This window comes from Triticum aestivum, chromosome 1B (genome assembly GCF_018294505.1).
Source record: "Triticum aestivum cultivar Chinese Spring chromosome 1B, IWGSC CS RefSeq v2.1, whole genome shotgun sequence".
Lineage (NCBI taxonomy): Eukaryota > Viridiplantae > Streptophyta > Magnoliopsida > Poales > Poaceae > Triticum > Triticum aestivum.
In genome coordinates this window covers 538,810,587-538,882,675 of record NC_057795.1, presented here as the reverse complement: position 1 = coordinate 538,882,675, position 72,089 = coordinate 538,810,587, and the positions used below count along the sequence as shown (strand labels likewise).

At 45.7% G+C, this 72,089-nt stretch overlaps 1 pseudogene; it reads right to left on the bottom strand.

Moving 5' to 3' along the window:
* Positions 1-31,734: 31,734 nt before the first annotated feature.
* On the bottom strand, positions 31,735-58,270 carry LOC123079559 (probable E3 ubiquitin-protein ligase RHC2A; annotated as a pseudogene).
* Between the last annotated feature and the right edge of the window lie 13,819 nt (positions 58,271-72,089).

Below are 72,089 nucleotides of genomic sequence, written 5' to 3'. Positions count from 1 at the left end.
GCATAGCATATTGTAGAGCCTACGTCTAAAGCATAGGGAACGACCTTCATCCTTTCTCTCTCTTCTGCCGTGCTCAGGTCTTGAGTCTTACTCAATATTCACACCTTATAACACAGACAAGAACTCCTACTTTGCCGATCTATTTTGAACTACTTCAAAATCTTGTCACGGTGTGTGTTCATTTGAAAGTACTATTAAGCATTTTTTTATCTATCCTTAGAGATCTTGATGCTCAATGTTCAAGTATCTTAATCCAGGTTTTCCATTGAAAAACACTTTTCAAATAACCCTATATGCTTTCCAGAAATTCTACATCATTTCTGATCAACAATATGTCAACAACATATACTCATCAGAAATTCTATAGTGCTCCCACTCACTTCTTTGGACATACAAGTTTCTCATAAACTTTGTATAGACCCAAAATCTTTGATCATCTCATCAAAGTGTATATTCCAACTCCGAGATGCTTACTCCAGTCCTTAGAAGGATTGCTGGAGCTTTGCATACTTGTTAGCATCTTTTAAGATTGACAAAACCTTCTGGTTGTATCGCATACAACCTTTCCTCAAGAAAAACGTCGAGGAAACAATGTTTTGACATCCTATCTGCAAGATTTCATAAATAATGCAGTAACTGCTAATATAATTTCAACAGACTCTTAGCATCGCTACGAGTGAGAAAATCTCATCATAGTCAACTCCTTGAACTTGTGGGAAAACATCTTAGCAACAAGTCGAGCTTTCTTAATGGGACACTTACTATCATTGTCCGTCTTCCCTTTTAAAATCCATCTATACCCAACAGCCTTACGACCATCAAGTAGTTCTTCCAAAGTCCATACTTTGTTTTCATACATGGATCCTCTCTCGGATTTTATGGCCTCGAGCCATTCGTCGGAATTCGGTCCCACTGTCGGTGTCAAAACCGGCGGATCTCGGGTAGGGGGTCCCGAACTGTGTGTCTAGGCGGATGGTAACAGGAGACAAGGGACATGATGTTTTTACCCAGGTTCGGGCCCTCTCGATGAAGGTAAAACCCTACTCCTGCTTGATTAATATTGATGATATGGGAGTACAAGAGTTGATCTACCACGAGATCAGAGAGGCTAAACCCTAGAAGCTAGCCTATGGTATGATTGTTGTTCGTCCTATGGACTAAAACTCTCCGGTTTATATAGACACTGGAGAGGGCTAGGGTTACACAGAGTCGGTTACAATGGGAGGAGATCTACATATCGTATCGCCAAGCTTGCCTTCCACGCCAAGGAAAGTCCTATCCGGACACGGGACGAAGTCTTTAATCTTGTATCTTCATAGTCCGGGAGTCCGGCAAAAGGTCATAGTCCGGCCATCCGGACACCCCCTAATCCAGGACTCCCTCAGTAGCCCCTGAACCAGGCTTCAATGACGACGAGTCCGGCACGCAAATTGTCTTTGGCATTGCAAGGCGGGTTCCTCCTCCGAATACTTCATAGAAGATGTTGAACGCAAGGATAGTGTCCGGCTCTGAAAAATAGTTTCCACATACCACCATAGAGAGAATAATATTCGCACAAATCTAATCTGTTGACGTATTCCATAGCGTGACATCATGCCACAGCCAAGCCTTTATTCGAATCTGTCCCACCTCGGCGTGTTTAGCGAGGCGGTTCCCTTGGCACGTCTTGTCAAAGCAGAGATCGTGCCCCCTTATTCCGGGATTCTCATCAATACGGGCGTGGGTAACCCAACCGCGTCATTAATCGCGGCGCTTGGGAGATAAGCGAGTTTTACCAGGCTGGTGGGGCACATGGTTGCAGCCGCCCATATAAGGGGATAAGAATCTACCCTTTCCATCTACGCCTTCCTTCTCCTTCGCTTATCCATTCCAGCGCACTCGAGCTCCAGCGCCCAAGTCCGCACTTCCCACCTCAACCTTCTCCAATCATATCCGGAGCGGGAGGCAAGTGGATGGCCTCCTCCATTACGGAGGGGCAAATCAACAAGTTGAGAAAAGCCGAATACTTGTCTAACGACATCGCGCACCGGCTCCCAGATGAGGGGCAGCTCATCCCCACCCCCAGGCCCCATGAGAGGGTCGTGTTTCTCCCCCATTTCCTCCGCAGACTGGGCTTTCCTCTTCACCTGTTCGTCCGGGGGCTCATGTTCTACTACGGCCTGGACTTCCACGATCTGGCCCTGAACTTCATCCTCAACATGTCGGTGTTTATCGTCGTGTGTGAGGTCTTCCTCCGCATCCAGCCCCACTTCGGCTTATGACTAAAGACCTTCAATGTCAAGCCAAAGGTTGTGGGCGGGCGACAAGCGGAGTGTGGAGGCGCCATGGTGGGCAAGATGGCCAACGTCACATGGCTCGAGGGCTCCTTTGTGGAAACCATAAAAGGGTGGCAATCAGGGTGGTTCTACATCATCGAGCTGCGTGACCCTGAATGGGCAGCGGCCCCCGAGTTCCGATCTGGTATCCCCACGCGGCTCACCTCATGGAAAGAGACGGGCCTGTCGTGGGGTAATCCGGAAGAGGCGACCGGACTCCAAACCTGCATCCAGAACCTGATGGACAAGAAGGTTAAACTCGTCAACGTACTCCAGGTCATGCTCTTCCGCCAGATCCTCCTGTGTTAACGACGGGCTTTTAATCTGTGGGAATTTGACCCGGCTCAGCACCAAACTCTGTCCAGGCTCTTCGACACAACACACGAAGATGCTTGGAAGGTGCTTTTCAAGAGCTCCGAGGTTCACCCTCCCACTACCGAGGATCACGGATTCTGTGCGAAGCGCCAAGCCAGCGCGGTAAGCTTAGTTTACCCATTACAGGGTATTTTTTTCATAGTTTGACTCTATGCGGGATCTAAACTCCCATTCCTTTAACAGGACTGGCAGAAGAAGGCCGGGCAGATCGACTTTCCAGCTCCTTTGCCCGAAGACCCAGCGGACGCCCGTTTGGCAAAGCTGCTGGTTCCGGCACCTCACGTGGTGCCGGAGAAGAAGGCCAAGAAGAAGGCCACGGGAACGCGAAGGAGCTCCCGGCGACTGGTGGTGTCGGACTCATCGCCCGACGACCCCAAAGCGCACTCCTCCTCTGAAGACGAGGAGGAGGAAGAAGAAGCCTCTCCCCCTCCAGCGGGGGGAGGCACGAAAAGGAAGGCCGCCCCAACTGGGGAGGCCGGAGGGTCCAAGAAGGGGAAGACCCTTCTCCCGGACTACGCCTCCGACGCCGATGACGGCGGAGAGGAGTGGCCAACCAGGGCCAAGCCCCTGGCAACATCGTAAGTATTCGGATACCAGAATAACTCATGGCGTTCCTTTAGTGCACAACACCTTCTGACGCCGAATATAATTATGCAGTCCGCCCAAGGCTCAGCTCGACGATTCGTCGAGTGGCTCCCTGGACTCGTCGAATATGAATAATCTTTCGCTTCCGACGGCTTCCTCCCCCTGCCCTACGGACGAAGCCGAGGTGGAGTCCCAAAAGGGGCTGAGCCAGGAGGAGGTGGTCCTGGAGGCGCAGCAAGGCGACCTCCCGGACTCCAGGCCCAAAGGGGATAAAACCCTGGAGGGATCTAAGTCCGGCGCTGGGTCGGACGCCGCACCGGAACCTTCAGTGGTTCCGGAGTCCGGCAGGCGGACCCTTCGCAAGAAGGGCAAGCCTACAACACCGGCGGCCTCCATCCAACCAGAGGCGCCAGACAATTTGATGGAGGTGCTTAACGGCGCCTCCATCGACGAGGAGCACCGCACTATTATGAGTGCGGTGATCGAGAAGGTTCAGTCCGCCAAGAGCGGGCTGACAAAAGCCTGCCAGCCTTCTAACAGGCTTTGAGGTATGTATTTAAAACATGTAAAAATGTTACCGCATAGACAGTAGCCCCTGATGCTCTGTTTGATATTTGGAAAGAAAAGCCGGACTAAGGATCGAAAAAGATATACACAGGAGTCTAACAGAAATGTGTCAATATGGGAATGCAGGCTGCGCTGCTGACCTCTGCTGCACTAACTGCGGAGGTCGATGCATTGAAGCAGAGCCTCGAGCGGTCCAAGAACAAGCTCGGCCTTGCCAAGAAGCAGCTCGAAGACAAGGAAGGTAGGTAGTGCCTTATGTAAATATATATATAAATACTTGGTTGCAAATAATGACAGGACCAACGTGAATGTTTACAGGGGCCACAACTGAGGTGGCGACCCTGAAGGAAGCATTGTCCAAGGCCGAAGACAGTGCGGCCATGGAGCACATCGAGCGGAAGACACAAGAGACGCGGGTGGCGGAGGTGCGGCAAGAGCTCGATGCTCTCATGAAGAAACACGAGAGTTTAGAGCTTGACTCAAAGACTCGAGAGTCCGAGATTGCCTTGGCACTTGAAAGCGCCAAGTCTGCCAAGGCCGAAGCCCAAAAAGCCCTCCAGGAGATTGAGGCCATGAAAAAGATAGCGGCGGGTAAGGCATTCTTTATGCAAAGTAAGCATGTGAAAGTGAATTACGTGTTACTTACCGGAATCCGGAGCTCTCCAGGAGCATTCGCAGATCTGCCCTGCAGTGTGTCCAACGCCGCCGCATTCTACCGAGCCGAAGAGGGGAGCTCGACAGAGAAGGTGTTCTGGTCCCAGTATGCTGAGGCAGGACACCCGGTGCCCTTGAGTGACCAGCTAAAGCAGCTGGTCGAGCTCCATAAGGTGGCCGAACAGGCCATGAAGGGCCTTATAGGCCGGCTGTGGCCTGGGGAGGTCCTGCCTGAGAGCTACTTTGGGCTGGTGAGGCGGCTGGTGGATGCCTGTCCACGGCTTGAAGTCATCAAGCGCTTCGTATGCATCGAAGGCGCCCATAGGGCTTTTGCCCGTGCTAAAGTGCACTGGGGCAAGCTGGATGCTGAGAAGCTGGTGACAGAAGGGCCACCGGAGGTGAAGGAGCATCGCAGGCCCGAGATGTATTATGAGGGCGTCCTGAAGGGTGCCCGTCTTGTGGCGAATGAATGTACCATGGATGTAATTTTTGAGTAAACTCGCTCGTGTTTATCATGTGCGCTGAAAACTTGTTCATATGCGCTAAGCAACACTTTTTTGAGTTTAAAATATTACCTTCTGTGCGGCCGTTTATTAAATCTAAGAGATGCAAGTCGTCGGCTTCTGCCCCCATGCCGCGAGTGCTGGGGTGTTCGGGATAAACCTGAGCGCTCTTGTTCCCATTCTTGGGTCTTTCGAGGGAGGCGCTCAGCACAACGAACAAGGCAATCGGACTTGTAATGCTTTATCACTCTCACTTAGCCATAGAATTCTATAATTTTAAACTTTGGCGAAGCCCCTTGTATTCGAAAGTCTGAGTTCGGGGCGCTATCCACGCCTAGGCCAGACAAAGCCAGCTCCTCGCTCTAAGTGGCATAAGTCTTTAAGGACTCGAAAAACCTCGCGAACAGTGGCCGGCTCTCGCCCTATCATGACGGTCAGTTTTAGCTTTCTCTACTGAGGTGTTAACCCAGCTCATATGGGGCACAATCGCGGTAGTTCACCCAGCGCTACCTTAGCCGATATAGCGGAACGTAAGGTACCAAAACATGGGAGCTGGGCAAACCCAACTATTGACCCAAGACATGATTCGGAGCCTATGCATATAATGCTATAAGTTTGGGGTGCCGCACTCATGAGAGTGTTCGGTCTTGTCACACCGTATTCTGGAGTAATTATGCCCCTGGTGTATTGGCCGTACCAAAGTGTACGGTTGCATAGTGTCAAAACTGAACATATGTAAGAAATAAATGCAATAATAGACAAGAGCTATATATTGTTTATTAAAGGGCTGCTATGAGAGCAGAACGATACAAATAGTGCGATAAGCAAGAGATGAGATTATTTAACATGTCCCTCTCTAGGGGCAAGCTGCGAGACTTTAAGTAAGACAGGTATTTAGCTCGTTATAGAGACCACCTGGACGTTCGACGTGGCTTGCTGTCTCCCTGGCTGTTGCATCGTGTGTTTGGCGAGTGTACTGCCGGACAGGTCTTTCGAATAGCGGAGTCCTAAAAGTAAAAAAAAGGAAAATCACAAAAATAGGGAGCCCCTAGTACGGTTAAGCCGCATTCTGGGCATGCCGTGGTTGTGCCCCTCCCCTTATTCCCATGGTATTTCCAGAGCGTAATTATGTACGTGTGGTACTGGTTTCGCAATCTCGCGAGGGCTGGGACTGGGGCCGCACTGCTATGCTGGCTCGGAACGTGCCAGACGGTCTTGTTGTAGGTTACCCCAGGCGCGCTTGACGGTGTCCGGACGCTTAGCAGCCGGACTGGAGAATTGCCTTGAGAGGCTACTTTGTACTTCCGCCGCGAGGGCCGCCATGTGCTCCTCTGTTCGGAGAGAGTGTTCGGTGTTTCCATTGACCGTAATGACTCCGCGAGGGCCTGGCATCTTGAGCTTGAGATATGCGTAGTGCGGCACCGCATTGAACTTTGCAAATGCGGTTCGTCCGAGCAGGGCATGATAGCCACTGTGGAACGGGACTATGTCGAAGATTAACTCCTCGCTTCGGAAATTATCCGGGGATCCGAAGACCACTTCGAGTGTAACTGAGCCTGTACAGCTGGCCTCTACACCTGGTATGACGCCTTTAAAGGTCGTCTTTGTGGGTTTAATCCTTGAGGGATCTATGCCCATTTTCTGCACTCTATCCTGATAAAGCAGGTTGAGGATACTACCGCCGTCCATGAGGACTCTAGTGAGGTGAAATCCGTCAATGATTGGGTCTAGGACCAATGCGGCGAATCCGCTGTGACGAATGCTAGTGGGGTGGTCCCTTCGGTCAAAAGTGATCGGGCAGGAGGACCATGGGTTGAACTTTGGGGCGACTGGCTCCAACGCATATACGTCCCTGAGCGCACGCTTCCATTCCCTTTTGGGGATGTGGGTTGCGTATATCATGTTCACCGTCCGCACTTGTGGGGGAAAGCCCTTCTGTCCTCTGTTGTTCGGCGACCGGGGCTCCTCCTCGTCATCGCTATGCAGCCCCTTGTCTCTGTTTTCGGCACTTAACTTGCCCGCCTGCTTGAACACCCAACAATCCCTGTTGGTGTGATTGGCTGGTTGTTCGGGGGTGCCATGTATCTGGCACGAGCGATCGAGTATCCGGTCTAAACTGGATGGGCCCGGAGTATTTCTTTTGAATGGCTTTTTCCGCTGACCAGGTTTAGAGCCTTTGAATCCGGCATTAACTGCCGTATCCTCGGTGTTGTCCCCGTTAATGCGGCGCTTGTGCTTGTTGCGACGTGACCTGCCATTGTTGTCCTTGGTATACGAATTACCAGGGCTCTTGGTCATGTTATTGCTACGAGCTAGCCAGCTGTCTTCTCCCGCGCAAAAGCGGGTCATGAGTGTCGTGACGGCTGCCATGGATTTCGGCTTTTCCTGTCCTAGGTGCCGGGCAAGCCATTCGTCCCGGATGTTATGCTTGAAGGCTGCGAGGGCCTCTTCGTCAGGACAGTCGACTATTTGATTTTTCTTGGTTAGGAACCGTGTCCAGAATTGTCTGGCCGATTCCTCTGGTTGCTGAATTATGTGGCTTAGGTCATCGGCATCTGGTGGTCGCACATAGGTGCCCTGGAAATTGTCCAGGAATGCGGATTCCAGGTCCTCCCAGCAACCAATTGACTCTGCTAGCAAGCTGTTAAGCCAATGCCGAGCCGGTCCTTTAAGCTTGAGTGGGAGGTATTTGATAGCATGTAGATCATCACCACGGGCCATGTGGATGTGAAGGAGATAATCCTCGATCCATACCGTAGGATCTGTTGTGCCATCATATGATTCGATGTTTACGGGTTTAAAACCCTCAGGGATTTGATGATCCATAACTTCATCTGTGAAGCATAGTGGGTGTGTGGCGCTTCTGTACTAGGCTATATCACGACGTAGCTCGGATGAGCTTTGTCTGTTGTGTTCGGCCTGGCCATATTTGCCATATCCGGCGTGGCGGTTATCATCACGTGTCGTGGGGCGCCCACTTGATCCGTAGATCGATCTTGTTTGCCTTGCCTTGTCATCCAATATGTCTCACAGGTCTGGCGCGTTTCCCCGTGCCTTGGTACTTTTTGAGCGGCGCCGGGGTGCGGCTTGAGTTGATGGCCGAAAGGCCTCTCTGTCGCGGCCACGGGGTGGCCGATCGGCCGCATCATACGCTGGTGATGTAGGTTTAGTTGCCTCCTCCTCTAGTTGGGGTAGCAGCCTGCGCTTTGGGTAGCTCTTGGAGGGGCGTTCGAGTTTATACTCTTCGACAGCGAGGACTTCTATCCATCTGTCGGCTAGCAAGTCTTGGTCAGCTCTAAGCTGATGTTGTTTTCTCTTGAGGCTGCTTGCCGCGGCCATGAGCCTGCGTTTGAAACACTTTTGTTCGACAGGGTCATCAGGCACGACAAATTCGTTGTCGTCGAGGCTTGCTTCGTCTTCGGAGGGAGGCATGTAATTATCGTCCTCGACCTCTCTGTCTGCCGCTCTCTCATGAGGGCTGGCTTCTCCATCCTCCTGCGCTGAATCCTACTGGAGGGGGTTGTCTTCGGCACTCTCTGGGGTGTTATTGTCTCCGGTGCCGGAATCGCCATTTTTGCTTTGGCGGGATTTAGAGCGGCGTCGCTGACGCCGGCGCTTAGGCTGTTTCTTGGAGGGGTCATCCTCCGTTATCCCATCGCCATCCCCTTCTTTCGGGGTATCCACCATGTATATGTCGTATGACGAGGTGGCTTTCCAGTGCCCTATAGGTGCTGGTTCTTGGTCGTCTCCTTCATCGGCATCCATACCGTCGATGTCTTCGGAGTCGAGGTCGAGCATGTCGGTTAAATCGTCGACAGTGGCTACGAAGTGGGTGGTGGGTGGGCTTCGAATTTCTTCGTCGTCCGCATCCCAACCCTACTGACCATAGTCCGGCCAGGGCTCTCCTGATAAAGAGAGAGACTTTAGTGAATTCAGGATGTCGCCAAAGGGCAAGTGTTGAAAGATGTCTGCTGCGGTGAACTCGATGATCGGAGCCCAATTGGGTTCGATCGGGAGAGGTGCGGAAGATTAGGAGTCCGGAACGGAGTCCGGCACCTTGGAGTCTCGAGCTCCGTGAAGGACAAGATTGGTGTTCGGCTTGGTCGCCATAGAGATTGCAGCCCTCGAGGCGGCGTCCAGCCGCCCGTCCTCGATCGGCGCAATCGGCTCCGAGCTAAGGGTCGGAGCGGACACCTGAGTGGCACTCTGGGCGCTATCCGGTGGCAGAGCTAGATCATGCCCATCGTGACAGTGCGGCACGCTCGGCTGTGGCTCGAATCCATTGAAGATCAAGTCTCTGCGGATGTCAACCGTGTAGTTTAAACTTCCAAATCTGACCTGATGGCCAGGGGCGTAGCTTTTGATCTGCTCCAGATGGCCAAGTGAATTGGCCCGCAATGCAAAGCCGCCGAATACGAAGATCTGACCGGGGAGAAAAGTCTCACCCTGGACCGCGTCGTGGTTGATGGTCGAAGAAGCCATCGGGCCTGAAGGTGACGACATAGAGGAACTCTCAATGAAAGCACCAATGTCGGTGTCAAAACCGGCGGATCTCGGGTAGGGGGTCCCGAACTATGCGTCTAGGCGGATGGTAATAGGAGACAAGGGACACAATGTTTTTACCCAGGTTCGGGCCCTCTCGATGGAGGTAAAACCCTACTCCTGCTTGATTAATATTGATGATATGGGCTAAACCCTAGAAGCTAGCCTATGGTATGATTGTTGTTCGTCCTATGGACTAAAACTCTTCGGTTTATATAGACATCGGAGAGGGCTAGGGTTACACAGAGTCAGTTACAATGGGAGGAGATCTACATATCGTATCACCAAGCTTGCCTTCCACACCAAGGAAAGTCCTATCCGGACACGGGACGAAGTCTTTAATCTTGTATCTTCATAGTCCGTGAGTCCGGCCAAAGGTCATAGTCCGGCCATCCGGACACCCCCTAATCCAGGACTCCCTCACCCACCATCGCTTCTCCATAGCTCGTAGGTTCATTGTTGTCTAGCAACATGACCTCCAAGACAGGATTACATACCACTTTGAAGTAGTATGCATCCTTGTCGACCTACGAGGTTTGGTAGTGACTTGATCCGAAGTTCCATGATCACTATCATCAACTTCCACTTCAATTGGTGTAGGCTCCATAGGAACAACTTCCCGTGCCCTGCTACACACTAGTTGAAGTGACGGTTCAATAACCTCATAAAGTCTCCACCATCCTCCCACTCAATTCTTTCGAGAGAAACTTTTCCTTGAGAAAGGACCCGTTTCTAGAAACAATCACTTTTGCTTCCGGATCTGAGACAGGAGGTATACCCAACTATTTTGGGTGTCCTATGAAGATGCACTTATCTTTTTTGAGTTCGAGCTTATTAGGATGAAACTTTTCCACATAAGCGTCGCAGCCCCAAACTTTCAAGAAACGACAACTTAGGTTTGTCTAAACCATAGTTCACACGGTGTCATCTCAACGGAATTACGTGGTGCCCTATTAAAGTGGATGCGGTTGTCTCTAATGCCTAATCCATAAACGATAGTGGTAATTCGACAAGAGACATCATGGATGCACCATATCCAATAGGGTGTAGCTATGATGTTCGGACACACCATCACACTATGGTGTTCCAGGCGGTATTAGTTGTGAAACAATTTCCATAATGTCTTAATTTTGTACCAAACTCGTAACTCAGATATTCATCTCTATGATCATATCATAGACATTTTATCCTCTTGTCACGACGATCTTCAACTTCACTCTGAAATTACTTGAACCTTTCAATAATTCAGACTTGTGTTTCATCAAGTAAATATACTTAGCATCTACTCAAATCATCTGTGAAGTAAGAACATAATGATATCCACTGCGTGCCTAAGCACTCATTGGACTGCACACATCAAAATGTATTACTTCCAACAAGTTGCTTTCTTGTTCCATCTTACTGAAAACGAGGCTTTTCGGTCATCTTACCCATGTGGTATGATTTGCATGTCTCGAATGATTCAAAATCAAGTGAGTCCAAACGATCCATCTTCATGGAGTTTCTTCATGTGTATATACCAATAGACATGGTTCACATGTCTCAAACTTTTCAAAAAACAAGTGAGTCCAAAGATCCATCAACATGGATCTTCTTCATGCGTTTTATACCAATATAACTCAAATGGCAGTGCCACAAGTAGGTGGTACTATCATTACTATCTTATATCTTTTGGCATGAACATGTGTATCACTACGATCGAGATTCAATAAACCATTCATTTTAGGTGCAAGACAATTGAAGGTATTATTCAAATAAACAGAGTAACCATTATTCTCCTTAAATAAATAACCGTATTACGATAGACATAATCCAATCATGTCTATGCTCAATGCAAACACCAAATAACAGTTATTTAGGTTTAACATCGGTCCCGATGGTAGAGGGAGCATGCGATGTTTGATCACGTCAACCTTGGAAATATTTCCAACACATATCGTCACCTCGTATTTAGCTAGTCTCCGTTTATTCCGTAGCCTTTTATTTCGAGTTACTAACACTTAGCAACTGAACCGGTATCTATTATCATGGTGCTACTAGGAGTACTAGTAAAGTACACATTAATATAATGTATATCCAATATACTTTTGTCGACCTTGCCTGCCTTCTTATCTACCAAGTATCTAGGGTAATTCTACTCCAGTGACCGTTCCCCTTATTACAGAAGCACTTAGTCTCGGGTTTGGGTTCAACCTTGGGTTTCTTCACTAGAGCAACAACTGTTTTGTTGTTTCATGAAGTATCCCTTCTTGCCCTTGCCCTTCTTGAAACTAGTGGTTTCACTAACCATCAACAATTGATGCTCCTTTTTGATTTCTACTTTCGCGGTGTCAAACATCGCGAATAGCTCAAGGATCATCATATCTATCCTTGATATGTTATAGTTCATTACGAAGCTCTAGTAGCTTGGTGGCAGTGACTTCGAAGAAACATCACTATCTCATCTGGAAGATTAAATCCCACTCGATTCAAGTGATTGTAGTACTCAGACAATCTGAGCACATGCTCAACGATTCAACTTTTCTCCCTTAGTTTGTAGGCCAAACTCGTCAGAGGTCTCATACCTCTTGACGTGGGCACTATCCTGAAATCCCAATTTCAGCCCTCAGAACATCTCATATGTTCCGCGATGTTTCAAAATTCGTCTTCGGCGCCTCAATTCTAAACCTTTTAACATTACTGAACTTTCACGTAGTCATCAAAACGTGTATGTCATATGTTCACAACATCCACAGATGACGTTCGAGGTTCAGCACACCGAGTGGTGCATTAAAGACATAAGCCTTCTACGCAGCAATGAGGACAATCCTCAGTTTACGCACCCAGTCCGCATAATTTCTACTATCAACTTTCAACTAAATTTTCTCTAGGAACATATCTAAAACAGTAGAACTGAAGCGCAAGTTATGACATAATTGCAAAGACCTTTTGACTATGTTCATGATAATTGAGTTCATCTAATCAAATTATTTAATGAACTCCCACTTAGATAGACATCCTTCTAGTCATATAAGTGATACATGATCCGAGTCAACTAGGCCGTGTCCGATCATCACGTGAGACGGACTAGTCATCATCGGTGAGCATCTCTATGTTGATCGTATCTACTATACGATTCATGTTTGACCTTTCGATCTCTTGTGTTCCGAGGCCATGTTTGTACATGCTAGGCTCGTCAAGTCAACCTAAGTGTTTCGCGTGTGTAAATCTGGCTTACACCCGTTGTATGCGAACGTTAGAATCTATCACACCCGATCATCGCGTGGTTCTTCGAAACAACGAACTTTCGCAATGGTGCATAGTTAGGGGGAACACTTTCTTGAAATTTTAATGAGGGGTCATATTATTTATGCTATCGTCGTTCTAAGCAAATAAGATGTAAACATGACAAACATCACATGCAAATCATAAAGTGACATGATATGGCCAATATCATCTTGCGCCTTTGATCTCCATCTTCGAGGCGCGGCATGATCACCTTCATCACCGGCATGACACCATGATCTCCATCATCATGATCTCCATCATCGTGTCTTCATGAAGTTGTCTCGCCAACTATTACTTCTACTACTACTATGGCTAACGGTTAGCAATAAAGTAAAGTAATGACATGGCGTTTTCAATGACACGCAGGTCATATAATAAATTAAGACAACTCCTATGGCTCCTGCCGGTTTTCAAACTCATCGACATGCAAGTCGTGATTCCTATTACAAGAAAATGATCAATCTCATACAACACATATATCATTCATCACATTCTTTTGGCCATATCACATCACATAGCATACCTGCAAAAACAAGTTAGACGTCCTCTAATTGTTGTTGCATGTTTTACGTGGCTGCTATGGTTTCTAGCAAGAACGTTTCTTACCTACGCAAAAGCCACAACGGTGATATGCCAATTGCTATTTACCCTTCATAAGGACCCTTTTCATCAAATCCGATCCGACTAAAGTGGGAGAGACTGGCACCCGCTAGCCACCTTTATGCAACAAGTGCATGTCAGTCGGTGGAACCTGTCTCACATAAGCGTACGTGTAAGGTTGGTCCGGGCCGCTTCATCCCACGATGCCGCCAACTCAATATAAGACTAGTAACGGTAAGCATATTGAACAAACCAACGCCCACAACTACTTGTGTTCTACTCGAGCATAGAATCTACGCAATAGACCTGGCTCTGATACCACTGTTGGAGAACGTAGCAATAATTCAAAATTTTCCTACGTATCACCAAGATCAATCTAGGAGATTATAGCAACGAGAGAGGGAGAGGATGTGCATCTTCATACCTTTGAAGATCTCTAAGTGGAAGCATTACAAGAACGTGGATGATGGAGTCGTACTCGCGGCGATTCAAATCGCGGAAGATCCGATCTAGCGCCGAACGGACGGCGCCTCCGTGTTCAACACACGTACAGCCCGGGGACCTCTCCTCCTTCTTGATCCAGAAAGGGGAGAGGAGAAGTTGAGGGAGAGCTCAGGCAGCACGACGGCGTGCTGGTGGAGCTCGTGGTATTCCTGGAGGGCTTCACCAAGCACTACAGAGGAGGAAGAGTTGGAGGAGGGAGGGGCTGCGTCAATGGAAGGGTTTTTGCTGCCCTCCCACCCCCTCACTATATATAGGGGGAAGGGAGGAGGAGGAGGCACCCTAGGGTTCCCTAGGGGAGGGGCGGCGGCCACAGGGGAAACCCTACATGGGTTTGGGCGCCCCCACCCCCTAGGAAACTTGCCCCCCAAGCCGGGAGGGGCGGCTGCCCTAGGGGTGGCGCCCCCACCTCTCCAGGTTACGTGAGATGGGGTGGGAGGGGCGCTCATCTCCTTAGTGGGCTGATGTGCCCCCTCCCCTTGGCCCATAAGTCCCCCCAACGCTTGTCGGGGCCTCCGAAACCCCTTTCGGACACGCTGGTCATCACCTGGTACCCCCAGAACAATTCCGGACTCCAATACCCTTCGTCCAATATACCGATCTTCACCTCCGGACCATTCCGGAGCTCCTCTTCACGTCCGGGATCTCATCTAGGACTCCGAACAACCTTTGGTAACCACATACTATTTCCCATAACAACTCTAGCATCACTGAACCTTAAGTGTGTAGACCCTACGGGTTTGGGAACCATGCACACATGACCGAGACGTTCTTCGGTCAATAACCAATAGCGGGATCTGGATACCCATGTTGGCTCCCACATGTTCCACGATGATCTCATCAGATGAACCACGATGTGGGGGATTCAATCAATCCTGTATACAATTCCCTTTGTCAATCGGTATGTTACTTGCCCGATATTCGATCGTCGCTATCCCAATACATCGTTCAATCTCGTTACCGGCAAATCACTTTACTCGTACCGTAATGCATGATCCCATGACTAACTACTTAGTCACATTGAGCTCATTATGATGATGCATTACCGAGTGGGCCCAGAGATACCTCTCCGTCATATGGAGTGACAAATCCCAGTCTTGATTCGTGCCAACCCAACAGACACTTTCGGAGATACCTATAGTGCACCTTTATAGCCACCCAGTTACGTTGTGACGTTTGGTACACCCAAAGCATTCCTATGGTATCTAGGAGTTGTACAATCTCATGGTCTAAGGAAATGATGCTTGATATTTATAAAAGCTCTTAGCAAACGAACTACACGATCTTGTGCTATGCTTAGGATTGGGTCTTGTCCATCACATCATTCTCCTAATGATGTGATCCCGTTATCAATGACATCCAATGCCCATGGTCAGGAACCCATAACCATCTATTGATCAACGAGCTAGTCAACTAGAGGCTCACTAGGGACATGTTGTGGTCTATGTATTCACACATGTATTATGGTTTCCAGTTAATACAATTATAGCATGAACAATAGACAATTATCATGAACAAGGAAATACAAATAACCATTTTATTATTGCATCTAGGGCATATTTCCAACACTAACGTGACTTATTACACATAGACGGAGTGAGTAGTACGAGATATGGTGGCACACTGACTTAGGTCGAATACAAGTGCCCAAAATTATGTGTATGTTGTAATAAGGATTCACTTAAAATAGTACGTGAGCGAACAGAGGGATCAATTGGACAGTGTTCCCGAGCAGTAGCGAGATGTCTGAGGTAAGATACACCGCTGGTGATTTTAATTTTTCTTATTAATTTGTTTGTTTCACCCTCTGACTGGTGGGACCCAATGTACTACGTGGAGAGAGGTAAGGTGACTAAGGCTCCATTATTTCTGCACCACTGTGGATAGTCTTACCACCAAAGCCACATGACACGATTATGATTTAAATCCCAATGACTCCCACACACACAGAAAACACGGCATGCTTGTCACACGAATGCAGGAATGTATAAAAAGGTTATTTTCCTCTTGTTGAACATAACGGGAGGGTTGTGTAGCTGGGTAGCCTGTTCGCTCATCAAATTTGAGTTTCGGGTTCGATAACTACACTTGAGCATAACTCATGCTAGGAGGATTCTTTGACTGGTTAAAATGGATGGATACGGAGCTATACGATCTCGTAGTGACCGTATAATCACTTCATCACGTATAGGGTTTGCACTCTTCACACCCTCTCTCCAGTATATATATACACGTTGGGCCTCAGCGCTTGTAGTTGCTCTCTTCACACTCTCTCACCCTCTCCAGATCTAAACAAGACTTCGGTGGCCTCTCTCTTAGCACTTGTAGTTGCTCTCTTCACACTCTCTCACCGTCCCCAGATCTAAACAAGACTTCGTTGGCCTCTCTCTCTCAGCACTTGTAGTTGCTCTCTTCACACTCTCTCACCCTCTCCAGATCTAAACAAGACTTCGTTGGCCTCTCTCTCTCCCCTCACTACTGGTCAAAGAGCCGGCAGGATCCGTCCGCCGGGAAGCGAAGGAGGCTTAACGTTGTCGCTGTCGGTGAGGAAGGGAATCCACTACTGGCGCAGATATTCACTTTCACCCAGCGGCGGCGCGAGAGGGCCTCCGACCCCTTCTTCTTCACCATCGTACATAGTGTGGGCCGAACGGCCTCCGGTCCCCCACCAAACCACACCCCAAGAACCTTAAGGTATAATTTACTTATTCCACATGCATTGCTCTAGCTACATGTGGGATTTTTCCGTTTCTGCACTTGAATCTAGGTGTTGGATCAAATAGGAAAGTAGTGGGGAAAGTTGTATACCATGAATCTAGGACGTGGTTCAAAGAGGAAAGGAATGGGGGGAAAGTAGTGGGAAAAGTTGTATAGCATGAATCTAGGACATGGTCCAAAGAGGAAAGGAAGGGGGAAAGTAGTGGGGAAAGTTGTATCGCATGAATCTAAGACGTGGTTGAAAGAGGAAAGGAATGGGGGAAAGTAGTGGGGAAATTTGTATAGCATAAATCTAGGACGTGGTTCAAAGAGGAAAGGAAGGGGGGAAAGTACTAGTACAGACTGGCTATCCAGCACCCACGTTGGTCGAAAAGGGAAAATAATGACAAACGCAGTATGCACATCTGTAACAAATTGATCTTTTGTTTTGGGGGACAAGGCCGTAGAGTTTGAGCAGGACTAGATTTGCTGTGCTCACATAGGGAAAGGTGTCTAAAGATAACAGAACTGGGACCAACACAAATACACTCCTTGGTTGTTTGTTATTTGTTGCAATAGACTGTGCATTACCCCAGTACATCAGTAGATGCACATGGTGCTGGTGCGTCCATTGTCCCGTGCAACTCTTTAGTTGTTGTTAATCTAAGGCCCTGTTTGGTTAAAAACTCCCTAGTCCCTACCTGCTTGGTTCCAGGGACTAAACATGGACTAGATGTTATTAAATGACATGCTAAAATATCATGTTACCCCTAGTAATGAACTAATAGAGACAAGGTGTGATGCGTGGCAGGGGCAACTGTTGGAAAAAGTCCCAAAAAGACTCTCCCTCGGGGTCTTCTTTCTTTAGTCCCAAATGCCCACTTTTAGTCCTTAAAAGTCCCTCTTGTTTGGTTTAGATGGGACTGACACGGTGTTTTTTTAGTCCCTACACAAAAATGTCCCTGTAAACAAACACCCTCTAATAATGCCGCTGGAAAATTGATGCAATGCCACAGTTAAAAGCAAATTACATGTTTAACGAATTTCATTGTCAATACAATATCTATGTTAATATTAATCAATGCCAGCGTTTGAGAAATGCTAATGTCTTGCTTTCTTTCCCATTTAGATAAGGTAGATGCTTCTTTTTGTTGGCTTCTGTGTCATCCGCCATTATTGACCACTAGTTGTTTCCTTTGCACCTGTATGTAAATAGGGTTATCTACTTCACCTCGTTGCCATTGTGACCTTTTGTTGCACAGCACAAATCACTTTTGTTTTAAGAGTGTTTTGTGTAGTTCGACCAAAATGTCACAGCGACAATGTTGCTTGATTGCTTAACCTTAGTGGAACTGCACAAGAGGAGATCTTACTTCCTATCCGTGTTGGCAAATTTGGTTCAGATCTTCTTCTTGTGAGTTGTTTGAATTCCGCGTCATGAGAGGTCAGTACTAGCCTTCTTTCACATGATTCTGCAGTGTGCTTTCATATGTTGTGCTACTTGTATGGTGATGTTTCTTGATTTTAGTGAACTGCAGAAATGGAGACAAGACTTCCAATCTGTATGTGCACCATAATATCCCATTGAGGTAAGATAAGGATATTTCACAACTGTTGGCCTGTATTTTGCCACTTTCATCAGAAAATTAATGTCATTGTTTAGTGCTATACTTGTGCTCCCTAATTGACATGCCAAATCTTACATTGAAGGTGAAGCTTGTCTGTTATTGAACCAAGTGATGAAGGGGAAGAACAAGCGGAAGAAAAACAAAAATCAACTCCCGGTGCTGTAATGAAGCATTGGAACTGTGATGACACAAGTAATGATATAGTTTTGCATCTTAATTTATTGCTATGGCTAGAACGAGCAATTGTTTTGCCACTGATTTGATGCCACTCTTAATTATGTAATACGTAATTATCTCTACTTGTGCAAACAGGGATCTTCTTTGAAGATACCATATATTTTAGTGGAACTGCACAAGAAGATGTTGGAAACATTAAACTAATCGAGGAGTATATATTAAGCATGGCCACCATAGTAGATAGCAACAGATGGTTCCGGAGAAGTGTGTCATCTGTATGCTCTACACAATAAGCCTCCTGACAAAGGTTGGTACTCGCCCATTGATTTCATCCATATGATTGAGCTTTGTCATCTCTATTGGTGTTGTGCTACTGTTTAGATACCATCATGAAAAGGTGGTATTGTCCTTGAGAAGTGCTTCATCTGTGTTGTTTTAAATATTTCCTTTCCTTCTTTTTGAGCAAACAGGGATGCTAGCATTTAGTTGTCCTCTTGTCTTTGCACAACAGGATCATCCTCCTCTGAAGAAGAATATGGAGTACATGAAGTGACTAGTTCCGATTATGCCAGGATGAAGAAACCATGTCTATCTTCTCATCAGAAGGAGCAGTTGGAGGATGGTTACATTACTCCCGACAAGACCAAACTAACTTCAGCTTAGAAGGACTCACAAATCTCCGTTTTCTTGTTGTGATGCGTGAGCACATTGTTGTTCTAGGATTCTTTCTGGTGAGTTCCATTTTTCTAAAAGTGTGCTCTACATGGACCATGTAGGTGCCTGTTTAAACTGTCAATTCATAGTAAAATTTGCTTTATACTAATCACTTTTTTGTATTTGTGCAAACAGGGGTGCTTAGCTTGATTTCAATGGGAACTGCACAAAATGTTGATGAATACATCGAATCATTCATTTCCACCACAAGAAAGGAGGTGCCGATAAGTTCAAGGTGTTGCAACATATTTAAGGGCAAAATCATAAAAGCTACGCGTGAATTTGGTTGATTTTGGTGGAACTGCACAAAAAGAACAGCTGGTTTATTTAGCACGAGGTGCCATGTCAATGTCCGAACTGATGGCAAACCCTGCCCATTCCACAATCGTAGGCATTTGATATTTTGGAATGGGACAACCTTGTCAAATTTTGCTCATTGATTTTAGCAAGAAGACATGCGTTTGATATTTTCGAATGGGACGCCCTTTGCTGTCAGCAGCGTCGATCAATTTTTTCTTTATTCTTTAGTTGTGAAGTAAATATTGGCTCTGACATGTGAATCGCTGAGATGCATAATCATCGATTGTTTTGAATGTTCTCTACGAATTGCCAGGCATGTGTGTTTGATTGGAATGTACAGGAACGCTAAAAAGCTGCTCAAACTCTTTGTACTCCTTTTGTTCCTTTTTACTTCGCACATTGTGAAAGTGCATACTTTCTTCTATAAGATTGTTCAAAGTAGAGATACTTTGACTGCAGACAAAACTTGTACGCAGACTAGAAAGGACCGGAGGGAGTACATGTGAAACTGCTGTAAACGAGGTGATCGCCCTGGGAATAATGCTAGTACGTATTGTTTTGCATGTTCGACCAATGCCAGTGATACAAGAATTCGAACTAATCGAAATAAATTCATTCATACACGGTCAGATTTCATATAAACATGTCGGATTTCATTACATTTCATACATTCTTCAACTAAAAAGGGGTGCGCTGGAGGTATAATTAATTAACCGAAGCTAACCACCTGTGTCCGGCAGAGCCGAACAGAAGCTTCAGTGACTTAACTGCAGGTGCAGTTGCCTAATTCACATGTGGCCCAGATGCCTATTGGGCCCACGTGTCAGTCAGCCAACTGCACCAGCAGTTAAATAGAAGCAGCGTCCTTCTCCAACATAGCTCTCCGACTCCATGTCACCGCCAAGAAGCTAACCGGCCGTCAATTGTCAACCCGCCTAGCTTGGTTTCAATCGGAGGGTAGCAGCGGTGGCCTTACTTGGTCCCGAGCGGCAGCGACCTACCGTGTTCTATTCTTCCTCGTTTTCTGTGTGGCACGGCCTCGTTGGCAGCAGGGCGGGGCCTCGGCGGAGCCGGCGATGTCCTCTGTCTCGTTGTTGGCGGGCGGTGCCTCGGCGGAGCGGGGGAAATCCCCCCCCCCCTCGTTGCCAGCAGGGTGGGGCCTCGGCTGAGCCAGCGATGTCCTCTGCCTCGTTGTTGGCGGGGCGGGGCCTCGGCGGAGCCGGCGGTGTCCTCTGCCTCGTTGTTGGTGCCGCGGGGCCTCGGCGGAGTAGGGCCTCATCGATGCCAGCGGAGAGGTGACTCGTCGGAGCCGGCATTGTCCTTTGCCTCATCCTCGGTCTCGCCAAACAGCGCCTCGCCCGCTTCATCGCCCTCTTTGTAGGCATCTCCAGCCTCCGCCACCTGCATGCGGTACCGCCAGCGCTCGAGGCGGCCCTCGCGGGCGGAGCTGTATGAGTCGAGCAGCGCCTCCTGCTCCGCCCGCTCCATGGCGATCTTCTCCTCCGCCTGTAGGTGCTCCTGGAGGAGATGGTGGTTGTAGGTGGAGTCGGCCTGTGCCTCCTGGAACTGCTCCTCACGCTTCTGCCTCGTCGTGTCCATATATTGGGCACGAACCTCGCCGATGGTCATGGTGCAATGCACTGGCGAGGATGGCGCGGAGGAGGGGGTTGGCGCCGGATCGTCGACTACCATATTCTCCATTGGGACGCCGTCGTCCTCCGGCTGCCAGCCAGCCAGTCGCTAGCAATGGTTGTCATCTCCTTGTGGTCCGTCGTCCGCCCGTCCCGAAGAGCGCTGGAGCGCGAGGAAGCCACGGTGGGCAGTAGTGGTGTCGACGGGAGAAAGGGAACGAATGTGGATGACTACGGCTATGGCCGACGCAACAGTTTATATAGCAATTGTGGGAAGCGGAGGGAAGGACGTGTGGCACCGGAGTAGCCGCCCCGGCAATCGCATATCATTAATGTGGGTGGCAGATGGACGGACAGACAGCACTTGTGTTGTTTGAAGGCGGAGCAATCGCCTGCACGAAGAAGCGGGGCGGGCGGCGCTGACCGTTTCGGGCAAAAAGCGCACGCGGGCGAGGAGATGACTTTACTTGGAGAGGATGACAGTGGGGACCCACCAGGGCCATAGCCTCACGTACGCAAGTGCCTCCTTATTATAGAGAACTATAGAAAAAATTGCTTCCTCCTGGTTTCCTGACATCACGGTACCACACCATTGTCAACCTATGTAGTCAATAAACGAGAGAATTGCACAAGAAGCGGCCGACAGCTGGGACTAAGCTGCTCGAGCAGTATTTGTGTTTTTGAGGTGTGAGCACTCCAGAGTTTTTATTGAGCGATGTTCATTGGTTCAAAAAATTTGGTTCATTAGTACCATAGAATTCGGGAACTTTCCCCGAACTAAATCCTCGATATTTTCCTCCCACATTGATTGGAGGTGAGGTGTCAAGATCATGATAAGCATGACGACCCAAAGAAAGGAACCGATAGCGGGACTATTTTCCTTGGAAGATGTTTCTTACATTAAGTAATATAACATATCTCTCCGCGTACCTTTGTTTATAAAACCGTATGGCCGGATTACCTTATTTTCCATAAATCATTGCCCTTATGAACGGCTTTATAAAGTAGGAAAACACTCCTCGGCTACTGGCCGAAGAGGTTGAACTTGATGGTCGGTCAACAAAGTTTTGTACAATACGGATTCGAGCATTAATGATGTATAGTACTTGGATACATAGAATCATTACACATAATCTGTGATTTTACTCTGGATATCGATCCTTAATTCGGCCACCCGTGCCCACATTAAGGCTCGGAGGCTACTAGGCTTGGCGCTCATTATTTATAAATATTAAAGGGGCACATCGATCCCCTGATCTGGTGTTGCCACCCGACGAGTGTCTCGGGGGCTACTGCGTTGCCTGTTCAATACAGAACATTCAAAGTGCTTAGTGTTCGGCTTGACCAAACTACGGGCAAACGCATCTTCAGACAACAATAGGTACCGTCTGGACCTATCTGGCATCAAGCTAATATATTGCGGCAACTTCTCAAAACCCTCTCTCAAGGGCCCGTTCGCTGATCACTATTATTATCTCTAATATATTACACTGTGTTTCTATTCCTACGTATGATGCCGAGCTAGAAATTGATGCTCGGGCCAATTTCACGCATCGACCTGAGTTTTTAGACTGACACACACCTTGAGGGCTATTGGATATACATATACTGGCTATATATCTCGGCAGAGAATAAATTGCACCAGTCAAAAATCAGCCTGCGGTTGGGGTGGTGCACCACCTTGGAAGCTTTCCGGCATAAAGCTCGGGCGCCAGTGGCTAGCTCCATAGAGGGCATTTCCGGCGTTAAGCTCGGCTAAACTCCTTCAACTTTTTTGAACCAAGGTGATCTATGACACCTCAGATACAGTCCGACATTGGAGCTTGGACATAGTCCGGAGTTGGAGCTCGGATACATTTTGGCGTTGGAGCTCGGAAGCAGTCCGGCGTTGGTGCTTGGCTGCAAAAGATACCTCGAATGCAGTCCGGCATTGGGGCTCGGATGCAAAAGGACACTGCAGCCCGGGAACAACTTCATACCCGAGGTGTGGCATAAAAATAACAAGGCATTGATAAAGGCCGGAAACTTAAAGGGGCTCCTTGGATACCCGACATGTAAACTCTTCGGATGCACTTCGGCGATCCTCAAGATCGAAGATGAGAAGATTTGTTGAACCAGTTTTCAAGACCTACGACCGAAGATGAAGAACAGTTCGGAAGAATCGAGGAGCGTCCCCAACTTGAAGACCGATTCAGGGGGCTACTGACGGTGTCCTAGACTAGGGGGTACTCACCACGTCGTCTCCCGATCAGTTGGATTGGGCCGAGGACCCCCATGGTTGTATACTCATGGGCCAGTTCGGACAGCTGTCGCATACAAGGAAGATTCCACAAGACTTGGTGATCAATACAAGGACTCCTCCCCTACCGGCATATTCGGCTAGGACTCTTGTTATCCTAGGCCTCTGGTGCATTATATAAGCCAGGGCCAGGCTAGTCAATAGAAGATACACAATCATAATCATAGGCTAGCTTCTAGGGTTTAGCCTCTACGATCTCGTGGTAGATCAACTCTTGTAATACTCATATCATCAAGATCAATCAAGCAGAAAGTAGGGTATTAGCTCCATAGAGAGGGCCTGAGCCTGGGTAAACATCGTGTCCCACGCCTCCTGTTACCATTAGCCTTAGACGTACAGTTCGGGACCCCTACCCGAGATCCGTTGCTTTAGACACCAACAATGGGCACCGGCACAGGCGCGCGCATCAGTTCACACACAGGCACATGTGCTGGTAGGTGCATGGGCACGTGAAAGTCAGCGGGGACCTCATGGAACCCCGTGGCTTCAAGCTCGGCGATAATGTGCAGCTCCCAGGCCATCAATGCCATGGGGATGGGCGCTGGCGTAGTCGGGGCGACGGGAGATGGAATGGGGGACAAGCGCAGCGTCTTCCCGTAAGGCCAGTTCAAGCTTGTCCCAAAGCGCCTTATGTTCTTGAGACTCCGGCTGGGTGTCCTCCTCATGAAACTGGCAGACTAAGAGCAGGCCATCATGATGCGGCGTGTCATATGGTGAGGTCAGGCTGGTTGGAGGTTAACGATAGGAGAATCCGAGAGGAAGAGAGAAGATTTTAGCAAGAATGGGGAGTGCGGGGGTGATTTAAACTGCGGCACCGACGCCATTAAAAGTGGGGGCATTTGGGAGGAAGGTGGGCGGCGGAGCCTAGCACTACAGAAATAGACACATCCGTGACATTTTGGGTCAAACAAATTTTTTTCTGTCATACTTATGACACTTCTATGATGATAAATATGACAAAACCCGGTATCATCATAGATGTGGTGGGCTCCTACTTCTATGACAAAAATTCATGACAGAAAATGGGCTTTTCATCCTGGGTGGGCCTGACACGCAGCTGCATGACATTCTTTGGGCCGTCCATGATGGAAAAAATCATGGTAGAAGCAAGGGCGAGGAAAATTTCAGGGAGTTTCTGGTTACGGTGGGTGGTCGAGGTCGAGTGATGCACGGACGTTTGCGCGTTTCTGTCATACACGTATGCACGTGTGTGCAAGGCGTTGCGCTCTAATTGAACCCGAGCGAGGCGTTGGGCTCTAACTGAACTCGAGTGATTGCACTAGCTACGTTACTGAACCCCGATCGATCCCTTGTTGTTAATTGAAGTCGAGTGATTCCTTCGCTACTGCTACTAACTGAAACTGATCGAACATGCTACCTCTTGATGAACAATGAACATGGGGGTTGGTTGAACGATTCGAGACATACGTGGTTGGGGTTGGATGAACAGTTCTCGGTGGGGGTTGGATGAACATGATCCTGTGGTAGTAGAGGTCATTGCCACTGGATGAACAGGACCCTAATCGAGGAGGTGGGGATGGAATAATAGTAGCCGATGGAGGGAGCCCGTGGAGTGCTGGTTGAACATGACCCCGTGGAGGGCTGGTTGAATAGGACTCTGTGGAGGGCTGGTTGAACAGTAGCCGGTGGAGGCTAGATGAACAGGACCCCGTGGAGGGCTGGGTGAACAGTAGCTGGTGGAGGCTGGAGGAAGTCGATGGTGGATGAACAGTAGCAGGTGGAGGCCGGAGGAACTCGATGGTGGATGAACAGTAACCCATCGAGTCCTGTTTTGCGGTACGCCACACCCCTCCCGATGAACAAGACCCCCATTTCGATCGTAGGAGGTTGAAGAGAAGTCTGTTTCCTCTGTTTTGCGGTACGCCACACCCCTCCCAATCAATAGGACCCCGATTCGACCGTAGGATCTCGAACACAAGTATGTTTCCACCGTTTTGCGGTACACCAGACCCTTCCCGATGAACAGGACCCTGTTTCGACCATACGCGGTTGAACAGAAGGCCCGTTTCCTCCATTCTGTGGTACGCCAGGCCTTGTTTTTGCTGTTTCGTCCAAGTCAGTTGGCTCCCAATGAACACGCCGTATTCCGTTGCCTCTCGATGAACACAAGCATTCCGCTGCCTCCCCATGAACACCATGCAGTTTCTCCATTTCCATCCAGACGGTTGGCTTCCGATGAACAGGACGCCATTGCTGCTGTCAGTTGCCTCTCCATGTACACGAGCCCTGGTCATACAAATGCGCGAGTAGGCGTTCGAGACCTCGCCCGTATGTACATATGTGGCCGTATTTTTGGCATCTGGTTGTACGTATGTGTAACACAGTTTTGACTGGACTGCCTGAACTGCTATGTCGGGGGCTCTACTACTACACGTGTCGCTCCTTGCTCGGCTATGGTCCATCGTTGTAGCCTGCAGACATACCGATCGACCAGTATGTACATACACATTCGCGACCAGAATGACAATGCTACGTATGATTCGACCAGATGGGTCCCAACTGTTAGGGAGGATAAGGAGGCACTTCCTTGCATGCGAATTTATTGATGGTGGGTCCCAACAGTCAGGGGGGAGAATCATTTTATTTGCCTGTAATATGGACGCACTTCCTTGCGTGCGAAGACGTAGCTGTTAGGTCCCACCTATCAGGGGGGGGACATTTTGTTTTGCAAAATACAGAGTCCCTTCCGGTGGGTTCCCGCTTTCAGGTGGAGGAATAATTATTTTACGCGTAATAAGGTTGCACTTCCTTGTTGCGGCCATGGACCCAGCTATATGCCTCTCCATGTACATTCCTCTTTCGATGGAAGTCATTCCTTGACCATGTTGACCACGCCGCGCCGAGAGCACCAAGGCGGTGGATGACGGTGAGGCCTGGAAGGGGACGATGTGGGGCCATGGAAAACGCAGTAGTGGATGCCCACACGGAGAGGAGTATGAGGGTTGGCTGGTTCGTCTGCTGTGTGAGGCTGTCGTCGCCGCAGAATAACACAGATTGTGGGTGTGTAGGTAGTAGAGGGATGGCCATGGCCTGGCCAGCAGTGGGAATAGGGTGGGGCAGTGAGGCCTGCGCGGAAGCACAGTCGGCCACTGGAGGCAGGAGCGGGTGGTCTTGCTGGAACTGGTTTGGGCGGCTGGTGCAAGAAGAGCAGCGATTGAAGAAGCAGTGTGACTGTTCGATTAAAATCCAATGGTCACTGCTGCTAGAAACGTTTGTTGACTAAGTTGATAAAGCCCTGCGTACGCGTCAACATAGTAGGCCCACAGGTCAGCCTCCGAATCGGTGTGGCCCAGATGTCAGTGCGAGGAATCATTTTTTGCATAATAATGAGGCAGTTGCTTGCGTGCGGCCATGGACCATGGGGGTCCCTACTGTCAGCCTCTCCACGTATATCCCCATTCTGATGGTTGTCGTTTGTTGAATGTTGAGCACGCCGCGCCTAGAGCACCAACGCGGTAGACAGCGGTGAGGCCTAGGAATGGAACGACCCGGAGCCAGCAAAGACACAACAGTGGATGCCCATGCTGAGGAGAATATGACGGTTGACTTGTTCGGCTGCGGCATGAGGCTACCATCACCGAAGAATAACAGGAGGTGCGGGTGGGTAGAGGGATGGCCAGGCCAGCGGAGGGAGTAGGGTGGGCTGGTGAAGCATGCGCGGCATCACAGCCGGCCACAAGAGGAGGGAGCAGGCAGTCCTGCCGGCTGGTTTAGGCGGATGGAGCAGGAAGATCAGAGATTGAAGAAGCACATTGGCCGTTGGATGGACATCCAACAATCACTTCTGCTAGAATTGTGTGTTCACTGACAAAGCCGTGCATAAACAAGTCAGCCTCGAAATCTGTGGCATGTACAGCCCATTTTCTATTATTTTTATAATTTACTGCCCATTTGCTAATTCATATGGAATTTATTGCAGCCCATTTTCTGGTTAGTGCCAGGGTTAAAATTTTGAACTAAAAAATGTGCAACATTTTAAAAATTAGCATATTTTTGCTCGGGAACAAAATATTTTTAATCCAAAAATTAGTAGCCATACTAAAACAAATTTAAAAATAAAGTAGTACTATGTCATGTTAAAATCCAATGAAATATAAAATATCAGTAAAGAACAAAAACAAAAAATGAAACTAATTGCCCATTTGCTATAATTTTTTTGGAATTTGCATCCCCTTTCATATTACTTTTAAGATATACTGCCCATACTCTTTGGATAGGCCAGAATGCATCTCTCCTCGTCTTGAAAGATTTGCAGCCCAGTAAGTCGGAGAAAACAAATAGGCTTAGCTTGGGTATTCTTCAAGCAGAAATAGTGGGCTACCTATTTTCCCAAAGAAAAATCTGTTAGGCTGGTCATGTTGTTAGACGGGCCACAGAGACCGCACAACCCAGTTTATAGCCTGCTCCTCCAAACAAATCCTCAAAAAAAAGTTGTGCAATTCTGCCGTTAATTGACTATACGTTGACAATGATATGGGTCCCAGATATCAGCACGGTGGATTAGAGTAAAAAACGAGGGGTGTATCTGAGTAGTAAAAGAGTCGCTTGCTTGTGTTCGGGAGTGGACCTGGTGGGTCCGTACTATCATACTCTCAACTACAGTCCTCTCTTGATTCACTATGTTGACAGGGCCGGATGGCGGCGCCGTGGTGAGCGCACCAAGGCGGAGGATAAACTGGTGTTGCCAATGTGTTGGGCTGGGTTGGGCATTCATATCGAAAAATAATAATGGACCAGAACTATTTATGACGTTGACTACGATTTGCATGGGTCCACTGGTTGTAGGAAGAAAATGGTAGGAGAAAAAAGACTGGTCGCTATCTTTGCCTAAGAATAATATCGACTGAATGTAATGACACTCTCATAGGAAATAATATCCTCCTGTTAAAATTTGACTTTTTAAATCGTGAATTTAAAGAACTGGTGCATGAGCATTCAGCTTTATTTATTTATTTATTTATTTATTTACTTTTTAGGGCTATTTATTCATTTACTTATTTATGTTTAGGGGACCAAGACCATGTACCTGGGCCGGATTCATGTGAGATCCTCCCTTCCAGTTACTTATGGGCTCCTCTAGTGGGCCTTCATCGGTGGGCTGCATGTTATCGCAAGTGGAAAATGTGTTCAGTACAAAAAATAGTATGCGCTACATACGGTACGGGGCACTAAAGGATCGGACCATGCAACGACTTCCAAAACATTGTGTTTATCATTCTAACAACACATTTATTCAACCAACAGACAAAATATACTACTGATTGTACATTGAAAACAGCAGCAGCAGTAGCAACTAGGGCTAGGGGTGCAACAGAAGCAGTAAGCAGGCTAGAAGAGTAAAGATGCAACTCTCTCTTCCAAACCAAATATCAGCCATCATTACAAAAGGGCTACCAAAGAAGAACAAGTGTATGCGTCAAACTAAATAAAGATCCTACTACACCAAAAGTGTACGCATCTAACTAACTGGCTCAGTTAGACGTTACTATTTATTAAGCTGTGGAGATTGGCTGATGGCTTAAACTAGATTGGTGCCTGGCGGGGGAAACTCTAGCCAGCAGGTCGAACTCTGATAGTTGCGACCCTCTCTCCTACTTTGGGTTGCAGAGCGTGGCGGCACATATGAGGGTATGGTGCATGGATAGACGCATGGTATGTTGTGTACACACAATTTTGCCTGATGAACGGAACAGTGCTGACATCATGATCCTTGTCGTCGGTTATCTCCTGGTTAATCGGATAATTCAGTCCAAGAAATAGAGAGCATGTACCAAGGCTACCTACCAGCCTCCAGTCAAAATTACAGAAGGCCAGGAGGAGCTGGTATCCTGCTCAAAGACCTTGCAGTGACTTTGATTGTATTCCGCGAAACAACACGTCTGGTACGTGCGAACGATCATCAATCGTTCGCCATCGTCTGATCAAGCCAGGAACCACCTGCAACTACCATGCCGCTTTTCTTTGAAAGGTTTTGGGATAAGGAAGGGTAGGGACACCAGGCGACCTACAACATCATATCAAGTTGGAGTTAAATAAAAAAGGGTTTGTACTGTAGTCAATCTTAAGAACATCATGTTCTGAGCATGAATATGTTTTCAGTAAATGTTGGCAGTAATATAAGCAAGCCATCATGATATCATAGGAAAGTAACATACTGTTGTAACAGCCGTTTGTAGCGATGACTGGAGTAGGCTAGCAATACGTCTAGCCATAGAAGGAGTTCACAACGTAAATGAATCCCTTGTGTTCAATTGCATCAGAGAAGCATGGAGGATGTATGATCGTGCAATGGACGTGCAGATTTATCCACTTACCACAGTGACCTGTCAGATAGGCCAGACCACGGTTGAAGAACGCAATTAGCCCGGAGTCTTTATAATTCACTGATCTTGTGGGCACTTGGAATATTACAACCTTGAGCAAATCAAATGTGTTATCATTTTGGCTACCGTAAGATTCCGAGTATTCTAGGCCGCGGTGCCAAAGCAGTGCGGTATTAATCAAAGGAAGGGGGATCAATCACTGGGTGTAGACCTCCACGAGCATCTAGTTGTCGTGACCGTCGACGAGCACCATCCAAGACGTGTTCATGCCGACCCAGTACATATCGTTGATGTAGTTGAGGGTGACGGGGATCGGATTGCAGTCGAGGTGGTTGATGCTCGCCACCCTACGATCGTTATGCTGTGTGACATGCCGTTTCTGAAGATTAGGTGGCATCAGAAGCAAGGAGATGGCTTAAAAAGCTCCGGCTTGAGGGCTTTGAGTAAACGGTACAGCCCCCGAAGAGCAGGCGGTGAGCGGCATGGTACTGAGATTGTCCACGCGTGAAACAATGAGCTTGATTACCTCTGTGGGGAGCAAATTCCAGCCACTCTTTCGGCGAACGCTGCTCAGTTCTGCCACTGTTTGTGCTTGAGTTTCGGAAGAGGGGCAGGCGCGTAGCAGGGATGGAAGATTGGATGATTATGTGGGGACGAGGATGGAGAAGCGAATATATGCTGCAGGAAGTGGACAGGTGATGATGACAATGTAGCAGCAACACGCTGCTTGACTTACAAGACGCATCCCAGCAACGTAGGGTCATATCAATGCCAGACAAGTTGCTTGAGTGATCATAGTACCTACAACTATGCCCTAGTTTTTTGCATATAGTGGAGTAGGAATCTCTCTACTACTAGCACCGGAGGAGTAGTATATTGTAAAATAGTTACAAACTTCAATGCCCAAGCATGGAGCGACTACGAACCGCCATCGGTGCTAACTCCAATCCCCAGCAAACATTCACTGGGAGACATGGCAGTTGCAAACGCCCGTGACGTAGTTATAGTATGTGTGTAAGGGTGGCGGTTTTGTCAAATACTATGGCTTAAAAACAGACCACCGTCGGATGGAAATCTGACGATTATGTGGGATTCGCCAGGATTGGACTCGTGGCGAACAATCACCAGATATCATTACTAAAAAGTATTAAAACAGCGGGGCTATAACTTGCACCGGCTGACAACTAACGCCCGCGATGCAGTTACAGTACTAACATAGTTGTAAAATGGTCAAAGAACGTGTCTACGTGGTGTTTGGAATTATATGCGAACTAGCAAGATGCCCGTGCATTGCACGGAAGATCCAGATGCATTTTTTTACAAAACACCTGTTGTGATTGAGACATGCAAGAGTAATCCCATGTGTAAAAACTAATGATATCTTGAGAATTTCATCGGAAAAATGGTATCTCGAGAATTTCATTAAAAAATGATATCTCGAGAAAGATGAGAGATAAGGTGAGGAGGAGTGGGCCGTGGTGATGACTGGTGGTTGGACTGGGCAAAGGCATGGGGATGGATGGCGCTATACGTCTTCAACGTATCTATAATTTTTGATTGTTTCATGCTATTATATTATCCATATTGGATGTTTTATAAGCACTAGCAAAAGGGCCCGGTGCGTTGCACCGGGAAAAAATTTAGTGACTACAAGACCTCACAAATCCAGGTCCTCTGTTTTGAGACGACATCACGCCTGTGTCACCACTTAACCTTCTTTCCACCTTGTTGTCGATGGTCAGGTTCTCCTCTGATCACAATGCGTTCGAACGTTAGCAATCTTCAGGCAGTGATTTCGGCTAGGCACACCTGTCAATGAGCCCCACCTACGCAAGATAATAATTAAAATTTGAAAAAATTAGGTCAATATATGTATCATAGTGAGAAGGAATTTGAGTGAAGTGGGATCTCACCTTGGATATTGGGTCGTTGCCTTAGCTATGTCCATCTCTCTGAATTGAACATTATTTGTGAAATATCCAAAGCAAACTTAAAATACCAGTGCATTAGCAACTGCAAGAGTTAAAAATTATCATTGATATATCAACATTATCTATATTCTCTATTCCCTATAAGAAGTAGTGGCGCACACACACAAAAAATTGCTTCGTGATAAATTGTAGCTAGTAATTTCAGTGTGTATTAGTAATCAGCCAACGTGATAGTAATCTGCCAACGTGGTCTGCACTTGGAATTCTTGATTATTAATCTGCCGCTATTCTCCCTTTCTTCTGAATCTTGCGGCAGTGTGTGTCCTTCTCCAGCGCATGGAACCGGTAGTCTACACTTTGTTTGAATCTCATATGATTAGTAATCTGCTAGGGTAGCCACTGACCAACACAGATGAGGCGGGAGCACCAATCGATAATCGTGAACCGATAGCCTGAGCATCGATAATACAGATGATTAGGACCCCACCCCACCCTGCATCTCCCTCTACACTTAACCTCAATCACGACACGGCAGCAGCCTGCCTCTGCTTGCCACCGCTGCTGCTGCTTGCCATTGCTCCTTGACGCGTATTTTCCAATTGAAGAGCAGAAAGTATTCAACTGGAGAGCATAAAATATCTTGACTGATGCTTTATTGAATCTTTGCTACGCTCTGAACCTTCCAAGAAGTCATGGTTACAATGGAGGAACCCCCATCGCATTGAGCGAGATGGAATTCGAAGAAACAATTGAGTGCTGCCAACAATTGAAGTGCTCACTATCCAGATGCGTGATCAGTAACAAAACTTGTCTTGCTGAATGATACTCCAAAATGCAACAAGAAGACCATCCTGAATGCACAAACTGGAGGACATTTCCATTGCAACATCTCTAGTTCTGCTCCTCTATGTACAAAACAGCACGCAAATTGCGCTCTACGTACAAATCCTCTTTATCTCTCAACTGATATATAGAAAACATCAAACAGAAGCAAACATATGTGGCTCTCCAACATCCAATTGTCATATTCCCCACTACGTGATGCAGTCATCACCTGGCGATCGCATCCGCGTGGCTATCCTTGGATCTCCAGCTTGTGCTCCGGCTCCTCGGACCATGGGTGAAAACCGAGCTCCACTCCGACCTCGAGGATGGGTGTGTCCAAAGCAAGCAAACATGTTGTCGAACACGCATCTGCTAACTCCCCTGTGTGACGAACGGCTCCCTCTCAATGACCATGAGATCTTCCTCGGTGCACCACCATTGTTGAAACCCCCATCCACCTCAGTGTAGACAACTGGCAGGGGAGCTCCCTCTCGTCGGCCCTCCTGCCACCAGCGAACCTCCTAACAGCAAAGCCTCCACCAGGGAGCCACCAAATCGTCAATCCAACCGTCGTATCCTCCTCACTGCCAGTCTCAGCCCCGGTGTTGCTGCCCTGGTCATCGGCGACACTGAGGTCACTCACCGGAGCAGGCCACACCACATCTGTGGGCAGCTTGTGCCGGCACACAGGACACGAGTTACGCAGCGCGAGCCACGGCAGGATGCAGTCCTGGTGGTACATGTGGCTGCAGGGCATCTCCCTGGCCTAGTCGCCCAGCTCGAAGGCCTCCTTGCAGACGACGCAGTGGGAGTCGACGCCGACGTGGATAGGGTAGGCTGAGACGATGACGGTGGGCATGGGCTTGACGGCGGCCTTGCAGTCCGGTGGGTTGTCGCAGGGGCCGACGGCGCCGAAGCCGCCGGCCTCGATCTGGGCGAGCTGCTTGAGGAACCGCTCGAATCCGGACCCCATAAGGAAGTCAAACATGGTCTCGGGCAGCGGGCAAAGGCCGGATCCGGCGCCGTCGTCGTAGAAGAGCTCGAAGCTGCTGGTGGCGCCGGGGGCCTCGTCGCAGGGAGGGGCGGCGGAGAGCCGGAGCACGATGACTGGGTTGTACGGCGACCCCGAGCGGTCACCTGAGGCGCCACACCGGCTGCGACGGGGCAGGACCTTGTTGACCCCGTGGGGGCGGAGGGCGCGACGGCCCGGCACGGTGTCGGCGCGTCCATCTGCTCCAGGAAGCCGCCGTCACAGCCGGGGCGGCAGGGAAGCTCGGTTCCTGGGAGCTGTCGGTGGATAAGATAAAGAAAGGAGCGCCAGTGTAATTCTTACAAACTGGGGGGCTTAATTTGCAAAATCGAATCGTTTTCCCGGTCCACTTAAATACGGACTGCGGGTTTAATTTTCAAAAACCACAGGCACTGTCTTGCAAATTTTCCGCAACGGTGAACCCAACAGATTCAATCCGTACTTTATTATTAGGTATAGATTTATAGTATATGATTTTTGGGACTAACCTATTAACCTAGAGCTCAAAGCCAGTTTCTGTTTTTTTCCTTGTTTTTGAGTATCGCAGAAAAGGAATATTAAACGAAGTCCAATTGACCTGAAAATCTACGAAGATTATTTTTGGACCATAAGAAGCCCAGGGAGCATTGAAGATGGACCAGAAGAGTCCCGAGGCCACCAACAGGGTGGAGGGCGCGCCCTACCTCCCTTGGGGATCCCCCTACCTCGTGGCTTCCTCGTGGACCCCCCCCCCCCCTCACTTGTTCCTGACGCCAACACCTCTTATATATCCCCAAACTTTCAGAACAGAACCAAGATCGGGAGCTCCACGGCCGCAAGCCTCTATAGCCACTAAAAACGAATCGGGACCCTATTCTAACACCCTGCCGGAGGGGGGACGCATCACCGGTGGCCATCCTCATCATCCCGGCGCTCTCCATGATAAGGAGGGAGTAGTTCACCCTCGGGGCTGAGGTTATGTACCAGTAGCTATGTGTTTGATCTCTCTCTCTCGTGTTCTTGATTTGGCATGATCATGATGTACCGCGAGCTTTGATATTATAGTTGGATCGTATGATGTTTCTCCCCCTCTACCTTCTTGTACTGGATTGATTTTTCCCTCTGAAGTTATCTTATCGGATTGAGTCTTTAAGGATATGAGAACACTTGATGTATGTCTTGCATTTGCTTATCTAGGGTGATAATGGGATATTTGCGTGATTCACTTGATGTATGTTTTGGTGATCAACTTGCGGGTTCTATGACCTTGTGAACTTATGCATAGGGGTTGGCACACGTTTTCGTCTTGACTCTTCGGTAGAAACTTTGGGGCACTCTTTGATGTTCTTTGTGTTGGTTTGAATAGATGAATCTGAGATTGTGTGATGCATGTCATATAATCAAACCCACAGATACTTGAGGTGACATTGGAGTATCTAGGTGACATTAGGGTTTTGGTTGATGTGTGTCTTAAGGTTTATTTTACTACGAACTCTAGGGTTGTTTGTGACACTTATAGGAATAGCCCAGTGGATTGATCGGAAAGAATAACTTTGAGGTAGTTTCGTACCTTACAATAATCTCTTTGTTTGTTCTCCGCTATTAGTAACTTTGGAGTGACTCTCTGTTGCACGTTGAGGGATTTTTATATGATCCAATTATGTTATCATTGTTGAGAGAACTTTCACTAGTGAAAGTATAAACCCTAGGCCTTGTTTCGAAGCATTGCAATACCATTCTCGCTCACTTTTGTTACTTGCTACCTTGTTGTTTTTATATTTTCATATTACGAAAACCTATATCTGCCATCCATATTGCACTTGTATCACCATCTCTTCGCCGAACTAGTGCACTTATACAATTTACCATTGTATTGGGTGTGTTGGGGACACAAGAGACTCTTTGTTATTTGATTGCAGGGTTGTTGAGAGAGACCATCTTCATCCTACACCTCCCACGGATTGATAAACCTTAGGTCATCCACTTGAGGGAAATTTGCTACTGTCCTACAATCCTCTGCACTTGGAGGCCCAACAACGTCTACAAGAAGAAGGTTGCGTAATAGACATCAAGCTCATTTCTGGCACCGTTTCCAGGGAGGTGAGTGCTTGAAGGTATATCTTTAGATCTTGAAATTGAATCTTTTAGTTTCTTGTTTTATCACTAGTTTAGTCTATAAAAGAAAACTAAAAAATGGAATTTAGATTGCCTCATAAGCTTCATCTTTTTAATGTCTTTCGTGAAAATGATTGAAAGGAAAATTGTGCCAAATTGTTAGAAGAAGAATGCACTAAAATGTTTGGCACTAAATCTTTGAATGATGAGCATGATTGCAATGTTGTTAGTATGAATTCCTTGAATATCCATGATGCTAATGATATGCAAAGCCACAAGCTTGGGGATGCTATTTTTGATGAAGATGATATTTTTAGTCCCCCAAGTTTTGATGAGAAAATATATTATGATGATAGCATGCCTCCTATCTATGATGATTATTGTGATGACATTTATGCTATAAAGAGTAATGATATCCATGAAACTCGTCATCATGATTTTAATGCTCAAAATGATTACGTGAATAAAGTATCACATGATAGTTATTTCGTTGAGTTTGCTCCCACTACTATTCATGAGAATAAATTTGCTTCTGTGGAGAGTAGTAAAATTTTTATGTTTGTGCATCATGAAAATCATGCTTTATGTGATAGTTATATTGTTGAATTCATTCATGATGCTACTGAAAATTATTATGAGGGAGGAATATATGCTTGTAGGAGTTGCAATAATATCAAGTTTCCTCTCTATGTGTTGAAAATCTTGAAGCTATGCTTGTTTTGCTTTCCTATGCTAGTTGATTCTTGTTCCCATAAGTTGTTTTCTCACAAAATCCCAAGGCATAGGAAGTGGGTTAGACTTAAATGTGATAGTCATATGCTTCGTGATGCTCCTATTATGTTTCAATTCTTATCTTTTATGTGAGCATCGTTGAAATCATCATGCCTAGCTAAAAAGGCATTAAAGAAAAGCGCTTGTTGGGAGACAACTCAATATTTATCCTTACTGTTTTTGTGTGTTCACATGATTATGCTACTATAGTAATCATGTTTTATAGCTTTTGTTTTAATAAAGTGCCAAGTAAGACCTTTGGGATGGCTTACGGTAATAGTTGATTTTATCTTGCTGAAAAACAGAAACTTTTGCGCTAACGAAAACATTTTTTATAATTCACAGAAACGTGCTTTTAACTTTATTATTTTTGCAGAAGATTAATAAAAAAATTGATTAGGACTTGTTAATTTCTCAGGATTTTTGGAGTTACAGAAGTATTCGAGAGTTACTGATTACTACAGACTGTTCTGTTTTTGACAGATTCTGTTTTCTATGTGTTGTTTCCTTATTTTGATGAATCTATGAGTAGTATCGGAGGGTATGAACCATAGAGAAGTTGGAATACAGTAGATATTACACCAATATAGATAAAGAATGAGTTCACAACAGTACCAAAAGTGGTGATTTATTTTCTTATACTAACGGAGCTTACGAGTTTTCTGTTGAGTTTTGTGTTGTGAAGTTGTGCATATGTTTGCTTGTTTAATGATTCTATTTGAGGATAGGAGTATTAAATATGCAGAGAAAATTAGTATGCAATGTTGAATAATAAATTTTTTTATTTGTTACAGTAGAAAATGATAAGGTTTTTGCATTGGTTTATACTAACTTACCTCACAAGTTCTTGTTGAGTTTGGTGTGGATGAAGCTTTCGAGATTTAGGAAACCGAGATATAAAAGGAATTAAGAAGACACAAAAGCTCAAGATTGGGGATACCCAAGGCACCCCAAGATCATATTTCAAGAAGTCTCAAGCATCCAAGCTTGGGGATGCCCCAGTAGGCATCCCACCTTTCCACTTCAACAATTATCGGTTAGTATCGGTTGAACCTAAGTTTTTGCTTCTTCACATGATGTGTGCTATCCTTGATATGAAATTTTGTTTTATTTGCTTGCTGTTTGAATAAAATACCAAGACCTTAAATTCTTAAATGTTAGAGAGTCTTCACATAGTTGCACAATTATTAGAATACTCTATGTGCTTCACTTATATCTTTTGGAGTAGTTTGTCATTTGCTCTAGTGCTTCACTTATACCTTTTTAGAGCACGGTGGTGGTTTTATTTTGTAGAAATTATTGATCTCTCATGCTTCACTTATATTATTTTGAGAGTCTTTTAGAACAGCATGGTATTTGCTTTGGTTATAAAATTGGTCCTAATATGATGGCCATCCAAGATAGGTATAATAAAAACAATCATATAAAGTGTATTGAATACTATGAGAAGTTTGATACATGATAATTGTTTTGAGATATGAAGGTGGTAATATTAGAGTCATGCTAGTTGAGTAATTGTGAATTTGAGAGATACTTGTGTTAAAGTTTGTGATTCCCGTAGCATGCACGTATGGTGAACCGTTATGTGATGAAGTCGGAGCATGATTTATTTATTGATTGTCTTCCTTATGAATGGCGGTCGGGGACGAGCGATGGTCTTTTTCCTACCAATCTATCACCCTAGGAGCATGTGCGTAGTACTTCATTTCGATAAATAACAAATTTTTGCAATAAGTATGTGAGTTCTTTATGACTAATGTTGAGTCCATGGATTATACGCACTCTCACCCTTCCACCATTGCTAGCCTCTCTAATACCGCGCAACTTTCGCCAGTATCATACACCCACCATATACCTCCCTCAAAACAGCCACCATACCTACCTATTATGGCATTTCCATAGCCATTCCGAGATATATATCCATGCAACTTTCCACCGTTCTGTTTATTATGACATGCTTCATCATTGTCATATTGCTTTGCATGATCATGTAGTTGACATCGTATTTGTGGCAAAGCCACCTTTCATAATTCTTTCATACATGTCACTCTTGATTCATTGCACATCCCGGTACACCGCCCGAGGCATTCACATAGAGTCATATTTTGTTCTAAGCATTGAGTTGTAATTTTTCGAGTTGTAAGTAAATAGAAGTGTGATGATCATCATTATTAGAGCATTGTCCCGTGTGAGGAAATAAAAAAAGAGGAGAAAGAAGCCAAAATAAAAAAAGAGGCCAAAGAAGCCCAAAACAAAAAAATGAGAGAAAAAGAGAGAAGGGGCAATGTTACTATCCTTTTTCCACACTTGTGCTTCAAAGTAGCACCATGTTCTTCATCATAGAGAGTCTCTTATTTTGTCACTTTCATATACCGGTGGGAATTTTTCATTATAGAACTTGGCTTGTATATTCCAACGGTGGGCTTTCTCAAATGCCCTAGGTCTTCAAGAGCAAGCAAGTTGGATGCACACCCACTTAGTTTCTTTTTTGAGCTTTCATACACTTATAGCTCTACTGCATCAGTTGCATGGCAATCCCTACTCACTCACATTGATATATATTGATGGGCATCTCCATAGCCTGTTGATACGCCTAGTTGATGTGAGACTATCTCCTTATTTTTGTCTTCTCCACAACCACCATATTCTATTCCACCTATAGTGTTATGTCCATGGCTTACGCTCATGTATTGCGTGAAAGTTGAAAAGGTTTGAGAATACTAAAGTATGAAACAATTGCTTGGCTGAAACTGGGTTTGTGCATGCTTTGAATATTTTGTGTGATGAAGATGGAGCATAGCCAGACTATATGATCTTGTAGGGCTAAGCTTTCTTTGGCCATGTTATTTTGAGAAGACATAACTGCCTTGTTAGTATGCTTGAAGTATTATTGTTTTTATGTCAATATTAAACTTTTATTTTGAATCTTTCGGATCTGAACATTCATGCCACAATAAAGAGAATTACATGGATAAATATGTTAGGTAGCATTCCACATCAAAAATTCTGTTTTTATCATTTACCTACTCGAGGACGAGCAGGAATTAAGCTAGGGGATGCTTGGTACGTCTCCAACTTATCTATAATTATGATTGTTCCATGCTATTATATTATCCATATTGGATGTTTTATAAGCATTTATGTGCTATTATATATATATGATTTTTGGGACTAACCTATTAACCTAGAGCCCAGTGCCAGTTTCTATTTTTTCTTGTTTTTGAGTATCGCAGAAAAGGAATATCAAACGGAGTCCAATTGACCTGAAAATCTATGGAGATTATTTTTGGACTAGAAGAAGCCCACTGAGCATCAGAGATGGACTACACGAGTCCCGAGGACACCATGAGGGTGGAGGGCACGCTCTACCCCCCTTGGGGCGCCCCCTACCTCGTGGCTTCCTCGTGGACCCCCCCTGACTTGTTCCCGACGCCAACACCTCTTATATATCCTCAAACTTCCAGACCAAAACCAAGATCGGGAGTTCCACCACCGCAAGCCTCTGTAGCCACAAAAAACCAATCGAGACCCTGTTTCGGCACCTTGTCGGAGGGGGGATGCATCATCGGTGGCCATCTTCGTCATCCCGGCGCTCTCCATGACGAGGAGGGAGTAGTTCACCCTCGGGGCTGAGGGTATGTACTAGTAGCTATGTGTTTGATCTCTCTATCTCTCGTGTTCTTGATTTGGCACGTTCTTGATGTACCGCGAGCTATGCTATTATAGTTGGATCATATGATGTTTCTCCCCTCTACCTTCTTGTAATGGATTGAGTTTTCCCTTGGAAGTGTAAGTGCATCTAGTGCCACCCCTAGTTGGTTTTGGAGTATTGACGACAAAGTTGGTTGAGGGACTAATGCGTTTGTGAGAATTGCAGGATAACGCAGGTAGTGTCCCTCATTGATTCGGTTTACCTACCGGAGATGACCCCTAAAAATGTATGAAGACATTGAATACAATGGTGGTACGAGAAGATATTCATATTGAAGACTATGACATGAGAAGACATTGCGTGAAGACTATGGAGCGCGAAGACTGTGTGGATTCGTTGCTTCCTTTTCTTCTTTGTTGAGTCATAGAAACCACTGTACTGTTAAGTGGGGTCCAAGTGAACTAAGTCAGAGTGACTGAAGTGATGCTCAACTCAAATCCTATGTCTTCGAGCAAAGACAATGAGAGCAAACCTTATCCAGAGCTGGATGAGTCAGCTTTGCTTGTAGCCCAAGTAAAGTTGTCGCGTGTGTTTGAAATCTGACCGTTGGAACACATGTCAGTTCCTTAGTGACCCAGGGTCATTTTGGACAAATCAGGTCGGGTTGCCTAGTGGCTATAAATAGCCCACCCCCTACACCATAAATTGGTGGCTGCTCAGAGTTAGTTTACGGCTTTTGTCGTTTTGAGAGCAATCCACCTCGAAGCCTTTGAGAGAGAAATCCTTGCGAGGACAAAGCCCAAACACCCAGAGCCAAAGAGTGTTAGGCATCACTGAAGTCTTTCTGTCTGTGTGACCTGAAGACTTATTACACTTGAGGACTGTGTATCCTCCAGCCGGTTAGGCGTCGCGTTCTGAGCATCCAAGAGTCATTGTGGATTGCCGGGTGAACGAAGTCTGTGAAGGTTTGGAAGTCTACCTTGAAGACTTACCAGAGAGATTGGGCGAGGACTAAGTGTCCTTAGCTCAAGGGGAATAAGGTGAAGACACGGTCTTCTGAGTTGAATCTCAGCCTCCCTAACCAGACGTACAGTTGTCACAACAAGTGGAACTGGTCCAACAAATCCTGTGTCTTCAACAAGTGACTGGTTCTATCTCTTCCCTCCTTTACTTTGAGTTTGTCTTTGTGAAGTCATTACTTATCTATCTTATCTGATTGACTTCATTGCTTGACTACTATTGTTAATTGGCTTCATACTATCTTCCATCCTGATCCTACTACCTAGCTGCTATTAGTCTTCGTACATTAACGCTATTGCATACTTGACTATGGCTTGCTTGTCGTAGTTTATCTTCCGCTGCACATCAATTAGGTCATTTCTATTGTTTGTCTTCGAAACTTCCATGTTTTGAAGACTTTGATAAAAATTGCCTATTCACCCCCCCCCCTCTAGTCGATAACTAGCACTTTCAATTGGTATCAGAGCTAGGTACTCCCTTGTTCTATGTGATTCGGTTTAACCACCTGGAGTTTAGCTATGTCGACTGCAGGGATAATCAAAGTCTCTGTTGCTTGCCCCGTGTTCGATGGAACAGAATATCCCTACTGGAATAATAAGATGCGCATGCATCTTGAAGCCATTGATGTCGACCTCTGGTATGTCGTCAAGAATGGCGTTCCCAAAACTGGTGAAGGTGTCACCCCTACTGATGTCAAGAACTTCATTCAACTGGACTCGACTGCAAAGAACATCATCTGTGGTCATCTGACCAAAGGATAGTATGGCCGTGTGAGTGCTCTGGAAACGTCAAAGCTAGTCTGGGACTGGCTGTCCAAGGTCAATGAAGGCGTATCTACACAAAGAGACCAGAGAATCAGTGTTCTTCGCAATCTCTTCAATCGCTTCAAGAGAAACGACAATGAAAATGTCCAGCTCACGTTTGATCGCCTCACCGACATCACAAATGAGCTTCAGGCTCTTGGCGCCACTGAAATCACCAAGCATGAAATTGTCAAGACACTGCTGAGATCACTTGACACCTCCTTTGACACCCTTGCCCTCATGATACAAGAATGTCCTGACTTCAAGACACTCGATCCGTCTGATATACTTGAGAGCTCAATACACATGAGTTCCAGCTTTTTGAGAAAAGAGATATCTATGGCCCCAACTATGGCCGAACTCGTGCTTTGAAGGCAAAAGTTCTTTCCTCATCTAAAGAAGAAGAATCTGACTGCGGTTCTGATGATCCTGAAGACATTGGAAGGGAGCTTGCTATGCTTGTGAAGAAGTTCCAGAAATTCACCAAGAAGAAGCGCTTCAGAAAGTCTTCACGATCCAGTTCAAGAAATGATGAAGCTTCCACTTAAGACAACAAGAAGAGAACATGTCACAAGTGTAAGAAGCCTGGGCACTACATCTCTGAGTGTCCTCAGTGGGACAACGAGAAGAAAAATAAGAAGAGCAAGGAATATGACTCTGATGACAAGAAGAAGAAGAAATCATCAAAGTCTTCTTCCAAGTCTACATCAAAATCCTCATCTCATAAGAAGAGCTCATCTGGCAAGGCTCCTGCTTTTGTTGGCAAGGAAATGGATTCAGAAGAGGAGTCTGCTTCTGAGGAGGCAGAGGTGGAATCTGAAGCTGAGTCCGACTCTAGCATTGCAAGTCTGGCTCTGGCCACAGCCTACGTCGCAAAGTCCATCTTCAACTCTGAAGACAATGACTCCCACACCAACGCTAATGATGACAAGGACGAACCTGCTCCCACCTACTGCTTCATGGCACGCGGTGCCAAGGGCATGTCACCAAAAGCTTCAGAATGGATTATTAACAGTGGATGCACTAATCATATGACTGGTGATCGAAGTCTTCTCATGGACTCAACCTTACGTCCATCCGACAAGAGTCAAATCACATTTGCTGACACTGGTAAAAGCAAAGTATTGGGTCTAGGTAGAGTTGCAATCTCTAGGGATCAACACATGGATAAAGTGATGCTTGTTGAATCCCTTGGGTTCAACTTAATGACTGTCTCAATGCTTTGTGACTTAAACATGATTGTGCTATTTGGAAAATATCGTTGCCTTGTACTAATGGAATCTGACAAATCTCTAGTCTTTGAAGGATATAGGAAAGATGATCTATACGTGGTAGATTTCTCAGCTGGTCCACAGCTTGCCGTATGTCTTCTCACAAAAGCTTCAGAGTGCTGGCTCTGGCATCGAAGGCTGGGACATGCTGGCATGAGGAACTTACACTCACTTGTCAAGAAGAAGCATATCATTGGCATCGAAGATGTTAAGTTCAAGAAGGATCATCTGTGTGGTGCCTGTGAAGCTGGAAAGATGACAAGGGCAAAGCACCCCTCGAAGACAATCATGACAACATCTCAACCCTTCGAGCTGTTACACATGGACTTATGTGGACCTACTCACTACTCCACCCTCACAACAACTGCCTGTCTCTATGGCTTCGTCATTGTTGATGACAACTCAAGATACACATGGGTTCATATAATTCTTTACAAGACTGAAGTGCAAGATGTCTTCAGGCGCTTCGCAAATCGAGCAATGAACAATTATGGCGTGAAGATCAAGCATATCAGAAATGACAATGGCACTGAATTCAAGAACACAGGACTTGATCTGTATCTGGATACAATGGGAATCACTCATGAATTTTCTGCTCCATACACACCTCAGCAAAACGGCATTGTAGAGCGCAAGAACAGAACCCTCATTGAGATGGCTCGTACAATGCTTGACGAGTACAAGACACCAAGAAAATTCTGGCCTGAAGCCATTGATACATCTTGTCATATCATCAACCGTGTCTACGTCCATAAGCTTCTGGGCAAAACATGCTATGAGATCCTTACTAGCAAGAAGCCAAATGCCGGCTACTTCAGAGTCTTTGGAGCTAGGTGCTGGATCAAGGATCCCCATCACAAGTCAAAATTTGAACCCAAAGCTCACGAAGGCTTCATGCTTGGCTATGGAAAGGATTCCCACTCTTACAGAGTCTTCAACCTCTTCCACTACAAAATCGTTGAAACAGTGGATGTGCGATTTGATGAAACCAATGGTTCACAATGAGAGCTCCTGCCAAACACACTTGATGAAGCTCCTTCAAGCGAATCTATCAAGCTGATGGGAACTGGTGAAATCATGCCTTGTGAAGCATAGCCTGAAGAGGAGCTTATCATTTCTGCACCAAACCAACCTAAAGACAATGCTCAGACCGAAGACAATACTTCCAATGATGTCAATGATCAGCATGAGCCAAATTTTCGCCCTGTTCATCCTCGTGTTGCAAATGAATACAAATCGAGAAGATGATTGACAACATCAACGCGCCTGGTCCGCTTACTCGCTCAAGAGCAACACAGTTAGCAAACTTCTGTGGGCACTTTTCATTTGTGTCAATATCAGAACCCAAGAAAGTTGCTGAAGCTTTTATGGAACCTGAATGGATTCAAGCCATGCAAGAAAAACTTCAACAGTTCAAGCTGAATAATGTTTGGGAACTTGTCAAGCGACCTGACCCTCGCAAGCATAACATTATTGGAACAAAATGGATATATCGAAACAAGCAAGATGAGCATGGTCAAGTCGTCAGAAACAAAGCACGTCTTGTGGCACAAGGATATACTCAAGTTGAAGGAATTGATTTCGATGGAACATTTGCCCCTGTGGCTAGACTTGAAGCTATTCGCATACTGTTAGCCTACGCTAATCATCACAATATCTTGCTATATCAAATGGATGTAAAGAGTGCATTTCTCAATGGCAAGATTGAAGAAGAAGTATATGTCGTTCAACCACCTGGCTTTGAAGATCCAAAACATCATGATATGGTGTACAAGCTAAACAAAGCACTGTATGGCCTCAAACAAGCTCCTCGCGCATGGTATGATACGATCAAAGACTTCCTGAAGAGAAAAGGCTTTAAACCTGGATCCCTCGATCCCACACTCTTCACGAAGACAAATGATGGTGAACTGTTTGTGTGCCAAATATATGTGGGTGACATTATCTTCGGCTGCACCAACCAGAAGTATAGTGATGAGTTTGGATACATGATGCAAGAGCAATATCAGATGTCCATGATGGGAGAGCTGAAGTTCTTCCTTGGTCTTCAAATTCATCAGCAACGAAATGGCATCTTCATATCTCAAGAAAAATACCTCAAAGATTGTTTGAAGAAGTTTGGAATGGAAGACTGCAAAGGCTACACGACGCCAATGCCAGCCAAACACCATCTTGGTCCCGACGACAATGGTAAAGAGTTCGATCAAAAGGTATACCGCTCCATGATTGGTTCTTTGCTTTATTTATGTGCATCTAGGCCAGATATTATGCTTAGTGTTTGCATGTGTGCTCGATTCCAAGTGGCACCAAAGGAATCGCATCACTTAGCTGTGAAGAGAATTCTTCGATATTTGGCTTACACCCCAACACTCGGATTATGGTATCCAAAGGGCTCAAGGTTTGACCTAGTTGGATTCTCGGATGCTGATTATGCTGGTGACAAGGTGGATCGCAAGTCAACATCAGGAACATGTCACTTTCTGGGATGATCACTTGTCTGTTGGTCTTCAAAGAAGCAAAACTGTGTATCACTCTCAACTGCTGAATCTGAATACATTGCTGCTGGATCCTGTTGTGCTCAGCTTCTATGGATGAAGCAAACTCTCAAGGATTATGGCATCAACCTGAAACAAGTACCTCTCTTCTGCGACAACGAAAGTACCATCAAGATAGCCAACAATCCAGTCCAGCACTCAAAGACAAAGCACATTGAAATACGTCATCACTTTCTCAGAGATCATGTTATGAAGAAAGATATAGATATCATGCACGTCAACACTGAAGAGCAGTTGGCAGATATCTTCACAAAGCCCTTGGATGAGAAAAGGTTTTGCAAGTTACGGTGTGAGCTAAATATCTTGGAATCCTCTAATGTCCTGTGATCAGGCACACATCCTAACACTTATGCATGTTGATGACTTAGATGTGCAACACACAAAGTAATGTATATCTTCAATCAATGAAGATTTACACTCTGAGTGTGAATACATTAACATGGAATTTGACTTCGGAGCGCCACGATAATTGTGCGCCGTGTCTGGGTCTAATACTTCCTATACGGTGGGTAACGCCACCACCAACTTTCTCTGTTTAAAGTGTTTCACTCATGGCGTTATATTGCAATAACTTCGCATTTGGTTTGTCTTCAGTTTCAATTTATCTTCATGATCTTCTACACTATGATGATTTGATTTCTTTCTGATATATATATATATATATATATATATATATATACTAGTGTTCTGTCCTCTACAGCATTCACTTATAGCTATGTCTTCAAGATTGGATCTTTTGAACTAAGTGAATGTGATCGGACCCTAACCTCTCTATGCTTCCTATCTCAAAATCTATCTGTCCAAATCATATGCATTCTATTGAAACTGTCGAATGTCTTCTCTGCGTCCTAGTCAGCAGAAGGCAAAGAGACAAACATTAAATCTGTTTTAAATGACTTATCTTTATTGTTGAAATCCGGAGAAGCTGGAACAACTCTCCGACATGCATGGCGGGCGTGGGAACGTGGGACAATTCTAAGTATGTTGCATGCTTGCCACGTACCCCTCAGATGTGAACCGCCAGGGGCACCAGCGTAATTGCGATGTGTCTCTCACCTACTTATAAATACTTGTCCCCTGCGGTACAGAAATCCTTCTTCCACCTCTCCACCTCCATCAAACCCCTAGCGCCACCGCTAGCTCGCGATGACGCCGGCGACGAAGTGCTTAGCTGCCGCGACTTCTCCGACGCCGTCCTCATGCCGGCTGCGGACATCGTCCTCTCCGCCATCGCCATAGGTGTCCTCCGTCGCCAAGTTAGGGCACGGTGGGCTGAACTGCTCGGTCTCCTATTCTTCCCATCTAGCAGTTCTTTGTGCGGTAATTATAACTCTATTTTTACCACCTTTTTGATCTTCAAGATTCATCCTGTTTACCAAAAGTAGTTTCTGCCTATTCAATGTTAGATCTATTATGTCTGCATCTCATATCGCCGAGTCAATTCACTTAGATTTCCTGTCTAGTTTGATTCCTCACTTGTACTCATTCATGGATTGGTACAAATCTGGAACCAAGTCACCAATATAAGTGAATGTCTTCGCATCATGAGGTCAATATCTTCAAACTGATTTATCTTCAAAATCTTCTGAGAATGCATATGACCTCTTCCCCTTCCCTCGCATCTCTAATGTTGTCACAGGTACATGTCCGTGGGAGAATCCCTTGGTTCTCATAGTCTGCATTCGTTTGCAGAATACTTACAGCATCATATCAATTCTCTTGAAGCCAGTTCCTGCTTGACCAGCAAGCGTAAATCTCTGAAGCCTCTGAACGTATTGAAGCCATTCAGCTTGAAGTTCATGGCTGCAGAAAAATCAGCAAGGAAGGGTGGCAGACAGCATCGTGGGGGAACTTCAAAGGATCTACTTGATGATCTGGCAGAAATGTATAAAACAGATCCTGAAGAAGATTACAATCAGCGCAAGACTCGAATCCAATGGATTCGACGCTATTGGGCTGAACAGTGGTACAAGTACAAGTTCGTCACCCAGGAGTACGCAGAGAAAAACGCTATCAAGAGCCCTTGGGGTGATATTCTCTATCGAGGCCTTCCCCCCAAGAACAAAGCTGAAGCCATTGCGCAAGAATTCTATCCTTGCATGGTCTGTGGGCCGCAGCCTGAAGAAGCCGACCCATCATCATTGCTCTGGTGTCGTGACGACAATCTCTTCAAGCGCAACTTCCAGTTTGCTAAGGCTTCGGCAAAGGAAAACAAGAAGTCACGGGGATTAGACTTCAATCCTGGTCCCTCTGCTCCCCGTGATGATGGCACACGTGAAGCTGAAAAAAACAGAATTGGCCCCTTTGCAAACCTTGATGGCCTCATCACTTACATCTTGGTCCAAGGTGCCAAGGTAGATCATTCTGCAATAATGTTGATTCTGATGAAGCCCCAGCTCCTACTCCAAGGCCGCAGAAGCCAAAGAAGATTAAGGCTTCATCATCAGCTGCACCTCCAAAAGCTTCTCGTGTGAAGCCTCTGGCCACTGCACCTCCTGAAGCCAGTGTGCAGTCTGAAGATCAATCCCGTATCTCCAAGAAGACAGAGAAGAAAAAGCAACTTGTCAGGCATACTGATCAAGCCTTGACTCCCACCGCCATTCTGCATGAAGAACCCATTGATCTGTCAAGTGATGAAGATCTTGCTGATGATGCTCTTGAGCAGCTGATAAAGAGCAAGGAAGAAGCAGAAATCTTCAACAACTTGCCTCTCTTTGATGTGGCCATCATCCACAATTTCATTGATGAGTGGTTCGACACCCCCAATGTCAGCTTTGAAGATTTACAGCTTCCCATTGGCCTAAGTGTCGCCTTCAATGGTGCCATTGCTTCTGAGCTGGCTCTCGCTCAGCGAATCGTTGAGCTCAAGAACAAGATTGATTATGAGAAGGCTCAATTCAAGAAGCATGTGGCCAAGCTAAGTGTTCAAGACGTCAGAAACTTCAAAGTCATGTTGCATGAGCTTAAAGAAGCTTTTCTGAAGAAGCGCCAAGAAGCTCAAGGCTCTTGTGAGCGCATGAAGCGTTTGGCTGATAAGTGTGTGCTTGCCTACAATGAGGCTGAGAAGCGCAAGTCACTTGGCCATCCTGGCATTGACCCCAGGATGGCTGCAAAGAAAAAGAAGAAGCTTTCTGCTGACCAGCCTGCACCTTCAAGCCAAGAAGCCCCACGCATTATCTTCCCGAGCAGCATGACTGGCTCGAAGCCAAAGGTCACCACAACCGCTTCTGAACAGAAGAAGACGAGGGCTGCCGAGGCTGAAGCCAGAAAGAGGAAGAACACCGAAGCCTCAGATGCCGCTCCCTCCAAGAAGAAGCGCAAGACCAAGAAGAGTCGGGCTGCTCCCATAGAGCCCCTTGTTGTTGAACCCATCTCAGTGGTTCGTCCTGCATCTGCATCCCAAGAACTTCGCATGACTGTTCATGAGCCTGCTTCCACAGAGGCTCCTGAAGCTGAAGATATACCAGCAGCTGAACCCACCGCTGCTGAAGACATTGGTTATCATGACAGTGTTGAAGATGATGAAGTTCTTCCTCAGATCGAATATAATGTGGTATCATCGCCTGTTCGTACGAACAGCGAAAACATCAGCATTGGTCGTCCTCTGACGCCAATTGCTCAGGATGCATCGTGGGCTGATCACCCACAGCAACAAGACTCCCCCAGTACTCCCCAACAACAACAAAGCACACCATCCGTACAAGTTGAAGAGGATGAGGACCTGCCCACTCCATCTCCAAAGGCGTCGCCTGTACTTCAAAGGCTTCGCAAAGGACCAAGGCCTCAAGTCCCTCTTCCGAGCGTTCCAGAAGGAGAAGTGCACCGTCAACCTGTTGCACGTCAAGTGTTCTCTGAAGCCACTCCAACTGTGAATGTCTCTGTGTCTGAAGCACAAGCTGCTGAAGACAATCCGGCTGCATCCGCCGATGAGGAACATCAAGAAGAACGTGTCCAAACTCCCCCCATGCCTGAAGAAACTGTTCATGAAGTGAGCGTGTCTGTGCCTGACCCTCCAGCTCCTCAAGTGGAGGTTCAAAATCCTGAAGCTGCCACAACCAACGCAAGTGAAGCCAATGACATTGTCATGGCTGAAGCTAATGTGGAGCTTGAACCAACCAGTGTGCCTGAAGCTAATGAGGCCACTGCACCTGAAGCTAATGAAGCTAATGCTCCTGAAGCACCTGTTGTGCAGCCTGAAGCCTCAGCTGCTGCCACTGCTCCTATTCCGCCCCCAAGGCCCTATACAATTGAGCAAGCATACAACCATGGCGAGCTAATCACAGTAAGATGGCCCGTTCTGGTCCCTCCGCCTAATGTCTCTGGTCCTCAATTTGACTATCACATTGAGCATAGGCCTCAGGTCCAGAAGCCCAAGCCAAGACTGCCAAGGTTTCCAGGTACTGCAAACTCACCAGGGTCTTTCAATGCAAATGGCTTCAAGAGCCACAACACATTCTTTGACAGCTTGAAGAACCCCTACACGAAGCCAAGAATATCATCAGATCGATTCTGGAGTCATCAGCAGCGAAGCTATTACTCCTGTGTTCTGTATGATCAAGGGCGCATTTTCCCTCATGTGTGCCTCGACACTGAAGCCATTATTGGACTCCCCTGCTTAGAAGAAGCACTTGATTGCTTTCGTGATGCTGGGCTGCTCAATTTTGTCACAAATAAAGAACACTGGAATGAAGAGCTATTGCTTCCATTCTATGCTACTCTGCACATTCGCGGCTACAACAGAGATATCACGACATGGATTCTAGAGTGGATGACAGGAAATGTTCATCATGAAGCCAAAGCTCTCGACATCATTGAGCTTACAGGCCTATCCACTCCAGGAGAACTCTATGAACCTGGTTGTCAAAATCACCGCAATGCTTTGGAAAGCATCTTTCATAAGCCTGAACCCAATATGATTCAGATGTTGAGCATGATGAAGCCTTTGCCTCGTGATGCTGAATATCCAACAGAGTTCTTTGTTGAAGACCTTGAGTATCTGCCACGCACCATATATCACATCATTAGGCGAACTCTATGGCCTATCAAAGGACATTCATCAGCGGCAAAGCTTGAAGGAGCTATGAAGACTTTGGTCTTCTACATTCTCAATGGCATCAGCTTCAATGCGCAAGACTTCTTCATCAGGCAACTTGCTGCTTCCGGCTTTGACCTATTTGGTCTGAAGTTTTATGCTCCATGGGTCATGCGCCTCATCAAGCGACACTCATCTGTCAACTATCAACCATCTGCTCGCAATCATGTGATTTTTCTACCAGAGGTTGATATGTCAGTTGAAGCTATATACCCTGAACCTGCCAAGAAGCCTCTTTGTCTTTAGAATGCCAAGCACCAAAGCTTCACTCAGCCTATTGAAGGTGTTCAAGCAGCGACTCGAATCTATCCTTTGGCTGGAAACACTTGTCTGCCTCATTGAGCACCCACTGAAGCCACTGAAAGCACCATTGCACAAAGGCCTCGGAAGCGTTCTCGCGTACTCAATGACCGAGAACTTCTTGTGGCCCTTCATCAGAAATAGGATAAGCATCATTTATGGCTCAAGAGATAGATGCAAAGCCTCTTGGTGGATGTCAATCGCATTCGCAACCTTGCCACCAAGAATGCCTTTGTTGCTCATGAAACTTGTCGGCGATCATGGAAGAGCTTGACCCTGCTTAGTGTTGAAGCAGATCTTCAAGACGATGGCTTCAATGAATGATTCCAGTTTGACTCCACTCCTCCACAGACTACTGTCCTACGTCGTACTCCATCTCTTGAAGATTCTGAATATTCTTCCTCTGCGGCAACTATCAATGCCAGAGTGATCGATGACGAAGATGATGCTACTTCACCACCTCCTACTTCTGCACGCATCGACACTGCACCAAGTTCATCTGCACCGCCAAACGACAACGACAACCCTGCTGCTTCAACTACTCCTCATGAGGACGAGTAGATGCTCTATGTCTTCAAACCTTTTTGGTCATTACTGACAAAAGGGGGAGAAGCGTATGAGTTTGATAGTCTTCAAGCAGGTTCATATGGGCGGCTGCATTATATTTTTGCCTCGTGCTTACAACTCTTGCTTTTTAAAACATTTGGTTCTTTGAGTTGTAACACCTAAACTTGATGGTCGTCTGCTACTTGTTTGCTTTACTGTGATGCGATGATAACTTCCGCACTTAGATCATCCTGCAGACGTCCATTTTTCATTATGCATGTCATCCTATAAGCTATATCATTTCATGCATGATGAATTATCTTCATAAGTTGAAGTGGATCTCCACAAGTACAACCCGCCATGTGCATTTGCATTCCAAAAGCAAAATTACTTATATGCACATCTTCAGGGGGAGCCCTTGCTACTTATGAAGACTATTTCCTATCCTTACAATTTCACATATTTATCCCCATTGAAAACTTCAACCAGTTTGTCATCAATCACCAAAAAGGGGGAGATTGTAAGTGCATCTAGTGCCACCCCTAGTTGGTTTTGGAGTATTGACGACAAAGTTGGTTGAGGGACTAATGCGTTTGTGAGAGTTGCAGGATAACGCAGGTAGTGTCCCTCATTGATTCGGTTTACCTACCGGAGATGACCCATAAAAATGTATGAAGACATTGAAGACAATGGTGGTACGAGAAGATATTCATATTGAAGACTATGACATGAGAAGACATAGCGTGAAGACTATGGAGCGCGAAGACTGTGTGGATTCGTCGCTTCCTTTTCTTCTTTGTTGAGTCATAGGAACCACCGTACTGTTAAGTGGGGTCCAAGTGAACTAAGTCAGAGTGACTGAAGTGATGCTCAACTCAAATCCTATGTCTTCGAGCGAAGACAATGAGATCAAATCTTATCCAGAGCTGGATGAGTCAGCTTTGCTTGTAGCCCAAGTAAAGTTGTCGCGTGTGTTTGAAATCTGACCGTTGGAACACGTGTTAGTTCCTTAGTGACCCAGGGTCATTTTGGACAAATCAGGTCGGGTTGCCTAGTGGCTATAAATAGCCCACCCCCTACACCATAAATTGGTGGCTGCTCAGAGTTAGTTTACGGCTTTTGTCGTTTTGAGAGCAACCCACCTCAAAGCCTTTGAGAGAGAAATCCTTGTGAGGACAAAGCCCAAACACCCAGAGCCAAAGAGTGTTAGGCATCACTGAAGTCTTTCTGTCTGTGTGACCTGAAGACTTATTACACTTGAGGACTGTGTATCCTCCAGCCGGTTAGGCGTCGCGTTCTGAGCATCCAAGAGTCATTGTGGATTGCCAGGTGAACGAAGTCTGTGAAGGTTTGGAAGTCTACCTTGAAGACTTACCAGAGTGATTGGGCGAGGACTAAGTGTCCTTAGCTCAAGGGGAATAAGGTGAAGACACGGTCTTCTGAGTTGAATCTCAGCCTCCCTAACCAGACGTACAGTTGTCACAGCAACTGGAACTGGTCCAACAAATCCTGTGTCTTCAACAAGTGACTGGTTCTATCTCTTCCCTCCTTTACTTTGAGTTTGTCTTCGTGAAGTCATTACTTATCTGTCTTATCTGATTGACTTCATTGCTGACTACTATTGTTGATTGGCTTCATACTATCTTCCATCCTGATCCTACTACCTAGCTGCTATTAGTCTTTGTACGTTAACGCTATTGCATACTTGACTATGGCTTGCTTGTCGTAGTTTATCTTCCGCTGCATATCAATTAGGTCATTTCTATTGTTTGTCTTTGAAACTTCCATGTTTTGAAGACTTTGATAAAAATCGCCTATTCACCCCCCTCTAGTCGATAACTAGCAATTTCAGGAAGTTATCTTATCGGACTGAGTCTTTATGGATTTGAGAACACTTGATGTATGTCTTGCATGTGCTTATTTGTGGTGACAATGGGATATTCACGTGATTCACTTTATGTATGTTTTGGTGATCAACTTGCGGGTTCTATGACCTTGTGAACTTATGCATAGGGATTGGCACATGTTTTCGTCTTGACTCTCCGGTAGAAACTTTGGGGCACTCTTTGAAGTTCTTTGTGTTGGTTTGAATAGATGAATCTGAGATTGTGTGATGCATGTTGTATAATCAAACCTATAGATACTTGAGGTGACATTGGATTATCTAGGTGACATTAGGGTTTTGGTTGATGTGTGTCTTAAGGTGTTATTTTAGTACAAACTCTAGGGCTGTTTGTGACACTTATAGGAATAGCCCAATGGATTGATCGGAAAGAATAACTTTTAGGTGGTTTCGTACCCTACAATAATCTCTTTGTTTGTTCTCCTCTATTAGTGACTTTGGAGTGACTCTTTGTTGCACATTGAGGGATTGTTATATGATCCAATTATGTTATCATTGTTGAGAGAACTTGCACTAGTGAAAGTATGAACCCTGGGCCTTGTTTTGAAGCATTGCAATACCGTTTTCGCTCACTTTTGTTACTTGCTACCTTGCTGTTTTTATATTTTCAGATTACAAAAACATATATCTACCATCCATATTGCACTTGTATCACCATCTCTTCGCCGAACTAGTGCACCTATACAATTTTACCATTGTATTTTGTGTGTTGGGGACACAAGAGACTCTTTGTTATTTGGTTGCAGGGTTGTTTGAGAGAGACCATCTTCATCCTACACCTCCCATGGATTTATAAACCTTAGGTCATCGACTTGAGGGAAATTTTCTACTGTCCTACAAACCTCTACACTTGGAGGCCCAACAACGTCTATAAGAAGAAGGTTGCATAGTAGACATCAGGCGCCTGCAGCGACCACCATGCCAGATTGTTCGACAGACTTCCTTTTTTAATTGCTCAGCAATGAAGTTGTGGGAGATAATGATGAACGAGGCAAGGCCTTATTTTAAAATGTGGAGAGGGGTGTGGGTATCTTTTTGCAAAATTGCCATTATTTCCGTCCTATCCATCAGATATAGACCGGACGGCCTATATTGCAGGATGGCAGGCACACCATCATCACCAACTCTATTTTTTATCTAGGGAGGACTAGGGACTAGGGAAGTACTAGAGAGTACTAGTAAGGACACCATCTACTTCTTCGTGTGTTGTTCTTGCGCTCCATTTGTCGGTCGCAACTTCCCCTACAACCACTCGCTGGCGGAGCATAGTTCTAGATGTGCGCACGCGCCCTGCTACTGCTATGAGTGTACGCCGCCTTTTGAGGGCTCGGCGGCATGCCTCGTGCATCACCTCACGGCACCGTCCGTCAAGCACTACTTGCCCACGAGAAGTGAACATCAAGTATGAGACGTGCTACCTGTTTGTCGTGCCAAAGTTGCTGGAGGATCACCACCGCCTGCTAATCACAAAGGAGGCGGTATCGTCTTCCTCTTGCCGTGGGCACGGGCAAGGCCCACACAGGCCGCCGCCCCCTCTCATTAGTGTGTGTCAAGGGCGACACCGGTGACGCTGACACAAGGCCGGTGTACGCGTGCGTTCTCACTATTACTGCCGCTCCGAAGTACGAGGGCGCCCACGCTGCCTCCATCACGCTGGCTGGGACTGTGCCGAGCTGCTCCGTTCCCGGCAATGTGGACATGGAAGACGTCTGGTATGATTTTCACCCCAAGATGATGCACGGGGACTCCAAGGAGGTTCACCTAGTCATATGCATTACCAAGTCAGTTGTTCATCATTAGTCTTCGCTCAATGTAATTCGTTGTCTAAGCATGTGGAGACTTCTTATTTATATAGTATAGAACCTTCCGTGCATGATCTTGCTCTATTAGAGTATCGCACTTGAATAAAAGTGTGTCCATTTATGGTTTAGTCTAGAATCTGCCATGTATGATTTTGCTCCATTAGAGTTCTCGCTTGCCATTTATGAGATTAATTGAGAACTTTTACTACAGTTATGGTGAAAGACTTATGATGAACCATTTCTTACATCTCCTCTACCCCTTCCAAGTCACCTTAGGAAAACCAAATAATCCCAAAACACTTACGCATGGTGCATTAACTCCCACCTTGTTTCTTGTTTCTTGACATATCAACCAATAAGAGCTGTGGGGCGTGCATGTTTTCAATGACTCGAGACTACCAAACATGACATGCAATGGTTAGTTCATTGCATGCAATGCTATTAATTAGCAAATAAACATTAAGTTCTCTCGTTTGCCCCTCCTTGGTCACGGTGCACAACTTAAGATGACTTATTCACCTAGACGGAGGGAGTACATTCATGGTGGTCTAGAAAAAATAAACAAAATTGATACTCAAAAACTAATTCTTAAAGATCATTTCTTGCAAAGCACAATAAGTGTTATTTCTTCACAAGTTTTGGATGCAGGTTGAATAGTTGAACGCTTTTGTTTGCAAAAGATACTTTTTAATCTATTCCACCCGGATGCTTGTGAGCTCTAGAGAAGAAACAATATCTGAAGAAACCTATTGATACTCATTACACATGAGATGACCCCCACATACTTTGTCAAAATAAACAACTCCGCGATCAATGCATTTCACTGTTCCGTGCAATGCACGTGCACCTTACTATATATAGTACGACCATAAATTTAACTAACATTATATATAGTACAATAAATGTTCATGCATGCCACCAAAAATTATATCATTGAAAACTATGTTCAAATACGAATCCAACGATATAGTTTTTGTTGACAAGCACTAACATTTTGTCACTTAATTCTTTAGTCAAATTACATGGGGGACTAATAAAACATGACCGAGGTAGTACTAGTGTAGAGGGCAGCGCTGCACGGGAGTCTCACCCCGCTCGTGGCGCGGCAGTAAAGTCGTCATATCACAAAACCCCACCACTCCCAGGAATAAGTGGCCTGGTAAAATAAACGGACAAGCAACCATCACATCCCTTTGTCTTTTTTGCATTTCATCTCTCCATTTACTTTGTCCGGTTAATATCGCACACTCGATCCCTAGCTACTACTCCTAGTATCCCTAGCTACTACTCCTAGGGCCAGTTCTTTTGGCGGCTTAAAGAATAAGTCATCTCTTCCCCAACTTTTCCCATAAGACTAGTCATAGTGGAGAGTAACATAAGGCGCCTCACTCATTCATTTGGGCTTCTAAACTACTACCTCCATCCTGGTTTATTAGTCACCATTGTAATTTGTAATAAATTTTGACGAAATATTTAACTGATATAAAAACTATAGCAATTGGTGATGATGGTGGGCCTGCCATCCTGCAATATAGGCCATCCGATTTAATATTTGACGGATAGGAAGGAAACTATAGAAATTTTGCAAAAAGATACCCACACCCCCTCTTCACATTTGTAAATTTGGCCTTCCCTCGTTCACCCTTTTCTCTCACAAGATAAACTACTCATACAAATTTATCTTGATTTTCCGTGCAATGCACGGGCATCTTGCTAGTTTATGGTCAAAATTTGACACAGATTACAATGGGGACCAATAAACCAGGACGGAGGTAGTAGTTATGGGATTACTAATCTAGAAGCCTAAAAGAACTAGCCCCTGGTACTCCTAGTAGTACTACTCTACTCAAGTTGGAATTCCAATTACTCGTCACGACTTTTCAGGAAAAAAATTCGATACAGGGTGTATGAAGCAGTTTGGGAATTTGCATGCCTTCCCGACCAGTGAGATACTCCATAAAAAGTACAATAGAGAAAAAACCACAGAGAAGGAAGCTAAAAGTAAACAATCAAATGAGCATTTTTGCATTTATTTTGCATTGAATCGTTTCACACGCTTGACTAGTGTTGTTTTTCTACTTTTACAAAAACCGCATCGTAATGTTAAAACGTGCATTTGCACGTACATCAGTAATAGTAGTAGCACAGTCTGCAAGCATATATAGAGAGAGACATGTAGTGCGATATATAGTTAAGTTTGTGCTATATGCACGTACTTACAAAATGCGTATGGATACACAAGGTTTCCAAAAAATTCCTTTTACATACTCAATTAAGCATGCTAATAATTCTCGAACGTTCAGGATTTATCATTTGCGTCCCAAAACTAATGAGGTTGCCTTACAAAACTAAATTGTTCCTAATAAAAGCCATGGCGCTCACAGGAGCGCTTGCGGCGCGCCACGAGTACCCTGGTGCGCGGCCGTTTCCCAGTGCGCAGACACAACGCCTCTTCCTCAGCCTTGCAACTCACGAGGTGTTGATTGGCGGCTTTCTTTGGAGCCGACCTCTAGAGTAATGGTGAGGTGAGGGGCAAATCCGGCCAGGTCTGACTCCCCCGGTCTTCGGACGTCGAGGTTGCATCAAGGCTCAAAGCCAGATCCATGGTAAGGGGGGTGAGTCCGGCCATGGCTGACTGCCGGTCTTCGAACGTCGATGTCGCTTCCAGGCTCGAGGTCGGATCCAAAGTAAGGGCCAACCCGTAAATTGGGTATGAAAGAGATCCAAAGTTGAAGCCTCAGGACTCTCGGGTGCTTCAGACAATGCTGAGAAGCCGGTGAAGATCAGATCGCCCTGGGTGTCAGTGATGTATTCTAGATTACCAAACCTGATCCGATGCTCAGGGGCGAAACTGTCGACCTGGTCGAGGTGACCGGTCGAGTTGGTGTGCAGAACGATGCTGCCAAATGTGAAAAGTTGGGCGGGAATAAAGATGTCCTCGGTGTCGATGCTGTCTCCGATGATTAGGTGGGCCATCGATCCTTCAGCCATCCAACAGCAGAATTTTCAGTGAAAGCACCAATGTCGGTGTCGAAACCGGCGGATCTTGGGTAGGGGTCCCAAGATATGGATCCTGGATCAATGGGGAACAAGGGATGAAGGAAACGATGTTACCCAGGTTTCGGGACCTCTTGAAGAGGTAAAACCCAATGTCCTGCTTGATTATATTGAAGTGTATAGGATGATTACAGAGTAGATCTACCATGAGATCAGATGAACTAAACCCTAGGTGAGTAGGATGATGGTTGTTGTTCTAACCTCTACGAACAAAAACCTCTGGTTTATATAGACACTAGGGGTATTACAGTTACACATGGTCGGTTACAAGGAAGGGATAAACATGTCAATGAGGGAGTCCTGGACTATGGGGTCCTCGAGGAGTTGGCCTATGTGACATGGTCCGAACTAATGGGTCGTGAAGAAACGAGGTAGAAGGACCTCCCCGTGTCCGGATAGGACTTTCCCTTGCGTGGATGGCAAGCTTAGCGTTCAGATCATGTACCTTCCTTTCTCTGTAACTGACTTTGTACAACCCTAGATCCCTCCGGTGTCTATATAAACCGGAGGGCTTAGTCCATATGTAGGATCACAATCATACAGGCTAGATATCTAGGGTTTAGCCATTACAAGAAAGCTTACAAGGAAGGGATAAACTTGTTGATTCTTCCTATCATGAATTGGAGGACACATCAAGGCATGAAAGACCTCCTATCCAGACACGGGATTGCCTCGTAGTTCAGCCTTCTAACAGTTACAGTGCGGCCCAACTGTCTGGCCTGCAAAGGATAGACTGGTAGGCGAGGATCCCCTAGTCCAGGACTCCCTCACATGGGCCTCCTACGGGCCGTAGGATCCATGGGCCTTCTACGAGCCGTAGAACCAATGGGCCTTCTATGGGTCATATGATTTATTGGCCAAACATGGGTCTTACTATTTGTGGACCCATAATGGACCGCAATATGGGTTGTAGACGAGCTAGAGTGGGAATTGTCTATTTATGGGCCGACCATAATGGGCCATTAATAGGCCGATATGAATAACGGGCTTAATTATATTGATAGGCATAATGTATCGTTAATGGGTCGTATTTTATGACGCTATGAAAATGACCCAATGGATTTACGGACCACAGATGGGCCGACTGTATCCACGGGCTGAATTTGGCCCACAAGCAGAACATGCCAGTAACGGACCGTAAGTAATCAAATGCTGGAAATGAGCCCAAGAATAAATGGGCCCTTAGAAGGTCAAAATATAACACGGCTGGAAATGTCCCAATGGAATAATGTGCCGTTAATGGGTATAAAGCGATACACTGTTCATTATGGGCCAGTTTCACCACAGGTTGTTAGTGGGCCCAGAGTTACAGGGCCCCATATGGGCCGAAAGACATCATGGGCCATACATGGGCCGGAAGTTACAACGGGTTGGAGTCATATTGGATGGCCCAGCCAACGCTACTGGGCCTAATTCGGATAGGACATAACGGGTCGTGAGTTAACGGGTTGTAAATGGGCTATATGCGAACAGGCCGTTAACAGGCTTTCCGTGGGTTGGCCCACTACCTCTTGAGCAAGTTAAATGGGCTGGCTTTTTGACCTGCATGGGCCACTGTTGGGCCGAGCCACGTGTCGACTTATCATAGGTGCATCCCATCCATTCGCTGGATGACATCTGTCCCAACGCGGAGCTGACACGTGGTTCCTTCGGCCAATGAGAATTTTACACATGGAAAATTGCCATTGGTCATTGTTGTTAATGGGTTACTGGATCCAAAACCGGACCTGGTAGCTTAATGGTGACCCATTATGATGGATGCCATGTGTCGGTTACCCTTGACGAAAACACTTCCATGATGCGGGATTTATCGTCAGGGAAGTGGTCACTTCCATGATGATAATTTCAGTATTGTCATGGAACACTTCTACGAGAGCACATGTATGACTATCTTGATTCTGTCATAAAATCATCATAGATGTACATACATGACAAAAAACGTGACCTATGGTGACAAACACATATCATCACGGAAGTGTTTTTTTTGTAGCGAAGTATGGACACTCGCCGTCGTACGTTTCTCCCAAAAGCATTGTCAGACGTCCAGTTTAGCATTACCGAGTGGTCCAGGAAGAGGATCTTGGAAGAGTTTCGTTTGGTCCTGGTCACCCAGGCAATGACCCGAAGTGCGTGTCCGAACAACCCCTTCGCGCATAGGATGTAGACCGGTGAGGACCTCTCTGTGAAGCCTAGGTAGGACTACGGTGTGTCGATCAGCCACGGTCGGCATGACCAGGAAAAGTGTGTATGGCCAGAGTTAATCAAGCGTGTTGGGTAAGTTGGTGCACCCCTACTGGGAAACTATTCGGACAGTCGTGTCCACGGTAACAGACAATCGGAGTTGTATCCCAATCTACTACAACTATAATTGGATACTTGTGACACTGAACTGGTATGATGGCTCCGGGATCGCTTCCTCGCAGGTAGACGAGGAAGGATCTTTGGGCATTGCTATTATATACTGAAAGTGCAACTATCCCTAGGTGGTTTTGGTAATTCCTAACAGCATATAGCTCATTGAGCTAACACTATTCCAAGACAAATATTTCACGAAAAGCTAAATGAATGGCATGGCATGGATGAGAAAAGTGGACCCCTCAAAATGCTGAGGATAAAAGGATTGGCTCAAGCCTCAAAGCTCAAGACTCTACATTTTATATTGGGATAATTAGATTTATGCCCCTAGTTGTGTCCCACTCGTCTGTTTTACCCCTAATTCTCAAAAGTCACCAGTTCTGTCCAAGTCACTTTGCTCCTCTTATGCTTTTGCCCTTTGACCGTTTGACTGACAGTTTGAAAACTTCATAACTAATTCATACTAAATCAGAAAAATGCAAATAAGATACCAAAATATTTAGAAGAACATCACCTATATGTCAGTGTCATTTGCATTCATTAAAAAAGTGTTGGAAAGTGCACATCTGAGTTTTAGCTCTTTTGGTACCACCATGAATAGTAAACTCTAAAAAAATTCAAAGGTGTTTGCACGTCAAGGTGTTTGTACCCGGAGCAGAGAGAAAAATCTTTGCAGACTCGCCGAACAAAAACAATCAGGTGATATTCATCTAAGTACATTTTCTTGACACATATTTTTTTTGTCAAAGAACAATCATCTTGGTCTATACATTTTTTATGCGCAGGACAATGATTCGTTATAAAGGTGGTGCCATGCTGCGGATGGAGTGTGCGTTAATCTCATCATGCATCGGCATACGCGCCCACTTGCTATTGAACGGGTGTGCACAAGCCGCTGCCCGTGCGGCTCGATCTACACCGACTCGCCAGGACCGCACCCGTGATCGACTCGCCTCTTCATCATGGTGATCATCAACTCCGCAGTGGATAATTTATGACCTGACATATCAGGTGAAATCCATCCAGTATATTTTTCATATTATATATTATTTTCTTTAAAAGAGCAATTACTTTGGCTTGCAAGTTATCCAATGCAGGACTCAAAACGGTCTATATCACGGTCAACTATGGAGAATTTCGAGCCAACTCATTGAGTCGTCTTAAGACTTGGGGGCTCTATGGACATGGCTCAGTAAATGTTGCCAGTTTAAAGGCCGTCAGAAAAATTTCCGGATCAAAATGAAGAATAAAATCCGGTTCAAGAGAAATATGTCTCTCACAAAGCTTTGAAGCTCTCAATATCTGGTTTAAAATTCCGGCTCAAGAAGAATTCATCTCTCGCAAAGTTTAAATTCTCAGGAAAAATTAAAGGGAAAAAAGAGAGTCTGTTGCAAAGCAACCCTCAAACATAGGTGCCCCGCTTCAATGACCATTAGGGGCTGATTGTATTCAAATCTAGCTTAACCCCCTTGGCACAACTTCCTGGCTGTATTCAAATCATAGTTGTTCAAACCTTTTGATCATTTAGGGGCTGGATCGTATTCGAATCATGGCTTAACCACTTTTGGTCCGACCCTGATCATATTCGAATTAGAGTCATTAAATATTTAGACCACTGGGGCTGATCATATTCGAATCTAGCTTAACTCCTTTGGCACAGCTTCCTGATCGTATTCGAATCATAGATGTTCAAACAAATTCATCATTTGGGGGATGCATCGTAGTCGAATCATAGCTTAACCCCTTTTGGTCCGACTCTGATCGTATTCGAATCAGAGTCGTTAAAAAATGTCTCAAGGTCATTTGGGGTCTTCCTGTTCAAACATAGTTGTCATTCACCAAAGAGAACATAGCTGTCGGTACCCACTTGATCGGCGCAATGCTAAAAGCCACTTGGGGGCTTCCTGTTCAAACCCCGTCGCCACCTTGCCGTGGCTAGGAGTTAGGCTTGGCTTCCGTTTTTCATCTCTGAGCCTCCATAGCCGAGTGCGTCTCTCACGGCCGCCCGTCCGAGTGGCCCTGCTAGACCGTACCTTTCCCGCCGGGTCACCGCCTCTTCTCCACTCTGCACGCAGCTGCCCTGGCTCGCGCCTCTGCTCTACTCCACGCACTACCTTGATTCACTGCCATCGCTTTAAGCCGTCCTGGTTGTAGCGCTGCCTCACCGTGAGTTGCCCCTCCCGCCGATTTCCGTCTCTAAACCGTCGACCTCATTTTTTCTACCAAGAGCTGTCGCGGCCCTTGCCGGAGTAAGCCTCGAGCCATCCCTGCCTGTGAGCTGCTGCCTCCATTGGTGTCGCCCCTGCAGCTGCGCCAAGTTGCCGCAACGACCCGCCATGCCTTGAGCCACCCCGCTGTTGTGGCCTTGGCCTACTACCGTGCCTTGAGTCGTCGTTGTACTTCGCCGGTGTCCCTCTACTGCAGCTCGCACACGCTAAACCGCTCCACTCCACCGCTGCTGACGGGTCATCATTTTCCACAACTGCTGCTACTCGTCGGCCGCGAGCCGCCTCTGAGCTGCAGTTTCCGCAAAGACTCAAGCCAATGCAAAATACTCTTATTCTGTAGGCAGGTACCAAATGATGGACAGGGCAAACATGCATATAGTGTTGCACGTCAAGGTGTTTGTACCCGGAGCAGAGAGAAAAAGCTCTGCAGACTCGCCGAACAAAAACAATCAGGTGATATTCATCTAAGTACATTTTCTTGACACATGTTGTTTTTTGTCAAAGAACAATCATTTTGGTCTATACATTTTTTATGCGCAGGACAATGATTCATTATAAAGGTGGTGCCATGCTGCGCGGATGGAGTGTGCGTTAACCTCATCATGCACCGGCATACACGCCCGCTTGCTGTTGAATGGGTGTGCGCAAGCCGCTGCCCGTGCGGCTCGATCTACATCGACTCATCGGGACCGCACCCGCGATTGACTCGCCTCTTCATCATGGTGATCATCAACTCTGCGGTGGATAATTTATGACCTGACATATCAGGTGAAATCCATCCAGTATATTTTTTATATTATATATCATTTTCTTTAAAAGAGCAATTACTTTGGCTTGCAAGTTCTCCAATGTAGGACTCAAACCGGTCTATATCACGGTCAACTATGGAGAATTTCGAGCCAACTCATTGAGTCGTCTTAAGACTCGGGGGCTCCATGGACATGGCTCAGTAAATGTTGCCAGTTTAAAGGCCGTTAGAAAAATTTCTGGCTCCAAATGAAGAATATCCGGTTTAAAATTCGGTTCAAGAGAAATATGTCTCTCACAAAGCTTTGAAGCTCTCAATATCCGGTTTAAAATTCCATCTCAAGAAGAATTTATCTCTAGCAAAGTTCGAGTTCTCAGGAAAAAGTAAAGGGATCAAAGAGAGTCTGTTGCAAAGCACAACTCAAACATAGGTACCCCGCTTCAATGACCATTGGGGGCTGATCGTATTCAAATCTAGCTTAACCCCTTTGGCACAGCTTCCTGGTCGTATTCGAATCATAGCTATTCAAACCTCTTGATCATTTGGGGGCTGGATCATATTCGAATCATGGCTTAACCCCTTTTGGTCCGACCCTGATCATATTCGAATCAAAGTCATTAAATATTTAGACCACTGAGGGCTGATCGTATTCAAATCTAGCTTAACTCCTTTGGCACAGCTTCCTGATTGTATTCGAATCATAGTTGTTCAAACAAATTGATCATTTGGGGGCTGGATCGTATTCGAATCATAGCTTAACCCCTTTTGGTCCGACTCTGATCGTATTCGAATCAGAGTCGTTAAAAAATGTCTCAAGGTCATTTGGGGGCTTCCTGTTCAGACATAGGTGTCATTCACCAAAGAGAACATAGCTGTCGGTACCCACTTGATTGGCGCAATGCCAAAAGCCACTTGGGGGCTTCCTGTTCAAACCCCATTGCCAGCTTGCCATGGCTAGGACTTAGGCTCGGCTTCCATTTTTCATCTCTGAGCCGCCATAGCCGGGTGCATCTCTTACGGCCGCCCGTCCAAGTGGCCCTGATGGACCGTACCTTTCCCGCCGGGTCACCGCCTCTTCTCCACTCTGCACGCAACTGACCAAGCTCACGCCTCTGCTCTACTCCACGCGCTGCCTTGATTCGCTGCCACCGCTTCAAGCCGTCCTGGCTGTAGCGCTGACTCACCGCAAGTTGCCGCAACAACCCTTCGTGCCTTGAGCCACCCAGCTGTTGTGGCCTTGGCCTACTGTCGCGCCTTGAGTCGCTGTTGTACTTCGCCGGCGTCCCTCTGCTGCAGCTCGCGCATGCCAAACCGCTCCACTCCGCCGCCGCTGACGGGTCATCACTTTCCACAACTATTGCTACTCGTTGGCCGCGAGCCGCCTCCGAGCCGCAGTTTCCGCAAAGACTCAAGCCAATGCAAAATACTCTTATTCTGTAGGCAGGTACCAAATGACGGACAGGGCAAACATGCATATAGTGTTGCACGTCAAGGTGTTTGTACCCGGAGCAGAGAGAAAAAGCTCTGCAGACTTGCCGAACGAAAACAATCAGGTGATATTCATCTAAGTACATTTTCTTGACACATATTGTTTTTTGTCAAAGAACAATCATTTTGGTCTATACATTTTTTATGCGCAGTACAATGATTCGTTATAAAGGTGGTGCCATGCTGTGCGGATGGAGTGTGTTAACCTCATCATGCACCGGCATATGCGCCCACTTGCTGTTGAACGGGTGTGCGCAAGCCGCTGCCTGTGTGGCTCGATCTACACCAACTCACCGGGACCGCACCCGCGATTGACTCGCCTCTTCATCATGGTGATCATCAACTCCGCGGTGGATAATTTATGACCTGACATATCAGGTGAAATCCATCTGGTATATTTTTTATATTATATATTATTTTCTTTAAAAGAGCAATTACTTTGGCTTGCAAGTTCTCCAATGCAGGACTCAAACCGGTCTATATCACGGTCAACTATGGAGAATTTCGAGTCAACTCATTGAGTCGTCTTAAGACTCGGGAGCTCCATGGACATGGCTCAGTAAATGTTGCCAGTTTAAAGGCCGTCAGAAACATTTCCGGCTCAAAATGAAGAATATCTGGTTTAAAATCTGGTTCAAGAGAAATATGTCTCTCACAAAGCTTTGAAGCTCTCGATATCCGATTTAAAATTCCGTCTCAAGAAGAATTTATCTCTAAGTTCGAGTTCTCAGGAAAAACTAAAGGGACCAAAGAGAGTCTGTTGCAAAGCACAACTCAAACATAGGTACCCCGCTTCAATGACCATTGGGGGCTGATCGTATTCAAATCTAGCTTAACACCTTTGGCACAGCTTCTTGATCGTATTCGAATCATACCTGTTCAAACCTCTTGATCATTTGGGGGCTGGATCGTATTCAAATCATGGATTAACCCCTTTTGGTCCGACCCTGGTCATATTCGAATCAGAGTCATTAAATATTTAGACCACTGGGGGCTGATCGTATTCGAATCATAGCTTTTCAAACAAATTGATCATTTGGGGGCTAGATCATATTCGAATCATAGCTTAACCCCTTTTGGTCCGACTCTGATCGTATTCGAATCAGAGTCGTTAAAAAATGTCTCAAGGTCATTTGGAGGCTTCCTATTCAAACATAGGTGTCATTCACCAAAGAGAACATAGTTGTCGGTACCCACTTGATCGGCGCAATGCCAAAAGCCACTTAGGGGCTTCCTGTTCAAACATAGGTGCCATTCACCAAATAGAACATAGCCATTAACCCTTTTGGTCTGGCTTCCTGTTCAAACATAGGTGTCATTCACCTAAGAGAACATAGCCATTAACCCTTTTGGTCTGGCTTACTGATTGTATTCAAATCAGAAGCCTCGTGTTTTCTCTCTTTTTGATTTAAGTTTTTCGAAACAGCCTTTCGGGTTTCTCTTGATACTTTTTTGCTTACATCTGAAAGCATATATGTGGTTTCGATTAACCCGGCTTGACTTTGGATGATAAATCGCCAGCATATGACAATCATAAATATTTGAAAGTTTTGGCTTCTAAAGATTGGGTTATCACCCTTACTGCATTGATATGGTAAGCTGGCAGTTTAACCACATGTCACAGGAACCGGATTTAAAACCGGGTTATATTATTCAAATCTTTAATAGCCAACATGGCTGGATTTTTATTATGGTTATCAATAACCAATATTGTGATGGAGGTCTTCAAAGTCGCTTCAGTGCAATGACTATTATTTTATTAATGGGCATGCTTTATTTTACAATGGAGGGAATAGTCCCGAGTCACTGCACGCTTACGACCCGGCACTTGGGGGCTATGTTATTCAAGTTGAGGTTACATCAAATATGCAAGTCCCATGTCACTGCCAGCATGCACCATGGCACTTGGGGGATACAAAGTCATTTTTTCTCAATTTACTGAAGACCCGACTCAACACATGGTAATGAGCCGGCCCTTGGGGGCTACCAATTGCTCCTGTCAAAAATTCAAGGTACACAAGCCTCAGTCCATTATATTGAAAGATCCACTACTCAGTTGGTAGAGTACAAAGCTCTTAACCTTGTGGACGTGGGTTCAAGCCCCATGCTGGACCTTACATCATATGATGTTATTATCAATGAATTATATACAAAGTCCCAGCTCAGTATTATCTTAGTGAGCCGGCCCTTGGGGGCTACACGTTGCTGCTCAAGTCTACATGATCATATTTACAAAGTGCCTGCTCATCATTTCATAATGACCCGGCACTTGGGGGCTACAAGTGATATGAATATAATGGAGGTACAGTTTCAAGTTTGATGTTAGCGACAATTATAACCCGGTGCTATCAATATTTACAAACCAGATATTTTGGCAATGATAAATCGGCAAGTTCTACATCTTCAAGCTGGCTGAAAATAAGATGAGTATTTCATGACCAATGTTTTTGATTATGAAGCTAGCCTATTGACCCGGATTTTCTAAGAAGAAGGAAATACCAAGGAGTTAAGGATGATCAGGTGCCGACTTACAAGAGTTCTTAACCCGGAGCATAATCTGTCAAAATTGTTCTTGTGTTTGTTTTACAAGATCAGTTTAACATGGATGAATCCAAATTAAACTATGGGCTAATGTCTTGCGTGTTGTGTCTCTCGTCCCGATCAACCCCTCTCAAGCTACCACATAGATGTGTTGGCCTCACGACTAAGTCCTCACACTAGGACATCTGCCGTGACATTTCCACGACAGTTGGCGCCCACCATGGGGATAATAATATATAGCATTAAGCACCATGTTTAAGTAGAGATTATAGCGGGGAGAAGAGGTTTTACACCGCTGCATGGAGGGGAGAGAGTTGGTGGTAACGGCGACGAAGTTGTTAGTGTAGATCGACGTCATGATGGTTCCCCCGGTGGTGCTCCAGTGCCATCGAAAGAGAGGGGGAGAGAGCACCCCCCTCCTTATTATTCTTCCTTGGCCTCCCCCTAAATGGGAAAAGGGTTTCCCCTCTAGTCCTTGGCCGCCATGGATCCCAAAGGGAGGGATCCTCTCTGAGATTGGATCTCTCTCTGTGTGTTTCTCTTCTGTTTTGCTACTCTGTTTCTGGCCGAAAACCGTTTCTTATATTCCCGTAGATCCATAACTCCGATTGGGCTAAACTTTTGAGGAGATTTATCTTGGGAAATTATCTTTCTTTTGGCGAAAGAAGGGCTCCAACCAACCTATGAGGTGCCCACAAGGCAAGGGGACAGGGCCAGCGGGGTAGGCCACGCCATGTTGCCTTGTGGAGCCCTCAAGCACCATCTTGCATTGATTATTCCTCCCAAAAATCACATATATTCCAAAACAAATCTCTGTAAAATTTTATCGTGTTCGCACTTTGTTTAGTATGGTCTTTCTACGAAACAAAAAACATGCAAAAAAACAGGAACTGGCGCTAGGCACTAGATTAATAAGTTAGTCCATAAAAATAAAATAAAAGTGCACAAAAACTGTATAAAACTATTGTAAACATGGCATGAATACTTCATAAATTATAGCTACATTGGAGACATATCATGCTCCTATACACTCTCATGTTACACCTGGAACTACCGAACCTAGCGGTAATACCTCTTGTGTGCGGGCAGAAGCAGGCAACGGTTCAATTTGTCAAACCACTATATAAAGGAGGTCTTCTTCCCCAAGAAGAGCTACCTCTTATCCCCCATCTCCATTGTTGCGGCAAAGCTCATTTTCGCCCGATCTCTCTCCCTAGCCATAAAAACTAGTTGACCTTCTAGGGTTTGTAGGAGAGGGCCTCGATCTACACTTCCACCAAGAGGTATTTGATTCCCCCCACTAATCCTTCACGGATCTTGTTACTCTAGGGTGTTTGGGCACCCTAGACAGAATAGCTCACCTTAGATCCACAATCCGTTGTGGTGAAGCTTTGTGGTGGTGTTGGGAGCCTCTAATTAAGTTGTGGAGAGAGCCCCAGCCTTGTTTGTAAAGGTTCGGTTGTCGCCTTCAAGGGCACCACTAGCGGAATCACGACATCTCGCATTGTGCAACATTGTGAGGAGAATGCAGTGGACCTAGTGGCTTCTTGGCGAGCATTATGCCTCAACAGTACTACAATGGAGACATACCTCTCATTAAAGGAAGGGAGCTTCAGTAACACATCCTCGTCTTCACCGACTCCACTTGTGGCTATCTCTAACCTTTACTTTGTGCAAGCTATATTGTGTCTGTATCTTGTGCTTTCTTGTGAGCTTGTTATTATGCTTGTCATATAGGTTGTCCACCTAGTTGCATATCTAAACGACCTATTTTATTGTTAAGCACAATTTGATTAAAAGGGCTAAAAATTGGTAGTTGCCTATTCACCCCCTATAGTCAACCATATCGATCGTTTCATCTACTAACTATATTGTCATCACACAAAAATATCATTGAAAGATAAATGCACTTTCAACTTGTGATGATGTTCATCTGGATAAAGCTTAACCAAAAACGGCCTAATTTCCTAACACCTTCTATGAACGACATGCAAATCATTGTTAGATTCATACATGTACTTATCTCCTAACTAGCAAAAGAAGCAGACAAGAAATAGTTTGGTGGTAAATTATTAATACTTCACCCTTTATTGTGTGGGTGTTGATGTCTACTACACAACTTTATTTTGTAGACTTTGATGGGCCTCCAAGCGTAGAGTTTTGTAGGACAATAGAAAATTTTCCCTAAAGTAGATGACCTAAGAATTAACAATTCATGGGATTTGTAGGATGAAGATGGTCTCTCTCAAACAACCCTATAGTCAAATACAAGAAATCTCTTGTGTCCCCAACACACCCAATGCAGTTGTCAATTGTATAGGTGCACTAGTTCGGCGAAGAGATGGTGATACAAGCGTAATATGGATGGTATAAATATGTTTTTATAATCCGAACAATTAAAAATAGTAAGGTAGCAAGTAACAAAAGTGTGTGAAAATGGTGTCTCAATGTTTAGAAACAAGGACTAGGTTCATACTTTCAATGCAATCTCTCAACATTAGTAACACAATTGAATCATATGATAATCCCTCAAAGTGCGGTAAAGAATCACTCCAAAGTTTTTATTCCTATCAGAGAAAGTAGGGTGAAACCGTGTAGGTAGTAAAGCACCTCAAAGATATGTTTCCAATCAAAATTATGAACCACCTGAAAGTGTCACGAATAGTTCTAGAGATCGTACTACGACAAAACCATATGATATGCATCAATCAACTCTACTGTCACCTAAATACCCCCATGTCATCGCATGTATCCGCGATTAAGACATGCATCAAGTGATGTCAAATTCAAAATATTCAATCCAACATAAAGAAACCTCAATGACCAAGACCCAATTCACCACAAAAATAAGAGAGGGAGGTGAACATCATGTGTTCCAATTATATTGATAAAGCTCATGATACATCAAGATCATGTCAAATCTAGAGCACGAGAGAGAGAGAAAGAGATCAAACACATATCTACTTGTACAAACCCTCGGCCTTGAGGATGAACTACTCACACATCACCATGGAGGTAGCAAGGATGATGAAGATGGCCTCCGTCATGGGCGGATTTGGGCCCCAGGCAGCCAAGGCCATTGCCTTGGGTGTGGAAAAAAAATTAGGCCTATATTTAAAAAACATATTGGCCTGGGGCGTAGCCCACTTCCAAGCCCAGGAAATCTAGGACAATTGGCCCAGCCGGCTGCCTTGCACTGCACTAACCACCGCAATCCTCAGACGAGGAACGAGCGCCTTCTTGTCGCAGCCACCCCTTCTTGTCTTATTCCCCGACTTGACAAACCCTAGCTCCTACACAGACGCACGAATAGCCTGTCGTTGGTGCCGCCCACCGCCACCGCCTGCCATTATGTCGGTCAGCTCAGTCCGGCGGTGCCCTCCCCCTCCCCCCCCCCACCATGCCCCCTTCCAGTCTTCCTTCTTCCATTCTTTGTTCCCTTCTATGGCGTCCTTGTGTGTGTGTTGCACCGCTGTTGGCTGCTGCCCTGTCGGGCGAGGGCGCGAGGCGGAGACCCCGGCTAGGGCGCGAGGTTGTAGGAACGGCGTCCGGTGAGGTGGTACGGCAACAACGCAAGCTCAAAAGTACTGTTATTGTTTCTAGATGCCGCATTGCCATTGTTTGATGATGATTTTAGTCACTAGATGCCATTGTTGTTGGTTGATACCTGCGCTGGCAGCCGGGGGAATTTTGTTTCTATAATATTAGACATGGAGTAATTTTTGTTTCTATAACATTTTATAGGAATGCAAAATGAGTAAAATAAACAGCACATTGAATTTGTTTTTTCAAGTTCAAACCACCGAACCCGGAGGAGACCACTAATAATCTATCAAAATTTCTGCAACCTATTGTACGTGTTGTGGCATTGATTAAATCAACATTAGAGGATATTCAAGAGATAAGGTGGAATCGTAGGGATGAGCTCTTTAAAGACGTAACAGACTTTTGTGTCAAATACAAAATTGTAGTGCAAAATATGGAAGATACAAGAACTGCTAATGGGAGTTCAAGGAGTTGGGGTGGTCAGTTGGTAACTTACAACCATCATTTTAGAAGTGAAATATTCATGTGTTGCATGATCAACTAATTGTGAGTAAAAAAACCGCTTTGCTAAAAGGTCTACTCAATTATTGAGATGTTTTGCTTGTCTTGATCCCAATTATAATGAAGGCAAGCTAGTAGATCTTGCTAATACGTATGTTGCTGACTTCTCTACATATGTGAAGGAAATATGCCCTAGAGACAGTAATAAGGTTGTTATTTAATATTTCCTTATTCATGATAAACGTTTATTATTCATGCTAGAATTGTATTGATCAGAAACCTAAATACATGTGTGAATAAATAAACAAATACCGTGTCCCTAGTAAGCCTC